Source organism: Neolamprologus brichardi, unplaced genomic scaffold (assembly GCF_056152115.1).
Source record: "Neolamprologus brichardi isolate AB-2024 unplaced genomic scaffold, ASM5615211v1 NODE_ptg000008l+_length_2720982_cov_1, whole genome shotgun sequence".
Taxonomy (NCBI): Eukaryota; Metazoa; Chordata; class Actinopteri; order Cichliformes; family Cichlidae; genus Neolamprologus; species Neolamprologus brichardi.
Window position 1 is genome coordinate 134,321 of NW_028270135.1, and position 68,180 is coordinate 202,500.

Sequence of the window (68,180 nt, forward strand, 5' to 3'; positions counted from 1 at the left end):
TCAAGGACCAACAGACTTAAAAACTCCTTTGTCCCACACACCATCAGACTGTTTAACTCCTCTCTGGAGGGGAGAGGGAGGGGAGACAGGAGGACAAAGGAGGGGGGGACAAGCAAGCTGTAGGTGCTTTTCTACACTGTGCAATATTTGTTTTTTGTTTTGTCTTTTTTTCTTATATTCGACTGTGCAATAATCACTGTGCAATATACTCACTCAAATGAGCAATCCTATTTATCCTATTTATCCATATTGTATATTCTGTATCTATATATGGTGTATTTATGCTTATATCCTTACTCTCATTCCCTTTAATGTATCTGTAACATGCAACTTCTTTCGGTGCTTTGCTACTGGAAACTGAATTTCCTGGAGGAACCCACCCGAGGGATTAATAAAGTTTCATCTAATCTAATCATTAAAACTGGGATGTGCATGTAATTGTTGACATCCCAGACTCACAAAAACTGAAATAAACTAAAACTATCTTTTGAAAAATAACTAAAACACGACAGAACCAGCCCTGGAAACCTGTTTTAACATAAAAACAGCAAACACATAATTACTTGTGGTGTGTATCATCTCAGAAATGTAATGGTAGAGTTGATTCTGCATTATGGGCTGTAACACTGAATAATAATAGTTTACAAATAAACAGGAGAATCAAACAAAATCACGAAGCAGCTGTTATCTACAGTGAGTAAAAACTGGTCTTTATCCTTTAATAATGTAACACGAGCTTTGTCCGCACCTGGACTCGAACCCGCGCTCTGACGGTTCCGTAAAAACTCTTTTTTTCATTGGATATAACGTAGCGATTTGATTGGTTGTTTCTGCGTTCCACCTATGAGTGATGGGCCGAGGTGTCAGCGTTTTTCTAGCCGCTCTGGTGGCACGGAGCGAGGCTGTGGTGAGTGCGCTGCGGGTCGAGCCGCTGTATGCAGCATGGAGCCGCCCGACTTCGAAAACATGAATTTCACGGTGGCGCCGGAGGAGTCCGCCTACCCGCTGTGTAAAGAGTGGAAAGAGGGCGCGGAAGGGTCGGTGTTCCATCTCGCCAACATCTTTCTGTTCCTTGGCTTCATGGGGGGCAGCGGCTTTTACGGACTCTTCTACCTGTTCATCCTCCTCACTCTGGGCTTCTTCTGCTCCACTCTCTGGTCGTGGTCGGACTCCTGCACCACGGACTCTTTCCTGTGGAGTTTGGCGATCTTCGCGGTGTGTCTGGTACAAGTCCTGCACATGTCATACAGGCTGAGGAGCTTCTCGTTTGACAAGGACTTCCAGGAGCTGTATAGCTGCATGTTTAAAAGACTCGGAGTGTCATTGTCCCATTTTGGGAAGATCGTGGCCTGCTGTGACGGGGAAGTGCAAACTTTAGAGAAGGACCGCTGCTTCGCCGTAGAAGGAAAAACCGCTATTGACAAGCTGTCAGTGCTGCTCTGCGGGAGGTGATTGCGCACACACGCTTGAACAGCTCAGAGTCAAACACGGTACACCCCAACATAGAGTTTAGCACAGTCATGTCCTGTTGGTATGAAAACAAAGGGTTGTTTGATACTCTTTGTCGTGTGAAAGTCTCACTGACAGACTCCAAATGTTTAACTGGGTCAGGGTTACTGGGACTGATCCAGACTGGCTCATGAGCTAAAAGGCTTCACTATTGTAATCTGCATTTCTAGTTCACTCTTTACCTGAGGGATCTTTGCAGCTTTGACCGCAAAGCTTTGTTTGTTTGTTTGTTTGTTTGTTTGTTTGTTTGACCAGGCTTTAACCACAACAGCTCCGTGTGTCTAAATGAGCACATGGTAAATGAGTATAGCTTTAAAGAGCCTAGATTTAAACATGCTTTTCATAACCACATGTCGTTGGGGAGTAAAGGCTGAATAGATCACACTGTAATGATTTGCTTTTCACTCATCTATGGACAGCAGCTTATTGAACAGTTACATGCTTTTCGCATTAGGTGACTGATTACCTTAATGATTAGTCTGCTAGTATTTTCATGTAAAGTCAATACATTTCATCAGTTTTTGTGCTTTGTTACTTTTGTAGCTAAAAATGTACTGGAGTAATAGTTTGTACAAAATGTAGCCTAGTGCACAAACACACTGCAGAATTGATCATGAAATCAGTTTTACAAGTATTAGAATATATGTAATAAATGTAGTAGAGTGCTCTGAGGCAGTGGATGCTGCCTGTGAACTTACATTTTCAGATATTTGTTCTGAGAAAGTGAGGCAGAACACCAGCACAAATTTTGGATGTTACTATGATGGAAGGAAGTAGAACTGGTCCCAGCACAGAACCCTGTGGAACTCCATTAACCTCAGTGTGTGAAACAGCACTGCTCACACGTCTCTGAGTCCAGACGCTAAAAGGCAAGGAGCTCTTGCTGCTGGAGCTGTTTATGAAGTTCTGCATCACTGAGAGAGCAGCTCTCTTTTTGGCTACGTTCACTCTGCAGGTCTTGATGCTCAAATCTGATTTTTTGATCAAATCTGATTTTTTTGTCTGCTCGTTCACACTACAAATAAAATGTGACAGCAAACGCGCTCTAGTGTGAACGCTCAAAGCGCCGCATGCACAAAAGAAGATGTCGCACACAACGCGCTCTGTTTAGACCCAGACCAACAGTATTGTTTGACTGATGGTCCTTAATGTAAAGACTTCGGACTTCACGTTTCCCAATTTTTGCTTTAAGTTATTTTGTTATTTACATAATAATGTAAATAACCTAATAATGATCCTTATTGCTGTTTTAGAGGAGCGCTGCTTCAAAGGATAGTTGCAGATTTCTGTCAGAATCTGCAGATTATACAGTACAAATAAAATGTTCACGTTTCTCCAACGTTGTCTTCCCAACAGTTTCACTGGATGGCCAGGAAGTGTTCACGATGTCTTCTCCGGCGCTGATAATTGGCGTCTGTCTTGTGTCAGTGACGTAAAAGACGGATTTAATGCGACTTGACCATCAAACAGCAGCTTTCTAAAACATCAGATATGTATCGGATTCAGCACCACATACGAAAGTGACCCAGATCAGATTTGAAAATATGGGATTTGTGCCGTTCACACTGTCAGACCATGATGGGATAGATGGTCGCAGAGGGTCAGAAAAATCGGATTTGATGCGCTTTCGCCTGCAGTGTGAACGTAGCCTTAGAGAGGCTAAAAGGTCATCGAAGGTAACAGGCTCACAAATGTGTCCACTGCACTGAATGGAGACGGGGTGGTTCATGTATATGTTAGTTTGGTCACAGCATTTCTCTGTGGCTTCACTTTGTTTTTAAACAAAATGACTTAGTGTGGTGTGAAAAAGTGTTTGCCCACTTCCTGATAGTGTTTTGCTATTTGTCACACTTGCATGGTTCAGATCATCAATTGATATGAGACAAAGATAACCCAAATAAATATAAAATGCACTTTTTAAATGATGATTTCATTGATTAGAGGAGAAAAGTTATCCAAACCTCCCTGGTCCTGTGTGAAAAGGTAATTGCCCCTCTTGGTAAATCATTGATTAACTGTGATTAACCACATTTTTTTGGAGAGCTGTGTTCAATTTCACTAAACACACTCAGGCCTGATCACTGGAAGATCTGTTGAATCAAGAAATCACTTAAACAGAACCTGTTAGACAAAGTTTAGGAAGGCAAGGAAGGCTAAAAGATCTCAAGAAGGAACACATCATGCCATCTAAAGAAAAACTTCACTGATATCCATCAGTATGTTAAGTGTTACAAAGGCATTTCCAAGGCTTGGGACTGCAGTGAAACACAGTGAGAGCCATTATACACAAATGGAGAAAACATGGAACAGTGATTAGCCTTCCCAGGAGTTACCAGCCTTCCCAAAATGACTCCAAGAGCATGTTGAAGTCTCATCCAGGAGGTGACAGAAGAACCCAGAACAGCATTAAAGAACCACAGGCTTCACGTTTCTCAGTTAAGGTCAGAGTTCATGATTTAGAGACGGGGCAAAAACAGGATCCATGGGAGAGTTCACCAAACAAAAACCCTTGCTGACCCAAAAGAACACAAAGGCTTGTCTCACATTTGCCAAAACAAACATGTTGATGACCCCAAGACATCTGTGAAAGTATTCTGTGGACCGATTCAACTATTTGGATGTTTGAGTACCGTTACATCTGCCATAAAACTAACAGCTTTTCAGAAAAGGAACAGTCCTCAATTACTGAATGGTTGGAAGCAAATGATATAATGTGGGCTTTGTAGTTACCAGATCTTAAATTAAAAAAAACACCATTATGAAATTAACCAACAGTAAAATATGGTGGTGGCAGTGGGATGATCTGGGGCTGTTTTGCTGCCTCAGGACCTGGAAGACTTGGAACCATGAATTTTTCTACCAAAATATCACAAAGGAGAGTGTCCGGTCCGGTTTGTGATCTCAAGCTGAAGCACACTTGGGTTCTGCAGCAGGAAAATGATTCAAAACACAACAGGAAGTCCACCTCTGGCTTAAGAAAAACTAGATGAAGACTTGAGTGGACTATTCAAAGTCCTGACCTGTTATTAATCTCTGTCTCTCTTCCACAGCATGTCTTTATCCTGTCTTCCTTCTCTCACCCCAACCAATCACAGCAGATGGCCCCGCCCCTCCCTGAGCCTGGTTCTGTTGGAGGTTTCTTCCTGTTAAAAGGGAGTTTTTCCTTCCCACTGTCACCAAAGTGCTGCTCATAGGGGGTCATATGATTGTCGGGTTTTTCTCTGTATGTATCATTGTAGGGTCGACCTCACAATATAAAGCATCTTGAGGCGACTTTTGTTGTGATTTGGCGCTGTGTAAATAAAACTGAATCTGATTGAGATGCTGTGACATTTAAAAGGCAGTTTATGCTTGAAAAGCCTCCAGTGAAAGACTCATTGCCAGTTATCACCAACACTTGAGAGCAGTTGTTGCTGCTGAGGGTGGTCCAACCAGTTTTTAGATTTATGGGTACTTATGAGCCTTGGAGATTTGGATTTGTTTCCCTTCAATAATAAACACCTTCATTTAGAAACTGCTTTTTGTGTTTTAAGCCTGGTCTAATATTTAAAATTGTTTGATCATCTAAAACATTTAAGTGTGACAAACATACAAAAAATAGGAAATCAGGAAGGGGGCTGTATGCTCCAGGCCACTATTATTTTAAGCTGCCTGCATGCAAATGACTTCTCATCTATATATGCAGCAGCGAATTTGTGAGTTTATAGTGCAGTGTAATAGAGCTGTGCGATATGACCAAACTCTCATATCCCGATATAAGACATCTATCGTCCCGATAACGACATAAATATTATATAAATATATTTATTTCTCATCTGTAAACTCTCTGCATCTTTCACATGATTCAGTTTATTTTGAAAAGTTTTAACAGGATCTTGAGCTTTATTGTGAAAGGTTCATGTGGAAAATCAATAAGCGGACACGCGAGGATTTTACTGCTGTTGTTGCTAACGACAACGCATAAAAACAGGCGCTTGTCCGTCTGTAGTGTGGTTATATTAAATATAAGAGAAAGAGAGAACTTAATAACTACAGTGACCATCAAAACCATGAAAAAATATTTTCGTAAACAGTTTATTTTGCGACACCACGAAACAAACGATAGTGTAAAATGAAACGATGTTTTTATATCGTCATCCGATATATATCGTTATATCAAACAGCCCTACAGTGTAATAGTCAAAATGTTGATTTTGAGTTATTCACAAAACATGTCAGTGTATATATATGTGTGTGTGTGTGTGTGTCTGTATATATATGTATATGTATGTATATATATTATAATATATAATGAGAAATATATGGCGGTGCAGTGTGTGTGAGTAACAAATTATAGTGAGGATGACGTCATTTAATGCCGCAAATAATATTTTCTGTTGAAAGTAGAAAACTTAGAGAACAGACAGAGCCGGAGCTAAAAATTGTCTGTTGCCTGTTTCATTTTCTCGCTGAAAGCAGACGCGATTTATTGGGATATTTTAATGATTTTACAGCTCAGTGTGCCACTCTGCAGCAGGTACACCACCTGTCAAAACTGGGGCACCAAAGCCTCATTTAGTCGTGGTCACGTGATCTGGGTGTTTTTAACCACGTTTCAGAGCAGTGTTCATCTGCACTCGGGAAGCTCGACACAATGTCGAAATGTCTGTTTTGAACTTCCCATCTTCTGCTGCTCAACCCAAAGATGCATTTTCATTACAAATATGGCACAATTTAAGAGGAAATAAAGAGTATAAGATGTATTACCGAGAAGCATTGTTACAACAAAGAAATACCAAACACAAAGTTCCTTACTTTTTGTGCTAAGTTTAGAAATCGGAGAGGGAAAAGGTCCATTCAGAACTTGCTGGTTAATTATCAGAATTTTACATTTTCTTTCTTTTATTTATGAAAAACAGGATAACAAGTGAACAAGACATCTCCACGATAAGAGCAAAACAGCACAGACAATCATTGGACCAGGGGGAAATAGGAATGGGTGTAAGGTGAAAATGTGTAAGGAATTTTAATCTTAAGTGTCAAAATAAAGGAAAGAACAATATAAATGCTAATAGTTACAGTAATTGAACACACATCTGTTGGTGCCCAGTTTGTGTGTCACTGTGCTGCGATTGTCACAACGAACCACCGTAACCCTTTCACCTTCGACCTCTTCTCTAGCTCCTCGCTCATCCTTGCTATTTCTCCAGCTTCTCATCTTTTTTCTTCTTGAGGTCACCATCACTTGATATAGCGACATCACTTCCTGTTCATCTGTCTGTATCTGGAAGTCCCACAGGATCTTCGCTTGGTCATTCTCAACCTCCGTCGGAGCCGTATCCTATTTTGACCTTGGAATTTCCGTGCTATACTTAGCACAGATATTTTTATATACTATACCCACCACTTGGTTCTGGCGCACTCAGAGCTTGTTTCTGAGCTGCCATAATTAGTGTGGCTGTTTTTCAGTGCAGCTTTGCCGTGCAGGGGCCTGTCCTCCCATCATGGTTCCTCTTCTTTCTGTTGCCTTAGGTATTCACTAAACATACCATCAGTTGTGGCCTGGCTATTATCCCAGCAGGGTATCTGACGCCCGGCAGGGCCTAGGTGTTGATTGCTTGGATCAACATCCATGCCCGGCTGACTCCTCGGGACTTGCCTTACTCTGCAGGTATTTGGTGGTTGCAGCTTTCGTAGTCCATGGTCCCATTTGCCTGTGGGATTGTGAGGCATTTGTAGCTGTCCTGCAATGTGGTCCTCTGGTTGTGCATTTAACTCAGTTCTTACTACACTTCTCTGGTCTGAATGACATTCCCATGTTCTTGTTTACTCCTGGCATACAGCTCAATGTCATCCGTGTAGAGGAGGCGGCAAACGATTGGTCCATAGTTGAACCGTTTTCATTGAAATTTCATTGCAAGTATTCCAAAAAAAAAAAAAAGAGTTTATTTCTGATATTAAAGGCTATGTCCACACGTACTCGGGTATTTTTGAAAACGCAGATTTTTCTATGCATTTGCACCTTTCGTCCACACGTAAACGGCGTTTTTGGTCACTGAAAACAGAGATTTTTAAAAACTCCAGCTAGGGTGGATATTTTTGAAAACTCTGTTTTTGCATTTACGTGTGGACGAGAAAAACGGAGAAAACGGAGAAAACGCAGCGTCAAAGGTGTGCGCCTTTTTTGACGTCACACTGTGCGCCACGTTATTGTTTCGGTGAAATGAATTTCTACAATACTGTTACTGTTAATTTTACTCTCTGCAGTGTTTAAATGCTTACATATACACACAGTTACTGTCCCTCCACACATACGACTTGGTTCTGCTTCTATGCCCCAGCTTTGTTTACTTTTTCCCACCGAGGCTTCTAGACTTCTGATTGGCCAACATTTTTGCACGGTTAGGAATATAGCGCCACCTGCTGCTTTGGCATGTTCCTAGCAGCGTTTTCCTTCATTTCTGCCTTTACGTGTGGACGGGATTATTTTTTAAAACGGAAAATCTCCGTTTTCAAAAATACCCGTGTACGTGTGGATGTGTGACGTGTGTCATCCGTGTAGAGGAGGCGGCAAACGATTGGTCCATAGTTGTACAGTTTTCATTGAAATTTCATTGCAAGTATTCAAAAAAAAAAAGTTTATTTCTGATATTAAAATGTCCTGGGGGCATGTGGTTGCCTGATCACCCTGTGTGATAAAATTACACACATGAAAAAAACATGTTGCACACTTATGTAGTAGTACAACACTACAGAATGTTTTAGGTTGTTTTAGTTAATAATTAACTTTATCTTCAGTGTCTACTGTTGTGAACTTGACCTATTAAAATCAACTCTTGCTCCATTGTCCTACAGAATCCGTGTGACAGTTAATGGAGAGTTCCTGCATTACATCTACCCTTTCCAGTTTCTGGATTCACCAGAATGGGACTCTCTGCAACCATCCGAGGAGGGCGCATTCCAGGTTCATTTTGTTGTAATTCAAGCTACACATTAAATACTGTGTGTGTGTCTGTGTGTGAGTGTGAGATGCACAAATCACACATCCACGAATACTTAAGGAAGATGGCTCCAACTGGCGTATCGCTACATCGATCACTACGGCCGTCTTCTTCTGTTTGTCTACCACCACTATGTCCGGTTGGTTAGCCACCACCTGTTTGTCCGTCTGTATCTGGAAGTCCCACAGGATCTTAGCTCGGTCATTCTCCACCACCTTAGTGGGCGTCTCCTATTTTGACCTCGGGACTTCCAGGTTATACTCGGCACAGATGTTTCTGTATACTTGGCCACTTGGTTATAGCTGAGTGTGGGTTTAAAGCAGCGGTCCCCAACCCCCGGGTCTCGGACCGGTACCGGTCCGTGAGTCGTTTGGTACCGGGCCGCGAGAGTTGAGGCTCAGGTGTGAAATGTATAGTTTTCAGGGTTTTTATCTGTTTCCAGTGTTATTTTGTTATTGTTTTTATCGTTAACTCTGTTTTCCTGGGTCTTTTCACGTGTGTTATGAATAAATTTTCTTTTTTTCGGTACTGGTACTAGTTTTATTTTGTTGTATTTATCCGCGACACCTTAAAGGCCGGTCCGTGAAAATATTGTCGGGCATAAACCGGTCCGTGGCGCAAAAAAGGTTGTAGACCTCTGGTTTAAAACATTGATTTTCTGATTAAAATTGATTTTAGCTTTAATAAAGTGATATCGATTCCTTAAATCCTGAATCGATTTTTAAATATAAATGTATTTTGCCAGAAATGCCAGAATCTCCTTTGTGTTGGCCCTGCGACAGACTGGCGACCTGTCCAGGGTGGACCCCGCCTCTCGCCCTATGACAGCTGGGATAGGCTCCAGTGCCCCCTGCGACCCTGAAAAGGATAAGTGGAAGCGAATGGATGGATGGATGGATGGATGGATGGATGCCAGAATCTCATGTTAAAGCTCACAAAACTATTTTAACAACCACCAAACAGCTAAAACAGCTAATGCGAGCAGGTAAACGGATTCTGCACAAAGATGTAAACACAAAGTGTGTCGGTCACCCCACGTCCACAGACACACCGTCGGGGCTGAAAGCCGACACCTCACAGATTCTGGTGCTGCAGGTTTCATCACTCTGAACAAAATTCACTGAACCAGCAGCAAAGGAAAATCCAAACTATGCTTAACAAACAAATAAATATCATCATTAATTTACTCTGACTTTGGCTGTTTTGTTTCCACATCGGTAAAAATCACACTTCATGCACAGCTCTCTCTCTCTCTCAGTGTACTTCAAGGACAGTTTCCCATCTCAAATCTGTTTTCTGGATTATTTGCTTGCTTTTTACGCACCAGTCTACGTACAGCGCTGTCAGCTGCTGTTTTTTTGGGGGGGGGGTTTAAACGACCTCTGACAAGAAAGCCTCATTTCTGCTGTTCAATACAGAAGAAATTTTAACTTTTTAAAGTTATGCCAAATTGCATAACGCTTGGCTGTGTCTCTAATAAAGCTTATTTTCTCCAGCTGTTGATCTACTGCAGAATATTTTAAGGTTATCTGCTATAAAAAACTCAGGCCAGGAAAATCTCCTTCATGTTTTTCTGTGTTTTATTCTCAGTTACTTTGACACTAAGGCTCCTCTGAGGAAGTCCTACAAGTGTCAGCTTTGTTTTTATACGTAGATATAAAAATATGCACATGTACTGATAAATGATAAAAGAATTATGTTTCTGACTGCCTGAGAAAAAATTGAATCGAATCAAATCTGTGATTGAATCAAATTGGGAACTTGTGAATCGGAATCAAATCCATCCATCTTCTTCTGCCTATCCGGTGCAGGGTTGCGGGGGCAGCAGCCTAAGCAGAGAAGCCCAGACCTCCCTCTCCCCAGCCACCTCCTCCAGCTGGAGGGAGCTCTCTAAGGGAGAGGCCAGCCACTCTTCGGAGAAAGCTCATTTCTGCCGGTCACTACCCACAGCTCGTGACCACAGGTGAGGGACGTGACGTAGATCGACCGGTAAAATGAGAGCTTCGCTTTTACGCTCAACTCTCTCTTCACCACGACGGACTGGTACAGCGTCCACATCACTGCAGCCGCAGCACCGTCTGTTGATCTCCCGCTCCCTTCTCCCGTCACTCGTGAACACGACCCTGAGATACTTAAATTCTTCCACTCGGGTCAGGAACTCGTCCCTGACTGGGAGTGGACACCCCACCCTTTTCCGGCTGAGGATCATGGCCTCAGATTTAGAAGTGCTGACTCTCATTCCCACCGCTTCACATTTGGCTGTGAACCGTTCCAGTGCGAGCTGGAGGCCCTCACCCGATGAAGCCAACAGAACCACAACATCCGCGAAAAGCAGAGATGAGATTCTGAGACCACCCAGCTGAAAGCCTTCCACCACTCTGCTGCGCCTAGAAATCCTGTCCGTAAAATTTACGAACAGAATCAGTGACAAAGGGCAGCCATGGCGGAGCCCATCACCCAGCAGGAACGAGTCTGACTTGTTGCCAGCAATGCGAACCAAGTTCTTGCAACGGTTGTATAAGGATTGAATAGCCCGTCACAATGGGCTAAACACCCCATACTCCCGGAGCACCCCCCACAGGACCCTCAGACGGACACGGTCGAATGCCTTTTACAAGTCCACAAAACACATGGAGCAGTGTCCTGCATGGAGAAGGACACTAGAGGCTGAGATTAACGGATCACAGAGGAAAGTTAGCCAACTGAGAGCCCCAAACAAGAGGTCACCCAGCAGCCACGGAGCAGAGGCCAGAGGGGGTTGCTGTGATGTACCCGCTGGCTCTGCCGGCAGCCAGCTGTGCCAGAGAGGACCGAACTTCAGGCCCAGAGGCCTGAGGGCACCCACCCCCTGGAAGGGGCCCAGCCTGGCCACAGGCGCCAGGCCCCGCCAATCGGCCACCAGGAGTGAGCCGGTACATTCATGAGCGCCCAGCCCCAGACACCAAGAACCACCAACACACCAACGTCTGAAGGCATCGGCCACTGGCAGGGAGTGTGGTGAGGGGAGATAGGCCTCCGTACCCCAGAGAGCCTGAGATGTTCCCAGAGAGGCGGAGTCTAAGACTTGACCTGACATACAGACACAGACGAACAGGCGCACGCGGACACAAACGTGCATTCCCCCCCCCACCCCCCATATACACAAACAAATACTCGGCACTCACCCTGTAGCTGTTGGCATGATGACATTGTATATAATTTGGATTATTTCCTTATCTTGTCAAGATCCGTGTCATCATTGTAAATTGTTTAAGCTGTACATTACTTTGTTTGTTATTTTATTTAGTCAAATTTACTATTTGACAATTTACTTTAGTCAAAGTTTTGGTGCTTTTATTTTGAAATTCAAGCTTGCTTACAAGTTGCGCTAGTTTCCTCTTTGGGTAGAAAGAAGGAGAAAACACCTGTAAGTGCGCAGAAAGAATGTTTTTTTAATTATAAGTTATGTTAAGAGGACTTTAACTACACACGGTTAAACGGGTAAAGGAAACCTCAGAAGAACCTCAGAAAACCACTTGCATCTGCCTGGGAATTATGCACCCGACGTGGAGACGGACACAAATAGGCACTGTACACTAGGGATGGGTATTGAAAACCGGTTCTTGTTGAGAACCGGTTCCCACTATTTCAGTTCCTTGGAATTGTTTGCCATTTTTGTAAACGATTCCCTTATTGATTCCAGTCGCCCCGAATGACGTCACCACGTTGCAGAGCGTCTGCCTTATTACAAACCTGCCATTACTGTGCGTTTAGGTGACCATGATGAGACAGAGTCTGGCTCAGATGCTGGCAGTTCTCGCTGCAGTCTACCGTAGCGTCTCCTTTCAGGCCAGGATAGACGAATGTCACCGAGCAGTGACTCAGTTTGTGGTCAAAGGCTTGCAGCCGTTTGCCACAGCAGATGATTTTCAGTAAGTGAATGTGTTTAATTGTAGGCAGGGACATTACTGGATATTCTTGTGTAATTGCTACAGAATAATTGATGTTATACTTTGTTATTGCTACAGAAGAATATTTATTTTATTATTTTACATTTACAATTTTTTCCTGGGGACCCTGTGACACCCCATTGAAGAGCCGTAGGCTGTGGATCTCTTAAGATCTCACTGTTGGGTTTGTAAGGCCATGTTACTCCTAAATTTCTATCTTGTTCAAAGAGAAGATATAAAACAAAGTTCTAAGCTAATCGATCTTAGTGTTCTCCTTTTTAAAAAAGAATCGAATCGTTAAACAGAATCGAAAATGGAATCGGAATCGTGAAAATCTTATCAATACCCATCCCTACTGTACACACAATCACACTCCCCAAACATACTCTATAGGAGGGAAGCAGACCGCCTCCTTATCTGCAGTAGCAGGGAGGCCCCGCACCCCAGACTCCAATCCGACGGCCAGCACCTCCTCCCAGCCCCCCAGCCCTGACGGTAACAGAACGGGGGTGAGTGAGGCTCAGTGTCTAAACGAGTCTCACAGGCCTGAATGTGCTTAAAGCCTTTTATGGTTCTTGTTTGATCTGCTGCTCACCACTAACAAGCACGAGCATACGTTTTGGACTTTTCTGTAATTTTGCACATTTATTTGTTACAATTTAATTCCAAAGACTTGTGATGACAGATTTCTTTCTTTGTCACAACAGCTTTTTCTTTATCGTGCAGAAAAACAACAAAAATGTTGTATTGAGGTTAAACAAAGCTGAACTTGTTTTGTGGTTTATTCTCAGGTGACGCTGCGTGCTGATAACCCCTGCCGGTACGTGGCGTGGAGGAGGAAAAAGCTCTACCTGCTCTTTGCTAAGCATCGCTACATAGCCAAGATCTTTGCCCTGGTTGTACGCAACGACATAGCAGAAAAGCTGTATTCACTCAGTGACAAGACTTTCGACAGATACGGACACCGCTACGATCTCCGCTTACCATGTTACCCTCACATGCCGGGGACTGAAATAGAACGGGCTGATGACCATCTGCAAGTGCCGGTGCAGCGCAGGGGGGCTCCGTAAACATACTCACATGCACATTCTTCATCCGCTACATCGCAGTGCGTGGAAGTCAGTGTGAGTCAGGCTGCAGACATGTTTGCAGACAGGTAGACCGTACACCTGAGCACGAAAACAGTCTGTAGTGTTGTTACTCATAGGGCCATCATTTATGGGGCTTTGGATTTTAAATCAAACGATCAGGATCTGTTAGAAGTGCAGAATTTATCTTTATTTTAAGGGGTTTAGCAAAATGATTGCATTATATGACTTATACACACTTTTATACAGTTATAGCGGCGCCAAAGAGAATGGACAGTAAATTCAATTATGGACAGTAAAAATGTAGCAGATCTAAAACGTGTTGAAGTTTGGAGAGTTAATGCAAAGAGACACAGGTGAAGGATGACATCATCAGGCTGCAAAGCCAACAGAAGCCCGTCAGAGAGGAACAACTTTAAGAGTGGCAAATCAACAATCGTGGACATTTTTAAGAAGGATGCACTGACCAGCTCAGCAGTAACTAAAAGGAATAAATTCTTTCTGGGTTTGGGGGGGTTGCTGGGCGCCGGGGTCCTGATCTTTGAGACTTTTCACTCTCATTAATAAGTACATTTTGTGACAAACGCACTTACTCAGACAAAACACAGAAAACACAGGATTGCTGGTTTGTGTTTCCATTTTTTCTTTTAGGCGCTGCTTGTTTTTTATTGTTTTGTCTTACAGGTGCAGCAGACCCATTGTTCTTCTGCCACAGGACAGCAGACGTCTTAAATTCATGTGATATTGACAGATTAGATCAATATGTGTTGTCAGTGGTGCACTGTGCAAATGTGTGGACTGATGTTGTTCTGTGACAATAAATGATTTTACTGTGTAGATGCCAAACACAAACGTAATCAGTTTTCTGAGTTCATGAGTCTGGAGTTCATGTTGTCAAAATACTTGCAGGAGTCAGTATGTTAGGAAGTCTAATGTATAAATATATTTTCAGCCTCTGAAAGTGAAGTTACTGCGGGTTTGTCAACCCAACGCTTCGACAAAGATCCACACACCCAGCAGAGTCCTTCAGATGCTGTTCCAGTCTCACTGCTTGTGTTTGTAATGTGAATTGAAAAAGTTCACATATAAGAGTAATAAAGTATGAACAGAGGGTCGTGTTGTGTAAGAAGAGAAGGATGATCCGAGCAATTCTGACGATTTTGGAGAGAAGAAGTAAATTTTGTTAAGAACTTCTGCTGAAAGATAACCTTTGATCTGTCGCCCCCTGTCGGAGCTCTGGGGTACTGCTCTCGCCTTGTTCCCGTTTTAGCGTCTTCCTGTCAGCTGTGTGGAATGTGAGACGCAGACAGCATCAGAGGCTCCAGCCGATCGGCCGCTTCTCCCTCTCACTGCTGCTCAGAGCTCCTCCGGCCGCTCCTCTCATCGGTAAGTGAAGTTCTCACTTTTTCGGGCTTTTAAGTTGGACCTAAGAAATTCCAGCGCAGCTGCGCGACTGGACCAGATGTGAGCTCTGCGAGTGCTGCAGCTGCTGCACAGAAATATTAATTAGCGTCCACATTTACAGTCAGATGTTGATAAAAGAGCTTCTTTACCATGAGCTGTAACGCGCTGTGTAATCTGATTACTGCTGTGTAGACTGTAAGCTGTACTTTCCCACCGGCGTTGAAAAGACAGAAACATGAATTCATTCATGATTGTAAATATGCAGCTGTGCATGTATGCGAGTCTTCAATGACAAAACATGACGGAGCTCAGCTAGACCAGTGCAGGAGCTCACTGCTGCGTTCACTAATGAGTAAAAACTGTGTTTCTGTCGTGAACCTTCGTGTTAGTTAATCTAAACTTAGCATCAGTAGAGTGACTTGTATGACTTCATGAAGGGCAGCTGGGTTTCAAACAAACCGAATGATAAAATAAACGTGTCAGGGGAGATCTGTGACAGAAGGATAGCAGGAAGGGGGAAGGCTCCGAAACCAGTGAAACCAGCTCTGACGTATAGTGTGGACACTGTGGGACCAATTATAACCACAGGAAGCTGACCTGGAAGTGGCAGTGGGAAGATAAGATTTTTGTTGGAAGGGACCAGAAAGGATAAAATTAGAAATGAGTAGAGGACAGCATATATGAATAACTAGCAGAGGAATAGTTTCACTTTAACCTCCTAGGACCCTGATCCACATATGTGGACGTCACATTTTGGGTTATTTAGACTAAAATACTCATTTTTGCTCTACATGAGCCTGATATCCACTTACAAGGACATTATACTGCTTCTGTTCTATCAAACTTTTAAACAAATATCCTCATTTGTGGCTCTCATTTTTCTTAAAAACAAAAATAAGGTTAAAAAAAATCTGGTAATTCTTTGTATTTTCATTCATCAGGCCCCAATGTGACCAAATATCAAAGAGAAATTAAAAATGCTGCTCTGGAAGAGTTCGGGTCTTAGGAGGTTAAAGCCGACTCTGGTCCACTCTTATTCGCCTTTGTTGTCCTGGAGTGGAAATAGATGACAGTTAATTATGCGTATTTGAAACCATCTACTTTCCTCTCAGATGAAATTTCGATCTGGAGATTTTGTCAGCTCCTGACATCTAAAAGACCTTTCAGTTCATAGACGTAATATAAGAATAAAAGCTGTTTTTCCTCCTGGTCATTCCCACAGTTTCAATGAGAAACTAACCTGTAAGAACGCTGGTTTGGTTCAGTTCGAGATATTGTCCTCAAATAATTTTTGTAGGGCAAATGTTCACCGGTGTAACTGACATTCTCATTTGGTTTAATGTTACATTGAACAATGTTTAGTGGATGAATGGGAGCAAAAGTATTTGTCTACATGGAGGAAAATGTTCTAGCATTCGTCTCCCTGTGAAACGCAGCAAACATCATGGTTCAATTCAATTTTATTTATATAGCGCCAAATCACAACAAAAGTCGCCTCAAAGCGCTTCATAGATACAGAGAAAAACCCAACAATCATATGACCCCCTATGAGCAGCACTTTGGCGACAGTGGGAAGGAAAAACTCCCTTTTAACAGGAAGAAACCTCCGGCAGAACCAGGCTCAGGGAGGGGCGGGGCCATCTGCTGTGATTGGTTGGGGTGAGAGAAGGAAGACAGGATAAAGACATGCTGTGGAAGAGAGACAGAGATTAATAACAGATATGATTCAATGCAGAGAGGTCTGTTAATACATACATAAGTATTAACGTGCCCTCCTGGAGGAAGGGGACGAGCTGTGTAGGGTCCAGGCATTGCCTCCTGCTGCCATACGTGACACTGACCCCAGCCAAATGTAAACTAGTGAAACTATAGTTGGAATATATTTAAAGCCCTTCCTATTTTGGAGCGCGTCTCATTGTTGCCTGCTGTTAATTCCAGTAACACCAAAGCAGCTGAAGTTCATTAACGACCCACTTCACTCCCCAGATCAGTGTAGCAGAAGTTTAATTGACTCGATGCTGTACTCTGATTAAAGTGTTCCTCACATGGTTTGAGAAGTATATTAATGTACAGCTGTGTAGTATGTATGCTTTGAACAACCATCCCCCCACATTCACTTGTACTTGCCGTACTCCAGTGTCCAAGGCGCCTCGCCAAAGGATGTCCTCCACCCCAGATGGGCCCACCCTCCTGCTCACCACGCTGTCCTCCTTCCCTTCTTCCATCCCGGCCACCACGTCTGCAGAGTCAAATGCCACGTCGTGCCAGGAGTGGGAGCAGACCCACCACCTGCTCTTCCATGTGGGAAACTTGTCCCTGCTGTTGGGCCTGGCCATCCCGACTACCTTGGCTCTGCACATGATCATGCTGCGCCTCCTCCTGACAACAGGTCAGTTCACAGCTCGTTCCCGTGACGGGATCCAGAAGTAATGTAGCGGGGAAGATTTAAGGAACAAAGTTATCACATCACGAGTAAAAGCTGCCCGTGCGTTAAACGTCTACTAGGACAGGCTTGTTGACAGTTGACTGTAACGCTGACATTTTAAAGATTTATTGGAAAGTGTTCTGCACGAACAGGGGAGACCCTGTCGGGATCCAGAAGTAATGTAGTGGGGAAGATTTAAGGAACATAAAGTTATCACATCACAAGTAAAAGCTGCCCGTGTGTTAAACGTCTACTAGGACAGGCTTGTTGACAGTAACGCTGACATTTTAAAGATTTATTGGAAAGTGTTCTGCACGAACAGGGGAGACCCTAAAAGGCTGACAGCGGAAGATAAAAGCAGGATGGAAAAAGCACTTCCAACATGTTTATCTTTGCTTGGCAAGAGAACGGAGACAGGAAGCAGCCGGACTTATGGAGGCTGTGGTTGTAATGTTGACAGCTCAGTTATTTCTGCTGCTATTTTAGAGCAAGTTTCAGTCTCAGAGAGGGAGTAAAGTAAGAGTGCTGAAATGTGTCAGGCAGCAGATTTGGTGGTTTTCTAAGACTGGATGGGTAATCATTATATAACACTGAGTAAGACATTTATTCATGTATCTAGACGAGCACTTTTCTAAATAATTGTCATGATGTCTAAAATTAAAATATGTGAATGCAATGATTATGAATTTGTGAGCGATACAAAAGTAAATTTTTGGACAATACTCCCATATATGAGCTTAAAAACAGCACTGTGTGGGCTCAGCGTTGGCCCGTAAGTTTCCCATAGAGCCATTTATGTTAAACTTACTACATGTTTGGAACAATTAGACTCCCTGCTTGTTTGTTCGTCTCACTGCTCAAAGCTTTATTACTGTTTTGCTGACAAATTCAGATTCTGAATTTTGAAATGTGCAAAAAATAAGTGAACAGAAGAAATAAACTGGGAGGAAATCATAAATGAATGATGGGGTGGCTCAAGACTTTTGCACAGTAGTGTACATTAAAGTCATTTCTGATATTACAACCACACCAGATCATTTCTCCAAGATAAGATGAAGTGTTTCTTATCTCAGCGTGGCGTGTAATCATGTGTGTAAGTCGGGTTGTTCTTGCAGGATGTGGTTTGTTCATCGCGTGGGCCGCGCTGTTCAGGTGCAACATGGATGTAATGGTGTGGAACGTGGTCTTCCTGGTGATCAACTTCGTGCACCTTTTCTACCTGTTGTATAAACGCAGGCCGGTGAGTTCAGCATCAACGTCACTCACATTATACAAGATCATCGCAGGCATGTGAGCTCATCAGAGGAGCAGTGTGTTTATCTAGCTAATAAACATGGGTTCAGTTGTGTTTCATGGTAACACAATCTGATTATGTCTGCAGCAGCACACACCACACAGGAGGAGCAACAAAGTGCAGCTGTAGTTGTTCTTTAAAGCCTTTCATTCATTAAAGTTCAAAAAACATTTTTATAACTTTTATAAAAACATTTTCTCTCGAGTTCGTTTGATTGTCTTAATAAGTGACTGGACATAAAGGACTATTTTTATTTCTTTCATCCTTTAATTAACCAGGAAAGTACGATTAGGAATAAAACTATTTTCATAGTGTCTGAAGTGTGTTTCTGAAATATATCTGGAGGACAAATTCCAGCTGTTCTGCAAACTTGCCAGAGGTGTTTTTGTCTTCGGTGCAAAAGAGACACGACTCGAGTCAAACCGTGGAGGGAACAGAATCATCCTGCTTATTCATGCGCTGCTTCCCTTTTCTTAAATGATCAAACTCTCTGTGTGTGTGAGGTTTTTTTGAAACACTTTTACTCTTTATTCTCTTTATTTGTAGTACAAAAGTTTTAAAATGTATCCACACAAAGTAGCGAAACAAACATAGTAAATATGCAGAATGCTCCATTTAAGAACAATATGCATCATGTTGTTGGTTCATTAACTTGTGAATTCTTATATATCTTATATAATTCATATATACTTATTATTTTCTATACCATAATGTAAAAATGGCTCCTGTCATTAACCCAGCTGTGCTTCAGTACTCTGGGCTGACTGTGGATGTGCTCGCGTCAGACTAACCGTTCAAACTGTTGCTGTCAGATTAAGATTGACAGGGAGCTGCGGTCCGTCTACAAGAGGATGTTTGAGCCTCTGCATGTGCAGGAGGCGTTGTTCCAGCGACTCACGGGACAGTTCTGCACCATTCAGACGCTGAAGAAAGGCCAGGCCTACGCTGCTGAGGACAAGACGTCTGTAGACGAGCGCCTCAGCATTCTGCTCAAAGGAAAGTATGTGCTGCTTGTTTCCCTAATGAACGTCACACAGGTCTGACTAATACACACGATTGAGGTTATTATTGTAACACCTGCTTTTCTCATTTAGTTGGTCAGAATTTTGAATTTCATTTTTTGTGTGATAGGATGAAAGTTTCATACCGAGGCCATTTTCTGCACAACATCTATACCAACTCATTCATCGACTCTCCAGAGTTCAGGTCCACTGAGATGCACCGAGGAGAGAAGTTTCAGGTAAATTCACCTGCATGGAAGCTTAGATCTGACATAAAGGATGGATGAAAGATACAGGCAGTGCTGCATGTTTCAGTGGGTGCAGGGCCGATTTCCTTCTGTGGCTGTAAAAACATGTCTGACTGTGCAGAACGTGAATATTCAATAAAGATTTAAGGAGGTCAAATTTCTTTAAACAGAGCTCTGGAACATCATAAAGTTTCACATGCATGGTAATTCAATGTAGTATATTTTTGAAGTACTAATAATAGTGATAAAACCAGTAATAAGTGTATTGATGTCTGTATCTAGGCAACAACTTGATGTCAGGCAGAATAATACTAATATATATATATATATATATATATATATATATATATATATATATATATATAGCAGCATTTTTATTATTATTATTATTGTTAGTAGCAGTAGTAGTACCCTCCAATTCATTGTGAAAAAATAAATAAATAAATAAATAAATATATATATATATATATATATATTTATTTATTTTTTCACAATGAATTGGAGGGTACTACTACTGCTACTAATAATAATAATACTAAACATAGTAAAATAAATGTTCTTTTGCATTCAGAAATAACAAAAAGCTTTTGAGAAAGTTGTCATAAAATAAAGCGCTTAATTCAAAAACTTGTGAAAAGGTATCATTTGACTTCTTTTTTCCTTAACTACACTTCACATGTAAGCAGTCTGAACTAATCTTAACTTTAAATCCTCTGAACGTTCCCTTACTCGTCTCCTCACAGACTTCTGTTCGTCTACAGACACGCAGAGACCGGCACAGCGTCTCAGTCAGTCTGTAGATAGATGAGAACAATCAGGCCCAAGAAAACCGTGAAACAAAGCCTATAAAAATCTGCATCCCTACCTTTTGACAGCTTAACACTTGTTAATGTGTTTGATTGACAGGTGACCATCATGGCAGAAGAGAACTGCAAGTTCCTGTGTTGGTCTCGAGAGAGACTCACCTATTTCCTGGAGTCAGACACTTTCCTGAATGAGGTTTTCAGGTTCCTCATCGGCAAAGATATCACCAACAAACTGTACTCTCTGAATGACGCCACGCTCAGCGACAAGGTGCGTCCCGCTGGTGTCGATTTATTGGAGCATCTTGTTTAATGTAATGTGACCGCTGTGAGAGTGCTCGCTGTGCTGATGAGGGTGCTGGTCGTGGTTATGTTCCAGGCTGTGAAGAAAATGGACCGACAGCCCAGCCTGTGCTCCCAGTTGTCTATGACACAGGTGAGGAACAGCATGGCGAGCAGCAGTGACACCGATGACGTTCTCAACCAGATCCTACGAGGTGGATCTGCTGGATCATCGCTCCGTGAGTCTTAATGGGATCTTTACTCTGTCGCTGCAGCATGTGCTGGGATCCACAGCTCTGCCAGTGTTCCCAGCAGCTCAAACGAGTCACAAATGTGGGGCTCTCTCACTCCTCCGTAAATGTTCAGTGATGTTGAGGTTTATCTTTGGACTTCTGCGTGTTGCCTCCTCGCAGGCTTCTGTTCACACACATTCATATTTCTAAAGAGCTGCTGAGATGAAATCCTCACCAGATGTTGGTCACAATCCATTCAATCCACACATGGAAGTTAAAATATGTTTAACAGTGAGAAACGACACAGGGAACATGTGTTGAACACAGTGAGGTGCAAATAGTCATGAAATCTGAAATCCTGGCTCAGCTGCAGAGGGCTGCTGCAGTGGATTCACGGGGAGGCTATGGCCACCTTGGGCACCATGCAGATCCTGGTCCACGAAACACTGGTTTGACTCAAGACTAGGGATGGGTACCGGTAACTGGTGCCATGATGGCACCTGTTCTGACATAAACGGTAGTAACCAGGCCGAAAAGCAGCGCACATTTCGGTGCTTTATTTTCCTGAGATGTCACACACTTTAGATTCTAGCCAATCATTTTACGTTTCTGAGGATAGTAGGCGGGTCCAGGTACGTACGTTCTTTTAGAGCAGAGCTACAGATTAAAAATGACCAAGGCAAAGCGGTCAAAGTCTGGCTGTACTTCACAGCAAAAGATGCAAACTCAGCAGCTGCAACAAGTGCTTTAAGCTGATACTGTGATGCTGTCAAAGGAGGTAACACCTCAAATCTGATGAAACACCTGGCGACGCATAGCGTTTTTTTAAAAGCCGAGAAATGCACCGTATTTGATAGCTTGCTGCGAGACCTCACACCGAGCACATCTACTGCGGGTGTGGTGCCTGTTATCGACCCGGAGTTAGCAACATCCCCCAAAAACCCGAAGAGGAGAGTCCTGGCCCCTAGCCCTGCCAGTGTAGCAGAAATGATGATGATGATGATGCAGCAGCAGCCGTTCTTCTCTGCGTGAGTAGCTTAATGTTGTTCGTGTGTAATTTACGTTGAGTAGGCTAACCACGTTATTACATTAATGCATGTAAGGTGAACTAGCAAACATCATCATAGCTACATGCAGCTGTCTTCTTGTTTGATGGCAGATACTCCCTTCACCCTGGACAAAAAGGCTAAAATGACCAAAGAAAAAGTGGAAAACAGCTGAACATGAGAGGTTTTTGGACCAATTTTGTGTTCTCCATTCTTTAAGCACCGGTTTGAGCACCGTTTAAGCACCGGCACCGTTTCAAAAGTACCGGTTTGGCACCGGTATCAGATAAAACCTAAACGAAATCCATCCCTACTCGAGATGTTGTTGGACGCAGAGCGGATGGAAATTAAGTGTGTGCATGGGGATGGTCACAAAGATTCCACAGTGCCCGTGGAAATAACGTAGACTCGAGGCTGTGGTTCGACAAGTTAATGGGGCAGTGTGAAGAGGTGCGCTCACAACGTGTAGGGACGTGATGTTTGTGCTCAGTGGTGATGCAAAGTCGTCTAACACTGACTCTAATTCTGCTGATTCTACTAGTAGGGCAGAGTGTGCTAGTTTGAGCCATTAATGGGGTCCTGTCCGAGCACATTGGCATGGACCCCATCATGGCATCATGGCATGGCCGTTTCAGTGCACAGGGTATCGCTTTCATAAGTTTATTCATGAGGACGAATGCAGTTGGGATCGCTGGCTGGACCCTGTGTTGTTGGCACTTCGGGAGGTGCCCTAAGCATCCATGAGTTGCTGTTCAGCAGGAAGCTGCAGGGGCTGTTGGACCTTAAAGAAAACCGTGAGGAAGGTCCAAGCCCAGGTAAGAGTGAAATTCTGACGTTCCTTGTAGCACACCTGTGCATCAGAGGGGCTCACAGCCAACCTGAAGAAGTGTGCAATTGGATGGAGGGAGGGACAGTGTCTGAGGTCCCACTTGGGATGGTTGTTACCGACATCTTTTATGTCAATAACACCTTTAATATATGTCAATATCTGTTATTAATCTCTGTCTCTCTTCCACAGCATGTCTTTATCCTGTCTTCCTTCTCTCACCCCAACCAATCACAGCAGATGGCCGCCCCTCCCTGAGCCTGGTTCTGCTGGAGGTTTCTTCCTGTTAAAAGGGAGTTTTTCCTTCCCACTGTCGCCAAAGTGCTGCTCATAGGGGGTCATATGATTGTTGGGTTTTTCTCTGTATCTATGAAGCGCCTTGAGGCGACTTTTGTTGTGATTTGGCGCTATATAAATAAAACTGAATTGAATTGAATTGAATAGAAATATATTTCTTCAAAAATTGGTGAAATGTTCAAAACTGACTTTACTCGCTATGATGTTAAAACAGTTCTTCTGTAGTGCTAGCTAAATGCTGTACACACGCTTAATTTAATTGATGTGTGCAGCATGAATGCATAAAGATGAGAAGGGGGGAAAGGATGCATGGTAGGACTGTAGCAAATGTTATGCTGCTGGCTGGAAGCAACGCAAGGGAATAAGATAGCAGTGAAGGAAGGCGCACACAGGTGGACTATCTTATGCAGGAAATGTCATCTGAAAGGTAAACTGCATGGTGGAGTCAACAGAGAATTCATTCACTTTTGTCATATAGCGCCAAAACACAACACAGTTGCCTCGAGGCGCCCAGCTGCAGTGGATGATACAGGACAAAGACACCCTGTGGAAGAGAGATTAATAAAACTAATGATTAAATGCAGAGTGCTGTATATGCTCAGACTTGTTTGTTTAGCCACAATGTTCCATATTTTTTTCATTTTGTGTTTTTCTAGAGATCTCACCCGGCACCAAAGTGTCCTCAAAAATGAATCCTATAGAAGAAGGCATGGAGGACGATGTGTTCGAAGAATCGGCTTCGTCTGACCACATGCCCAACACTTCCACTGAGAACGTGTAGCCAGCAGTGACCGCAGGGGCATGCTGTGAAGTCCAACACAGCTGACACAACGTTCCTTGTGTCAGCTTGAGGGAACCCAAAGCCCCATCAGACATGATGGGTATCATGACGGTGGTTGTCAACTTTCTTATGTTTCCTCACATAAAAATGTGCATCTCATGTGTCATATGTCTCTTGAACAGAATCATCCTGTGACTGCAACATACTAATTAGATGTTATCAGAGAAGAATCTTTAAAAAACTTCACAAATATAACTAAAATGTAATATTGTTGCAAATAGGACCAAAGTTAATGCTGCAAAAATCTTTAATGCAGTGATTTAGCACAAAGTCAACCTTTTTAATTGAGATAATATATTTACTTTACCCCTGAGTGCGCTCTAAAGATGATAGCGTAATAAAGGAGCAGTTCAGGCAGTGTAAAGGAGACAAGTAAGTAAATGTCAAAAGGTTGATTATGTTCTCACTGAAAACATCCAGATGAACAGAATCAACCTTTAAAGTATAAAAACATTTATATATTTCCTGCATCACCAACTGAATACATGGAATTTGCTGTGACAATGCAGCACAGTTTGCACTGCTGTGGCAATTCATTCGTGATGTTAGTGAGGTACAACTTAACAAATTTCTCATATAAAATTTATTCTCCCAGCAAAGAATCCTTTTAAGAATCAGTGAAACGTGGAACGAACTCATTAATCTGAAACTGTAAACCAGAGTTTACAGAGACAGCCACTGTCATCATGCAAACCTCTGTTTAAGCCCAACATGGCTCACTAACCTTAATCTTCATAGTACATCACTCAGATCTATAGTCTATAGATATGTTCAGCACACTGACTGGGATAGCTGCAGCTCAGGAGGCAGAGCAGATGGTCTATGGTTGGCTGGTTTGGTCCCTGGCTTATCTCCAGTCTGCACGCTGAAGTATCCTTAGGCAAGATACAAAAGCCAGAGTTGCTCTCTGATGCAGAATATGAATGTGTGTCATTGTTAGATAGAAAGCACTTAGGCTAAGAAGGTCTTGCATGAGCGGATGTGAATAGATGAACGAGGCATGCTGTGTTGATTTTGAGTGCTCAAGTAGAAACAGTTCATTTACCATCTGTACATATTTGTCTCAGACCTGAACAAACAGCAACAAAGTTGATACATTATGTCATATCACACTATAATGTTCTTAGTTCTTACTACAAATGTTTCATTTGGAGTTCACCGTGTATTAAATGTATGTGATCACATGTATGTGCAGTGCATCCATATCCTGTCATGTTACGGTGCTTTTCCACCCTAAAACCCCACACACAACACCCCACAGTGACAAAGGGGGAAATGTTGGCTTGAAAATTCTTCAAAATATATTAAAAAAACAAAAGTAAATATTACATGTGCAGGTTTTCATAGTTTTCACAGTCAGACCTGAGCTAAGGAGCATCCTGTTTCCACTCAGTATCTGTCACGTGTTCCTACAACTTTATTGACCGTCGTAAATTCAGTTAATTGGACATGATTTGAAAAGGTATGCATCTGTCTGTATGAGGTCCCCTCGTTGACAGTTTATACTGAAGCACAAACCCGTCCAGGAGTCTAAGAAGTTGTCTGTAGTCAGGATTGTAATTGAGGCCCAGATCGGGCGAAGGGTACATTTCTGTCACATTGAAGGTGCCACTGAACAAATGTTGGACCATTTTTTATTTTAAGTTCACTTGTTTTCTGTTTAGTTAGTCGTGCATTTTTAAATTAAATGCTGTGAAGATATCCACACAAGCTCTGGTGTAGAAATGGCCGTAATAATACTGCAAAGATCTGATTTCTGATTCACTGATAGTGAAGAAACTCACACATCATGGGAAGCAGCAGCCTATTGCAGCGACACTGAGGATTCAGGGTCACCTGATCCAGCCCTAACTGTGTCATCAAAAAGGAAAGTGTGCTTTAAGTCTGCTCTTTTGGGGTAATACGGTACTGAGAGTTTGTATTTGAGCCCTTTTTGAAATGATTAAACTATTTTTAGGATTTAAACCCTTTAAATGTCAGTTTAAACATTTGAGTTACTAAATAATTATTGAAAAAAACTAACAGAAAACTGCTTTTTCCATATAATAAATAGTACAGGAATGGGACGTTTCAAAGATCAGCAACAAAACTGATTTTCATGCATTTTTGTTCTTTTGTATATGTGGTGCCAGATACTCCCTAAAAAGTTCACCTCAACTAAAACCACATGTTGAATCTCTCTGCCATTGCAGTGTAAAACAGAAGTACTGATTCCTTACTGGAGGGATGGATTTAGTCATTTAAGTTATTTAAAAAAGTTACAGAATTACTGAATCTAACACAGAGCATGAAGTTAGTTTATAAAGTGGGTCAAACTTCATCCTGCTTTACGCCTCCTCGTTTGTTGCAGACTAAGTATATATGATGGATGAAAGTGGAGCTAAAGGCAGAGGAAGAAGGAGATGTAGGCACCGATCGGTTTTCTGTCGCCCGTTTGCTGGGAGTAAGGGCGCCCTCCGTTGCGAGGTGCGCCTGCTGCTTGCAGTACAGGGAGGAGAGGGCGGGGCGGCGGGGGATTCACTGGCTGGAGCATCTAATAACCAACTCACAAAATAAAAACAAAACAACAAACACGAAAACACCAGACATCATGATACAGACTTATAATTTGCACCGATGTTTTTTCGAAATTCTGTATGCGAAAAGTGAGCGCGAGCCCTCGGTGCGCCTGCTCGCTGCTGAAGTCAAAGTAAACTTTATTGTCATCTCCGCTACGTGCTTTGTCTCTAGGGGCCACTACATATATTTATATATAAACATAAACCTTAGAACTGAAGAAGCTTCTTGGATGAGAGGTGAAACATCTATAAATATAAACATTGAAAACTGAATGAGATTGGGGAAAAAAAAAACTTGACTCATAACTCATATATCAGAGGACATAAACATGGACTCCAGCTGATCTTCCACATGCTACACATTGGCATATATTGACTCATCCCAGTCAGTCTGCACAGAGAAACAAGATTAATTCACTCCCCTTTTTCATGCATGCAAAATATGAATGAACTAATGAAGAAAACATTACTTATCCATACGTTGCCATAGACAGGATAATTGGTGTACATGTCAGGGGAAGGGATATCCTTGCGGCTCATTTTCCTGCAGAAAGAAAAGCTATTATTAAAACAAGTGACACATCTTTAAACTTATATTTATGATATATAAGATTTTTGTTTGTTTGTTTGCAAACAGAAGTGAAGAATTAAAACCTTTTCGGTGGGGCACTATGAGGGAGCTCCACAGGTCTGTCTGACATCATGGTGCTCAAGTTAGTGGTTGTTGTGTCTCTTGATCTCCCCCTACTGGCAGTAAAATGTTTTTGATTAAATGAGAAAGGAAACTGACACTTTTCACAGCCTCTGAAATTAAAGACAGGCTGTCAGCACCTAAAAAAATTGTTCTGGTGCTCATATAGTTGTAATCATGATTGTGACTATTATTTGATACATGTTGCAATATTTACAGATTCTCCCACATACATGACTTACTTGTTTATCTGCAATGATTATGTTCATGACAACTTACCATTTTTTAACAACTCCCACTCCACTTCCTATCAAAATAATCAGCAAAATCACACCTGCTCCAGTTGAGATAAGAATATTCTGCATGTTGTCTGTTGACAAAGAAACCATGTTAAGTATTTTTGTCGTGTAAAAATAGAGAGATCAATCCATCCTAAGTCTTTCTTACCATTAACAGGTAAAGAGAGCAAAATGTTGTCATATCCCACCACGTTGATTGCCAGGCAGTGCACAAACCTGAAAGACCCAAAGTCTGTCTGCAGAGTCTCAATAGTAACAAAGCCATTTTTCTCTGCTTTGCTGCTTTGCAGGACTCTGTCACCAAGAACAAAATGTACCATGCTGGGAGGCTCGGACTCTACAGTGCACTCACACTTTACCACGCCGTCCTCTGAAGAACACTTTGAGGAAGTTTTGATGTCAGGGCCATCTGTGAGGACAAGACATATATTAAGACATAGCCATGCATATATTATATATGTTTGAATGAAATAAAAAAATCTATTTTCTTTTTGGATTTACTCTCGCGTAATGTAACACATAACATGAGCTGCACAGGGCACGTCTGGTGACAGCTGACAGTTTAACTGTGCCACTCATAGCTGCTAACAGGGTTAGCATCACTGAAGCACTTCAGGCATACAGTTTTTTAGTGTGTGTGTGTGTGTATAATAAAAACAACCCAAAAACCCTGTAAAACCGACAACTTTACAGTGATTATAACATAGATGCATCATGACTACTTTGAATCCCCTGATAATGAAACTAGTGCAACAAATTGCAAATGTTATAAAGTAATAAATATATATTTATGTATAACACAGCTGTGTTTGGGAGGAAAACTACATCTAACACAATAAACTGTTGATGCTATTGTTTCTCCATACACTAGGTGATTCTTACAGTACTTGGACCCTTCTAGTTTGTTTAATTAGTGTAATCACTGTGTGGAGTACCCACGAGTGTTAAAATGAACAGGGCCGTGGAAGGCCTGGGTGCGGTGCAGTTGAAATAAGCATGCAGTGTGATTGATTGTTAGATCATTAAGAAATATAGTATGTAAGAAGGCAGCATTTCACAGCTTTCCCTTTCAATACAAAAAAAACCAAACTCCAGTGAACTTCATTTACTGGCAGCATGAATCAAGTTTTCAGGTGAGTAGTGTGAGGGCTGTCATACTCAGTCATGGTGAGAGGCAACTGTGTCTACTGTGACCATACAACAAATTGTAACTTTCTTTATTTGTGCTCCCTTCCCCTATTTTGTTCTATTTTATCACTTTTAATCCACATTTTTAAAGTTTTTTTCTTTTTTATTTGATTGTAAATAACGTTTTAGTTTAAGTGTCTTGATGCATGCTCAATCATCCAGGTAAGTGAATCTCCAAAAGTTGATTCTGTTCATCTGTTCATCACCACCCCTCCCTGAGCCTGGTTCTGCCGGAGGTTTCTTCCTGTTAAAAGGGAGTTTTTCCTTCCCACTGTCGCCAAAGTGCTTGCTCATAGGGGGTCATATGATTGTTGGGTTTTTCTCTGTATCTATGAAGCGCCTTGAGGCGACATTTGTTGTGATTTGGCGCTATATAAATAAAATTGAATTGAATTGAATTGAATTGAATTGAATCTGGACGTAGCGTTTTGTGGGAGAAACGTTTCGTCACTCATCCAAGTGGCTTCTTCAGTCTCAGCTGACTGCAGGTAAGATTGGGAAATCTCATAAGACTGGGGCATTGCGTCCAGATGAGCAGAATCAACTTTTGGAGATTTTAGTTTAAAAAGGCTTGATACTAGCTACAGCGGTTAATACCCTGGTACATCTGCAGTGCACTTACATCTTACTTGAAGTATCTTAGATGTTTCCTGGTGCAGCCCTCGATGGTATGTTATGTTGCATTTTAAAGGCTTGTTGTGATCAGAGCGGTTTGGGTGAAAGGTCAGAGTAGATGTTGAATTCCACTGGCCTTCATGAAGCTGCTGTGTTTGATCGTGCTGCTCTCCAGAGTGACTCCAGATGAAAGAAGGTGGATATTTGGGGCAGGAGTGAAACACGGAGCAGGATGCAGACACATTCTCACCCTCCTTTATCTCTTGCACAGAGAAATCAGGTTGACCTGTGTTAACAAAAAAGACTGTGGTCATAAACCAGAACTCCATCATGGCAGTAAGTTTATACTGTAATGGAAATACAAATGTACTTAACCAGTACAGCTGCTGATTTTATGTTTTATGCAACTTTAAATTTTAGTCAAGTTAATAAACTGTTCACAGTAAAGGGTTTTGAGTGTGATTTCAAGCTTAAAGATGAATGAAATAAGAAATAAACTAGGTGATAATTACTTTCAATATCTGACTGACAAAGAAGAAGAAGATGAGCAGTTTTACAATAAACAATTTATAAAGAACAAAGCGAACTGATAGTTGATAACATGGTTGGAGTATAAAGATGCTATTGCCATTGATTTTAATTGATTATCATAATTTGATGAGTTGTACAAATACATTTTTACATCAAGGTTTGAATGAGTAGTTCAACAACTAAAGCAAGTCTGCAAAAATTAATGCAAAATGTTCCAGAGCACTGCAACCTGACCCTACAATATTTACTTCATATTTATATTCAAAGGAGTATAAAAGACTTAGATCAGACCTGTTTCACTAAAACTAAAATGCTCACGAATGCTGAATGTCAAACGTCCAACATGATGGTAAAAATACTGGAAATAAAAAGAGAACTATTAGAGCTAGAACACAAGACTTTACTGGTATTAATTTTACTTACTGACTGAAACAGAGACTTTGTTATTTGTGTAGGAGTACTGGTCATAGCCTTTCATTTCAATCCGGAAATATAAAGGCCCCACATCCCTTTGTTGAAGATCATCAATCATCAGAGAACAGTTCTTCTTGCTGAGGTCTCCCAGCAGCTTTGTCCGATTCCGAAACTGACTCGAAGTTTGAGACTTACCCGAATGACAGATGACTTGATCATCCTTATTATACCAAATGCCTGTAACGCTTGTGGTATTGGTTTGTGGATCTGGGTAGTTATAAGAGCAGGGGATCACCACACATGCGCCAAGAAGACCTTTCACTGAGGATGGCACAGTGGCGCTCCAAGATGAAGCTTCTGTTGGGGTAACTGTAATAAAGTGTAAAATGCGATGAAATAAAGCACAGGAATAAGACAAAGAATGAAAGAAGGACAGCAGCATGGAATAATACAGACCAGATCATCGAACACTTGTCATAATTTGTCTGTACAAAAACACAAAGGCCTATAAAAGAAGTGAGAATTAAAGATTACAGCTAAATATATGAACTATCCATACCTTTAAAGCAAATGCACATAAGAACAAACACAAAGACCACCAATGCCATCTTTCACCTCGTTGTCACTCAAGTAAATACAGACAAGTTTTGTTTGTCGTCACATTTATTTCCTTCATGTGTGAGGTGATTGCGAAGTTTCAATTCTATTTTTAAGATCCTCTGAATTGAACTGCATGCCACAGCCCTGAGTCTGTGGACTCAGTGGTTTTGTTTTCATTGTTATTATCCATGGTTTCGATTTTATTCGATTAAGGTCTTCTGGTTCTGAGGCCATTTGCTATCATAGGTCGTGTCCAAATTCATGGGCTGCATCCTCCTGAGGACCCGGCCTTCGCGGTCTACGTGGGCCGGGTCCTCAGGAGGTCGGGTAGGCCGGAAGTAAACGGCTGTGAAATTGGACGGTCTAGCCTTCTCGGTCTACTCCCGCCCTTAATTCAGAGTATTTCCGGTTGTCAGCGCCACGGCACGAAAATCGAAAATGGACCCCGAAATCTTTCTCCGTTTTTTGTGTTCATTTTTAATTATCAACGAGCTAACCCACATTCTCGCCTGAAAATATGTTTAAAGTTTATTTTGTGGCCCAGAAAGATTAATAAGAGTAATTTTAAAACTTAGTAGCGGCCGCCATTGTTGGAAACTGGAGTTTGGCTGGGCCGCGCTATGAATTCTGGGATATGGTGGGCCACGAAGGACACACCCGACCCATCCTTCAAATTCGGGGAAAAGGAGGACGCATTTGTCGGCTGCATTTGGAGGAGTCTACGAATTTGGACAGCCTTCGGCGCGTCGCTGTGATGTAATCGGTCTACAAATGCGTCCTCAGGAGGAAGCAGCCCATGAATTTGGACACGACCTTTGTGTGTCTAGTTTTTCTTCCCATTGTCTCATTGTGTCCAATTAATCCCAGCTGTGTCTCCTTCCTGTTTCTCATTCCCTGATTGCCCCTTTGTGTTTATGAGACCTGTGTTTTCTCCTGCTTGTTGCTGCTTCATCTGCGTTATTTTCCTGCGTCATCCTGTGTAGTTTCCCTGCACCTCCATTTCAGGTTTCAAGGCTGTTTTTGGTTAGTTTTTCCCAGTTTAGGTTATCATTAGGTTTTCTTTCATGCCCGCTACGTTCCTGTTTGTTTCACCTACCATATTAATAAAGCTCACTCGCATCAGAAGCTGCCTGCAACTTGGGTCCTTTATTAAAACTCATACAGCTTGCCCAGCTAGCCGTGACGCTTCTCAGATGAAAGGTGAAACATCTTTAAGAGATTTAGTCCAGTCTCTTTTCTTTGCAAGCTCTTAGATAACCCTCTGAAGCCACTTTATCAAACACAAATTGTCACCTCTTTCCCTCATATGCTGTAAGGTTGAGAAAATAGTCATATTAATCATAATTTCATTTTTTTCTATGATAACCTAATGACCTTGTAGTACCATATCACCCTATTAGAGCACTTCGCTCCCACTCTGCAGGCCTACTTGTTGTTCCTAGAGTATTTAAAAGTAGAATGGGAGGCAGAGCCTTCAGTTTTCAGGCCCCTCTTCTGTGGAACCAGCTTCCAGTTTGGATTCAGGAGACAGACACTATCTCTACTTTCAAGATTAGGCTTCAAACTTTCCTTTTTGCTAAAGCATATAGTTAGGGCTGGACCAGGTGACCCTGAATCCTCCCTTAGTTATGCTGCAATAGATGTAGGCTGCCGGGGGATTCCCATGATGCATTGAGTTTTTCCTTTCCAGTCACCTTTCTCACTCATAATGTTTTGAATCATACTTGTTATTGATATATGGATCTCTTCCACAGCATATCTTTTATCCTGTCTTCCTCCTCTCAGCCCAACCTGTTGCGGCAGGTGGCCACCCCTCCCTATAATTTTTTTTTTTATAATCAGTTTCAGTGTTTCTTTGAGACTGACATCACAACTTGATCATTACATGCCTTTCTTTTTGCCTTTTGCTTCTTTATTTAGTTTCTCATTATATTATGTATTAATATATTTAGGTTTTCACTTTTTGGTCCATTTCTTTCTTTCCTTTTTTAAAATAAATCTTATTTGTTTTCCATTAAATTGATTCTTTTATGTAGTTTCTACCATGCTGAGTTATTGTCTTTACTGTAAGCTGACCTCTATGTGTCCCTTGTATAAAGTCATTCCTTTTGTGTTTTGCAAGAAAGGTCAACCTAGTTCACAGGTGTCAAACTCCAGGCCTCGAGGGCCGGTGTCCTGCAGGTTTTAGATGTGTCCTTGATCCATCACAGCTGATTTAAACGGCTAAACGACTCCTCAAAATGTCTTGCAGTTCTCCAGAGGCCTGGTAATGAACTCATTTAATTCAGGTGTGATGACCCAGGGTGAGATCTAAAACCCGCAGGACACCGGCCCTCGAGGCCTGGAGTTCGACACCCCTGACCTAGTTTAAATATTTCTCTGGTTACTGGAATTGTCATGTTACATTAATAGAAAACCAGCCTTTAGTGCTAAACGTAGAATATTTACCATAATACAAATGGGTTTATTTTTAACATTCATGAGAAGGGTTACACTTGACAGTCATCACTTCACAGCTCTGTTTTGCAATGCAACACGTTAACCACAGTGCAGCATCCCACCTTAAGCTTGGTGTTTTAGCTAATTACCATAAGCTTTGCTAGAATAAATAGATGAATAAATAGACTGTGGGTAGATAAAGATGATATTCTACGCCTACTGGTGTTGGCCAGAGGGGCCGATGGCGCGATATGGCAGCCTCGCTTCTGTCAGTCTGCCCCAGGACAGCTGTGGCTACAACTGTAGCTGCCTCCACCAGTGTGTGAATGTGAGAGTGAATGAATAGTGGAATTGTAAAGCACTTTGAGGGTCTTGAAAAGCGCTTTATAAATCCAATCCATTATTATTATTATTCTAATGTTTGCCTTTGCTGACTTATATTAGGGGATTTGCTGTTTTTAGCAGTAAAAACTATTAGACTCACCACAGGCCAGTATGGACAGATGTGCACTTAATACTCTGATATGACCCAGGTTATGATGCTGTATGTTGTTTGTGGTCCTCACACCCAAGGGTGGCATTGTTTGTTCTCTGTGTTTGTGCTTGTGTAAGTTCCACGTAAAGGTTGTTTGGTTTGTGTGGTTAGCCACAATGGGGTTTCATTTATATAAGTTTGCCGGGAATGCAACATTGCAGTTAAATAAGTGTAGAAAGATAGATTTGATGCTCATTGAAAACCTTTGTGCAAACACCATTGGCTGTGAGGAAAGATCAGCTGCGGCAGCTTGTAGCTGGTTGAGAGGGTTCAACTGGCAGATGTGGCATTTGTAAATGGGGCAGGCAAAGCTGATGTGGAGCCTCTAGCTCCTTCCACTGGTCCTCCTGTAAACAAGTCAAGTCAAGTCAACTTTATTTATATAGCACATTTAAAAGACATCAAGTGTCGGCCAAAGTGCTGAACAGAGGAATAATATAATTAAAAAAATTAAAATAATTAAAATAGAAAGAAAACTTTGTAAGACATGTAATATCAGCGAGATCCAAAAGCCTTGGAAAATAAGTAGGTCTTGAGATTTGATTTAAAGATTTCCAAGGATGAAGAGAATTTTATGAAGGGGGGGAGACTATTCCAGAGTCTCGGGGCGGCAATGGAGAAAGCTGTCACCTCTAGATTTGAGCTGGGAGCGTGGAACTGATAAAACCATCTGACTGGAGGAGCGCAGAGATCGAGTGGGTAAGTGCAGGCTAAGAAGATCTGAAATGTAACCTGGAGCCAAACCATGGAGGGCTTTAAAAACAAATAATAAAACCTTAAAATCGATTCTATATTTAACTGGTAGCCAATGTAGAGATGCGAGTACCGGGGTAATATTCTCTCTCTTTCTAGTGCCCGTCAGGAGCCTTGCGGCTGCATTTTGAACAAGTTGCAGGCGTGACAGGCTTGAGTGACAAATGCCTAAATAGAGAGAGTTACAGTAGTCAAGACGTGACAATATGAAAGCATGGATAACAGTTTCCAGGTCTTTAGATGACAGGATATTTTTGAGTTTAGAAACGCTCCTGAGTTGGAAAAAACTGCCACGAACAACTGAATTTATTTGCTTGTCCAGCTTGAGAGTGGAATCAAAGATGAAACCAAGATTTTTTACATGGGGATGTACATTAGCTGATAATGGGCCCAGATTGTTTCTTATGAGACTAATAGAGTCCTGCTTACCGAAGATTATAATGTAAACACTTCTCCTTTAGCTCCTCCCAGTTCTATGATGGGGACGTCAGCTGAGGAGCTCCAGCTAATGCTCTGCATTATGGAAGTGGAGTTCAGAAACTGGGAGTTGGAGGTGGAAGCGATGCATCTATGGGTGAAAGCTTTAGAGCTGCAACGCCAGCCTAGTAGCTCCATCCAGTCACCGCTCACACTGCAAGCCCCCCCTATCGCCCCATAATTGCTTTGATTTGCACATTAAATTGTTACCACCCTTTAGAGAAACTGAGGTGGATTCATACTTTGCTGTGTTTGCTGAAGCTTTGAACTGGCAAAAGGAAGTTTGGGCCTTGCTGCTGCAGTGTAGGCTTTTGAGTAAAGCTCAGGAGGAGCGTGCTAGCCTTTCAGTGGACCAAAGCTTAGACCATGATGTGGTCTACAGTATTGTGTGCTTATCAATTGGTGCCTGAAGCATACAGACAGAAATTCCGACACTATGGGAAAAGGGACAACCAAGTGTGTGTAGTTTATGTGTGAGGAAGGGTGCTTTTTGATAAAGAGTGTCAGGCTAGCAAAGTCAAAGATTTTGCACAGCTAAGGGAACTGGTGCTTTTGGAGGATTTTAATAAATGTTTGCCGGAGCATGTGGTGATTTATTTAAATGAACAAAACGTTGAGTCTCTTGCAAACGCTGCTGTCTTGACAGATGAATTTGCCCTGACTCACAAGAGTGTTTATTCATCTCTGACACGTCAGGACCCTATTGTTTCCCCTGGCATGGGGAGGGCACGTTCACCTCAAGTTCCCCTGGCGCAGCCACACAGTTTTCAAGCCTTTTATCTCTAAAGGTTTTCTATCACTGACTGAGAAGAAGGGGGACAAAATTCCCATCACAATTTTAAGAGATGCTGGTGCAAAGTAATCTGTGGTGTGTCATGGTATAGTGCCTTTTTCTGACCAATCATACCGTGGCTCAGATTTGTTGGTGTGGGGAATAAAAATGAGTATGTTGTGCATGCCACTTCATACAGTTACTCTACTTTCCCCCTTGTCTCAGGCACAGCAGGTGGGGGTGATAGATCAGCAGCCAGTTGCTGGTGTTGATGTTTTTCTTGGCTGGGGAAAAGATGTTCCTTACCTAAACCTACCACACCTGAAACCACTGAAAACCCTACTGTAGATATCTTCGGTCATGCCCTCTCTGGGCTCAGTGCCTCTGCAATTTTTGCGGCATGTGTGGTTACTCGTGCCCAGGCCGATGTGGTGGACATTTCAGATACGTTCTTGAAAGAGCCTAAAATTCCTGTCAAACTTCCTCCTGGAATAAGAAATTAATCTAGGCCAATGAGATACCAAATGACTTTTTCTTGGCAATAGACAGAGAACAGTTCATTAAAGCTCAGCAGTCTGATGTTACTTTGTCTGCCTGCCTGCCAGGCAACAAGCAACCTGTGTCGTACCTATTTGACAATGGTGTATTGCTACATAAGTGGTCCCCAGTGTCTAGAATGGGGTGTGACGCGATCACTCAGATTGTGGTACCAAAAGAGTACCGTCTACAAGTGTCCTTGCCCATGATAACCCCCTATCTGGCTATTTAGGAATCAGGAAAACTTATGACAGAGTTTCCTGCTTTTTTTGTTTTTTTGACCAGGGTTGAAATCTGAGGTTGCCAGGGTCTGTCGATCATTTTATCCACGACAAATGGTTGGTAAATGGCTTGAGCATTTCTTGAGAGGGAGAAATGCTTGATTTTATATCAGGGAGTGTTATGACCAGGGCTGCACATAAGTGGTCCGCAGGTACGGAGCCCCGCAGGGGACATGGGAGAAAAAAAAATTAAGACGGACTTTTGCGAGATCTTGCAAAACTAACTCGGGATCTCGCAAAAGTTTTGCGAGATCTCGCAAACGTTTAAGCCGCATTCTTCGGACGCTGGCTCGAAGCCGACCGGGCGGTCGAGGCACGATGTGCCGGGAAAGCGGTGTTCCTCCCGGCTGTAGTAGGTCTCGACCTCCAGTTAGCTTCGAGCTAATGGGAAGAATGCGGCTAAAACTTTTGCGAGATCTCGAAAAAGTTTTGCGAGATCCCGAGTTTGTTTTGCGAGATCCCGAGTTTGTTTTGCGAGATCCCGAGTTTGTTTTGCGAGATCCCAAGTTTGTTTTGCGAGATCCCGAGTTTGTTTTGCGAGATCTCGCAAAAGTTTTGCAAGATCCCGAGTTTGTTTTGCGAGATCTCGCAAAACAAACTCGGGATCTCGCAAAAGTTTTGCAAAACTTTTGCGAGATCTCGCAAAAGTCCGTCTTAATTTTTTTTTCTCCCATGTCCCCTGCGGGGCTCCGTACGCAGGTGCGCATTCGCTGTCAAAATAAAAGACGCGCACCAGATAAGAAGTTGGAACGCGCGTTTGTTAGATGTAAGATGTAACATGTAAGATGTTCTGGAGGAGGACATCTTTAAGAGTTTGTTCAGAACTCTTAAAGATGTTGAAGAAGCAATTTCCGTAAGCAATTACTCTGGTGTTCCTCCACCGCAAAAGAAGCACGTATTCTCAGAATTTCACATGAAAATATGTGACGCTGTTTTTTCTGATCACTGTCCTGTTGTGTTTGATATACTTTTATCTCTCCGCCATTTTACACCTCTTATTCCAACATGCCGTTGTCGTGTTTTTAACCCATCTGCAACAGAACAATTTTCTATTGCTTTTAAAAAAGTTTTAAGAGCTCTGCTTGGCTTTGGTACTGAGGAAATGACATCTAATTTTTATGATGAATGCAAAACTGTCCTTGATGAGGTCGCTCCTTTTAAAACTATGAGCTCGAAACCACAATCAGACCCATGGATAAATAAGGCCACTCCTTCAGCCAGACAAGAGCGCAGGAAGGCTGAGCGTAAGTGGAAAAAAGATGGGCTGCAGGTGTCTTTTCTCATGTTGAGAGACAGTCAGGACAGTAAAAGCAGAAAAGCCAAAGTTTTTTTCTAATGTATCTAAGGTGAGATCTTTTTTTATCTTTTAAAAGCTTTGAATGGGCGATTCATGCTTTTATTACATCCCAGCTGGGCTATTGTAACTCCTTTTATGCTGGAGTTAGCCAGACCTGCCTGGCAAGACTGCAGTTGGTCCAGAATGCTGCAGCTCGTCTTCTGACATGCACTAAAAGATGTGAACATATTTCCCCGGTGCTCGCCTCTCTTCATTGGCTCCCTGTCGACTTCAGAATTCATTTTAAAATGTTACTCTTGACTTACAAAGCCCTGAATGGACAGGCTCCCAGGTATTTGTCTGACCTCTTGCAGCCTTATGCCCCCTTTAGATCTCTTAGATCAAGTGATCTTTTGCTTTTAGCCGTACCAAGGTCGAGGCTGGTTCATAGAGGCGATCGAGCATTTGCAGTTTTAGCGCCTAAGCTGTGGAATAATTTACCCCTACACATCAGACAGGCTCCCACTGTCAATCTTTTTAAATCTTATCTTAAAACACATTTGTATTTACTGGCTTTTAATACAGTATGGGAGTTATTTGTTAATTCATATTGGATGTTTGCTATCAATATTATAAGTTATTTTACTCGGTATTTTGTATTATTGTACAGCACTTTGGTCAACGTTCCTGTTGTAATGTGCTATATAAATAAATAAACTATAAACTATAAAATGCTGCAGCAAGAGTACTGCCAAAGACTAGAAAGAGAGAGCATATTTCTCCTGTACTGGCTTCTCTTCATTGGCTCACTGTTAAATCCAATACCAAATCTGAAATCCCTCTCCTCACATACAAGTTTTTCAATATTCAGGTCCCCTCTTATCTTAAAGACCTCATAACACCATATCACCCTATTAGAGCACATTGCTCTCAGACGGCTGGCTTACTTGTTGTTCCTAGAGTATTTAAAGTAGAATGGGAGGCATACCTCTTCTGTAGAGGGACTACAAGGTTTTGAATTTTTTGCTTGGATTAATAATAATAATAAAAACAGTTTGGATTCGGGAAACAGACACACTCTCTACTTTTAGGATTCGGCTTAAAACTTTCTTTTTTGATAAAGCATATAGTTAGGACTGAGTTGGGTGACCCTTATTCCTCTCTTAGTTATGTTGTGACAGTAAGCCTATTACAGGCTGCTGGGGCCTTCTATTGTGGACTGAGTGTTTACACCAGGGGTGTCCAAACTACGGCCCGCGGTCCATTTTTAATTGGCCTGCAAGAAATTTTATAAATACAATAGAATATGACCCGCACTTCAACTTTTGCTTGAGTGTATTGCACTTCTTACTTTTAACACTAGGGGGAGCTTCTGATGATCAAGGCAGTTGCTCCACCAAAAAGGACAATCACAGAAGAAATTTACCCCAAGCTACTAATGATGGGATTTCCGGCTCTTTTTAGAGAGCCGGCTCTTTCAGCTCCGAACCGGCTCTTCGGGTTGTTTTGTTGCTTTCATTAATTTATTATTAACAATAATATAAAATTATGCACAAAAGGAATTACTAATGTAAAAAAAAGTGGTTTTATTTATATATGTTTATATATAAATATATGCCCGTGAGCCAGCTGTGCCAGAGTGACCGAGCCCACCCCCGAAGTGGCCCGAGCGAGCCCCTAAGCTAAGCCTAATAACTTAAATAACAAGCTTGAAATTTACCCGTCCCATTTTCCCCTTTATTGTTTTTTCTCTGTGCTGTAAATCTTCTGTCTAAGAAGAAAGCTGAGGCTGCTGTTCTGAGAATGAGCTACCAAAGCTTTTTCTAAATAAATCAAGAAAGATCCATTTATGGAAAGTTGTGATGAAGGCAGTTTTGTCTTTAAGTATATTCAACAATATAACATATTTGACCACCTTTAATAGATTTTTCTAACTTTAATACACTAAAGTTAAGGCTCTATACCTCCTTTATTTTTATGTATGTGGCCCTCACTGAAAAAGGTTTGGACACCCCTGGTTTACACCGTGATACACCATTCTGCATTTAAGCATTAATATTATTAATCACTGCCTCTGTTCCACTTGGTGTCGTTTATCCCTAAGTAAATTTAAGTTTTGAACAAGTAATTAAAATATTTAAAATATTGTATAATTTCTCGGTAATTTTGTCAAAAAAAAAAAGAAATAATATTTCCCAAGTATCTTACATTTTGAGGCACAAGCAGTATTGTGGAGTATATAACTCCATATATACTCCACAATACTTATGGATAGCCTTCTATGCTATCAATAATAACAAATATTACTGAATGTAATTAATGAACAAAAATGTCATAGATATCAAATCATAATAAAAACAGAGATCACAATTTTTTTTGTAATTTTGTATATTTGACTAAACTTTATTATTAATCTTTCAAACTAGATCATTGCTCTGACCAAGAAAACATGAGTCATAGATTACAGACTTATAGAAATATAACAGATTAAAACAAAACCAAAAAAAAAAAAAACAACCCCAAAACAACATTTTTCTTGACTCAACAACATGGACTGTAGTTGGTCTTCCACACAATACACATTGTCATATATTGACTCATCTCAAGCAATCTGCAAAGAGAAACAAGATTAATTAACTCCCTTTTTATGCATGTACATTATGAATGAATCAATTAAGAAAGCATTGCTTATCCCTACATTGCCATAGACAGGATCATTTGCATAAATGTCAGGAGAAGGGATATGCTCCCTGTTCTTTTTCCTGCAGAAAGAATGCAAAAAAAACAACAACCATGTAATGTATTTACACATCTTTTAAAATCTTATTTTATCATGGTAGGATTTTGTTTGCAAACTGAGCTGAAGAATAATAAAACCTTTTTGTTCGGGCATTACAGAAGTTTGACAGGTCTCTCTGACTCTCTGGTGCTCTGAAAACTGTTGCTATATTTACAGATTCTCCCACATACATGACTTACTTGTTTATCTGCAATGATTTTGTTCATGACAACTTACCATTTTTTAACAACTCCCACTCCACTTCCTATCAAAATAATCAGCAAAATCACACCTGCTCCAGACGAGATAAGAATATTCTGCATGTTGTCTGTTGACAAAGAAACCATGTTAAGTATTTTTGTCGTGTAAAAATAGAGAGATCAATCCATCCTAAGTCTTTCTTACCATTAACAGGTAAAGAGAGCAAAATGTTGTCATATCCCACCACGTTGATTGCCAGGCAGTGCACAAACCTGAAAGACCCAAAGTCTGTCTGCAGAGTCTCAATAGTAACAAAGCCATTTTTCTCTGCTTTGCTGCTTTGCATGACTCTGTCACCAAGAACAAAATGTACCATGCTGGGAGGCTCGGACTCTACAGTGCACTCACACTTTACCACGCCGTCCTCTGAAGAACACTTTGAGGAAGTCTTGATGTCAGGGCCATCTGTGAGGACATAAAATAAAAATGGAAGATAGCCATGCATTTATTATGTATGTTTGAATGAAAAAAAGTGTTTTGTAATTGAATTCATTCTAGTGTAACATAACATGCACAACACGCTGAGGTGCAGGATCTGATTATCTGATTACCCCTTCTTCACTGATAGCAGTGCAGCACATACTGCAGCATGTGGGGCATGTGTAAGTTGTGTGCAGCCACGGGCCAGTTGCAGACACACTGCTGGCCCTTTGCTGGAGCTGAACAGTGTCAGCCTAATGTGTACCTTAATCAAGCCATGTAATAACAACATGTGCAGTAACAAAATAGTGCAAAAGCAACATGACGAATCTCTTTTCAGAAATTACTCAATGTGCTCTAGACAAAATGTCACATTCACCCAATCATACACTTTTTCAACTGAGTGCTTCCTAACTACATTCATACACATTCATGCTCTTGACATGAAGACCGGAGGAACCAGGGATTAAACCACTAACTTCTGATCATTAGGTGACCCGCTCTACCTCCGGAGCTACAGCCACTCAGTGGTAAACATGAGTAAACCGTCACTAGGTTGTGGATAAAGTGTAAACTCACAAACCTGTCAAACCTGCATTTGAAACGTTGGCTACCATAGCAGTATAGTATTGCAACATGGCATTTGGGTCTTCTAACTATCCATCCATCCATTCACTTCCGCTTATCCTTTTCAGGGGCGCTGGAGCCTATCCCAGCTGTCATAGGGCGAGAGGCGGGGTACACCCTGGACAGGTCGCCAGTCTGTCGCAGGGCCAACACACAGGGACAGACAACCATTCACTCGCACATTCACACCTAGTGACAATTTGGATTTTCCAATTAACCTATCCCCACAAGCTGCATGTCTTTGGACGGTGGGAGGAAGCCGGAGTACCCGGAGGGAACCCACACAAACACGGGGAGAACATGCAAACTCCACACAGAAAGACCTGATGGTGGAATTGAACTCAGGACCTTCTTGCTGTGCGGCAACAGTGCTAACCACCGTGCCACCGTGCTGCCTGTCTTCTAACTAAAATAGGAAATAGGAACATAAATAGTGCCATCATTGCCAGACCTGGCCCACATCTGGCTGACATACACCCTGCCATGACACCAGTCAGCCAGCAGTGCCAGCTTGACACCAGATCTGGGCTAGACCTGTCGGCTATGTTGGTTACTGCACCTATTTTATTTGTTTGCTTGTTTATATTGTAAAATACTGTATCGCCGATTTTGAATGCTTAAAAAAATGAAACTATTTACAGTGGTTGATACACTGTTAATGTACAGTATACTTACATCTTACTTGAAGTATCTTAGATGTTTCCTGGTGCAGCCCTCGATGGTATGTTATGTTGCATTTTAAAGGCTTGTTGTGATCAGAGCGGTTTGGGTGAAAGGTCAGAGTAGATGTTGAATTCCACTGGCCTTCATGAAGCTGCTGTGTTTGATCGTGCTGCTCTCCAGAGTGACTCCAGATGAAAGAAGGTGGATATTTGGGGCAGGAGTGAAACACGGAGCAGGATGCAGACACATTCTCACCCTCCTTTATCTCCTCTTGCACCGATAAATTAGGTTGACCTGTGTTAACAAAAGAGATTATGGTCATAAACCAGAACTCCATCATGATGGTAAGTGTACTGTAATGGAAATACAAGTCCACTTAAACAGTACAGCTGCTGATGAGTTTTTGTTTTCATTTTTGCCCATTCTCTTCCATACAGAGACACTTAACATCTAAATCCAAATCACCCAGTTTGACAAAAAATTTGCTATGCAAGGTTTTACATTAAACTTAAAGTAAGTCATAGCAATAAACAGGGTTAAATAATACTGATAAAAAAGTGCTCTTGCCATTAAATCAATTAGCAATTAAAAAAAATGCTTTATTAAATCTTAGCTTTGAAGGAATAATTCAGTAAACTGAGAAAAGGAAAATGTTCTAGAGCATTGCACATTCACACTAAAATATTTATTCAGCACTTATCAATATAATAAAACATCACGGTAAAAACACTGGAAACAAAGAGATAGTTACAAGAACTAGAAAATGTGGTGTTATTGTTAGTAGTACTTACTCACACTGACTAATTGTACTTACTCAATGAAATAGAGACTTTATCATTGATGTAGGAATACTGGTTGTGGGCTTTAATTTCAATCCGGAAATAAAAAGGCCATCCGTCACTTTGTTGAAGATTTTCAATCATCAGAGAACAATCCTTCTTGCTGAGATCTCCCAGTAGTTTTGTCCGATTCAGAAACGGATCCAAAATTTGAGATGCATTGGAATGACAGATGACTTGATCATTGTCATTGTACCAAATCCCTGTGAACTCGCTGACCTCATTTTTTGGACTAGGAAAGTCATAAGAACAGGGGATCACCACACATAATCCAAGGTGACCTTTTACTGAGGATGGCACCTTTACAGTCCAAGATGAAGCTTCCGTTGGAGAAACTGTAATAAAATCCACAGTAAAATTTGATGAAGTTTGCTTCATCAAAGTACAGGTGCATTAGATGCATGGGAAAATACAGAAAAGATCATTTAATACTCACAAAATACTGGACAAAAAAGCAAAGGCATGTGAAAAAAAAACTGTTTAAGTTTACATCTTGTGAGAAATAAAGATTACAGATAAATTATCCATACCTTTAAAGCAAATGCACATTACGAACAAAGACAAAGACCACCGTAATGTCATCTTTTCTTGTCACTGTTACACACTCACATTTGTTGTTACTTTCATTTCCTTCAGAAGTGTGACTTGTGAGTCTCCAGTCTGCTTTTAATACCCAATACATACACTTTATCATGCACAAAACTTTTTTACCCTCATATACATATGGTTGGGACAGTTTTTTCTTATCTTTTTTTTAGAAGTACATTCACAGTTGTTGTTTTTGTTGACATGACAGCTTGATCAACATGCCTTCCTTCTACTTTTGATTCCTTTTTGAGTCTCCTAAACACACCAGCTTTAAGGCCTTTTCCGATAGTTTAAGGTATTGTCTAGATATGCAATGTAGTCTCAATTCTTTGGTTGTAAACCTTTTTTAATTGCTTATGTCTAATTCTCTGAAGTGTTTCTGTAGGGTACAGTCCCAATCAAAAGTTCAAGACCACTTGAAAAATGACAAAAATCATATTTTGCAACCAGCTCAACTCAAAACATGTTTTATTTTAGACTCTTTAAAATAGCAACCCTTTGCTTTGATTACTGCTTTGCACACTCTTGGCATTCTCCGTGTGAGGTTCATGAGGTAGTCATCTGAAATGGTTTTCCAACAGTCTTTTACCTCCACTCTCCGGTCCATTTCATCCCAAATCATCTTGATTGGGTTTAGGTCAAGTGACTCTGGAGGCCAGGCCATCTGGCTCACCACTCCATCACTCTCCTTGGTCAAATAGCCCTTACACAGCCTGGAGGTGTATGTGGTGCCATTGTCCTATTTAAAAAGAAATAAACTAAATGCAAACTGTATGAGATGTCATGTTGCTGCAGGATGCTGTGGTAGCCATGCTGGTTCAGTGTGCCATCAATTTAAAAATAAATCCCCAGCAGTATCACCAGCAAAGCATCCCCACACGATCACACCTCCTCTTCAATGCTTCATGGTGGGAACCACGCATGTGGAGACCATCGTTCACTTTTTCTGTGTCGCACAAAGACTCAGCGGATGGAACCAAAGATCTCAAATTTGGACTAATCAGACTAAAGCACAGATTTCCACTGGTCTAATGTGCATTCTTTGTGTTTCTTGGCTCGAAAATTGTCTTCTCCTTGTTGCTTTTCCTTAGTAGTGGCTTCTCAGCAGCTATTTGACCATAAAGACCTGATTCACCCAGTCTCATCAGTTGATATAGACATGTGTCTGCTACTGGAACTCTGTGTGGCATTTATCTGGGCTCTAATCTAAGATGTTGTTAATTTGCAATTTCTGAGGCTGGTGACTTGGATGAATTTATCCTCAGCAGCGGAGGTGACTCTTGGTCTTCCTTCCTTTCTTCATGTGAGCCAGTTTCATTGTAGCACTTGATGGTTTTTGCGACTGCTCTTGTGGACACTTTCAAAGTTTTAGCAATTTTCCAGACTGATTGACCTTCAGTTCTTAAAGTAATAATGGACTGTCATTTCTCTTTACTTAGCTAATTAGTTCTTGCCATAATATGAATTCTAACAGTTGTTGAAATGGACTGTCAGCTGTGTACCAACCTAACTTCTGCACAATACAACTGACGGTCCCAAACCCATTAAGAAGGCAAGAAATTCCACAAATGAACCCAGACAAGGCACACCTGTGAGGTGAAAACCATTTCAGGTGACTACATCATGAAGCTGATCAAAATAATTTTGATGTCTTCAGTATGTATCTACAATGTAGAAAGGAGCAAAAACAAAGAAGAATCATGAACAGCGAGATACACTTGACAGCACTTCACAGCCCTAAAGTGACCCTGACAACAGTGCAGCAACCCACTTCACTCTTAGTGTTAATGCTTTACTAATTTTAGATGAGCTCAAATAAAACATGATGTGAGAGACTGAGTGGTAAACATAATTAAAAAAGCAGAACAAATTGATTTGAACAAATTCATATGAACATGTGAATTTTAGCTGATGTGCAAAATCTTTGCAACAAAAAGACACTAAAGATGATGTTAATTACATTTTTTGTTTGGTTTTACTGGTTAATGTTTGCTGTTTTTAGTGCATGCTATGTGGACTGAGGATTAAACCTTTAAGAGACAGCTGCTGTAGAAAACAATCACAATCCCCACAGGCTGCGATTGGCAGATATGATGAGATGAGATAGCCTTTATTTGTCAGTTGCAGGTCTTTTGCCCACAACCGAGATGACAGACCTCCGACCGTACATACAACACACAAACATCACATTGGGGAGACAGGTCAGGCTAGGTAGCGAGGAAAAACACATCGAAATGTGTAACACAGAAGGATAATACAGGAATGCACAGATATCAACACACCATAGCACAATAAACACAGACAGCAACATGGGAAAGAGTTCCAGTGTGTACATCTGATCTGGGACCGCTGCAATCTTCGACTGCGCCTCCAACTGACCCGATGTCATCATCAGAGGGGAGGTAAGCGTTGGAGGTGGCGTTGGATCCGGGGTAGGGAGGGTGATGCGTCAGTGAGTGCTTATCAGTATCAGTATATGTATGTGTGTGCGTGTCCATAGTTCAGCTGAGACAGTGTCCTTCGCCCTGCCAGGCTAAGTAAACAGTCTTCCAGCAACCCAGGTGGCCTTGCATGGAACGGGAAGAACAGACTCAACACAGTCGTTATCAGGGTGTTTTTGTTCGGCTCCAGCCTTGAGCCCACAGCGGGCGCCGAAGGGGTAGCCGCATTATGATGGTGATTTTTCTTTTGCGACAACTCATGAGAATTTCAAAGCTGTTCTTTAACACTCCGACACTGGTCTCTCAATCTCCCGTTGGAGAACCGCGAGCTTCCCCGTGATGTTATCAAACTTGCTGGTGTTGTCATTCTTGTGCTCAGAGAGCCGATTCTGAGAACTCACGACTGCAGTCAGCTGTTCCACGATGTAATCCAACTTTCGCTCAAAGGTGTTATTCTGAGCAGGCCTCTCCTTGATGTAACCCAATATACGTCCAGAGGTGTTATTCTGAGTATTCACTGCAGCTGTAAGTGTCTCCAAGGTCTTAACCATGCTGCTCTCGATGAGCCCTTTCTGAGAAGTTGCGCCTCGTCCCATCATTTCAATCCCAGCGGGCAGCCTTGGGAGAAGGGGGGTTGTTTGAACAGCCGGTTCCGCTCTCTTAATTCTCCGATAAGCCAGGGCCAAGCCAGCTCCAATCAGCAAGAACCCTGTTATCATGGTTCAGAATAGGTAGATATCTTCAGCGTCCTCGATCGACAGTCCCGCCAGGCACACGATCCTCAATTCCTGCCACCCGTCCATCGTGTATCCGGCAGAGAAAGTCCCTCCAGGGCACTCGGGCTCTCCTGAGCCCAGACTTCTCGTTGAGAAAAGGGTGTCAATAGCATTCAGAGACCAGTTGGTCAAATCCATAATTCCTCTTTTAGGTTTAGAAACAGACTGTGAGAGTGTCATGGTCCTGGGCCATGTTGGCCCAGCATTCTTAGTTTTCATGTATTCTTGTATTTTGTTCTTTATTTGGGCCGTGGTTCCTGGGTTGCTCTGTTAAGTTGTTCCTTATTTGATTTCCCCTTGTGACTTTTACCCCCTGTGTGCCCCTCTGTGTATCTGTGAGCCCTCGTCTCCCCTCGTCTCCCCTTGTGTTGCATTCAATGTTTCCTCAGCCCGTTATGTCTGTGCTCTCTCTCTCTCCTCCTGTCTGAACCTCTGTGTACTTCCTGTTTTACTTTGACAGTCTCTCGTCAGTATGCGTCATGTTGTGTTACTCCTGCCCTGTCTCATTACGATTATCTGTGTCAGCTGTGTTCCCCATGTGCTCCCACTTCCCTCGTTAACCCTCTGTGTATTTAGGTCCACGTCTCCCTCAGTTCTCCCTCATGCTGTGTGTGATTCTGTGCTTTTGAGTTCAAGTTCTGTCCCTGTGAGTTTGCGTTTGGGTCCAATTCCTGCCTGCCACACAACCGAAACATGACAGAAGAACGCGACCAAGACATGGACCCAGCAGCTCACAATCCCTCCGCCGAGCTCCGGGCAGATTTCATTTACATGATGGAATATCATTGCCAAGAGTGGGTAGCGTTGCCAGCTCCTGAATACCAGGAGTTGTTAGCCACTCGCTTACAGCGGATGGTTTCCGGACTCCCCTGGCTATTTGGCTTGCTACACCCCCTCATTCACGACTTCCTTGTCTCCACCGTACGTATCCGCCCGGAGCTGCCTCTTCAGTATGAAGAGTCGGAGGACGTTCGGCCTGGTCCGCTGGAGGATTCATGGCCCGGCTTGTCTCTTCCCCCTTCTTGGCGAAAACGGCGTTCACGCCGCCGTCGCCCCAGTACAGCTGAGCTGGCTGCACCCGTGGGAGAGAGTGACTGTGCGTCACACACTCAGCCCAAGTTTTCTGATCCCTGTATGTAAAACTGTCATGGCTGGGTCTGTGACCCAGCATTTTAAGTTCATTATATGTTGTGTATTTCTGTTTTTAGTATGGGGATATGTTAAGTTCTTGTTTTTGCATTATTAGTTAGAACTTGAGTCTTTGTGTTTTGTCATTTATTATTTGGGTTAAGCTCATCCACCTCTCTTGAACCCCTAAGTTGTTCAGCCTTAGTTTTGTTTATTGGATCTCCTCATTTCCCCTTCCCCTGGATCTTAGTCTCATTTGCCCTTTGTGTTCCACGTCCCATGTTGTCAAGCCCATGTTCATTTCATTTCATTCATTTATTTGTTCATTTTCAGGCACAACAAATACCTATATTGAACATAAAATGCACAAAACAAAAAACAAAAATTGCCTGAAAAAGGAGTGGGACGAAGAAGACTTATTAAATCCCACCCCTATACTCACTCATCAACAAAAACAATAAACTTCCCGCAGCTACGCCCATCATTGCATACAAACCCATCAACAGCCCCGGGCACATACAAGCATCTCAACGGCAGCTCGCAAACAACAATTAGAGCTTTCATAACTGAATACAGAATATATAAATTATAAATTGCATTACCACAGGTAACAGGCAGTAATAATTACAAGTAACAAACACACATACATATACATACATATATATCTACACACACATGCACGTATATATACATACATACGCACACTCTTCTTTTTTTTTTTTTCTCTTGGAATCCATACCAGCAATGGTAAGAGAGCAGACATTACAGAGCACACTAAAAACCATCATTGAGTATACTGTGACCAGACCAACTGTTTGTAGAGGAATTTAAATCTATGAATATTTTTGCATTGTTTCAGTTGTAAACTCAGACTGTTCCAGATTTTCACACCACATACAGACACACAAAAACCTTTACGGGTTGTTCGAGTTCTAGGTAATTTGAATTCTCCAGAGCCTCTCACATTATAAACCTTTTCTCGAATTTCAAATCTAGTTTGTAAATTTGCCGGTAGAAGTTTAGTAAAAGCTTTATACAAAATTATGGATGTATTGTAATTAACCAGATCCTGGAATTTAAGTAACTTTGCCTGAAGAAAGAGTTTGTGAGTATGATCTAGATAACCAGCCTTGTGAATAATACGCAGTGCTCGTTTCTGTACTGTGACTAATGGATTAGTTGTATTTTTATATGTGTTTCCCCACACTTCCACACAATATGTAAAATATGGAAGAACCAGGGTACAGTACAGAGTACGAAGTGCATCTTTATCAAGGTATGGTTTCACTTTGTTCAAAACTGCGAGGCTTCTGGAAATTTTGGTTTTTATGTGTCTAACGTGGGGTTTCCATGAAATTTTGTTATCAATTACGACTCCCAAAAATTTGTGTTCACTCACATTATCAATTGGTACACCTTCAATTCAATTCAATTCAATTCAATTTTATTTATATAGCGCCAAATCACAACAAAAGTCGCCTCAAGGCGCTTCATAGATACAGAGAAAAACCCAACAATCATATGACCCCCTATGAGCAAGCACTTTGGCGACAGTGGGAAGGAAAAACTCCCTTTTAACAGGAAGAAACCTCCGGCAGAACCAGGCTCAGGGAGGGGCGGCCATCTGCTGCGACCGGTTGGGGTGAGAGAAGGAAGACAGGATGAAAGACATGCTGTGGAAGAGAGACAGAGATTAATAACAGATACGATTCAATACAGAGAGGTCTATTAACACATAGTGAGTGAGAAAGGTGACTGGAAAGGAAAAACCCAATGCATCATGGGAATCCCCCGGCAGCCTACATCTATTGCAGCATAACTAAGGGAGGATTCAGGGTCACCTGGTCCAGCCCTAACTATATGCCTTAGCAAAAAGGAAAGTTTTAAGCCTAATCTTAAAAGTAGAGATTGTGTCTGTCTCCCGAATCCAAATTGGAAGCTGGTTCCACAGAAGAGGGGCCTGAAAACTGAAGGCTCTCCCTCCCATTCTACTTTTAAATACTCTAGGAACAACAAGTAGGCCTGCAGAGCGGGAGCGAAGTGCTCTAATAGGGTGATATGGTACTACAAGGTCATTAAGATAAGATGGGGCCTGATTATTTAAGACCTTGTATGTGAGGAGCAGGATTTTGAATTCAAAATTCATTCAATTTATTCAATAATAAAGAATTGCAGTATTCCAGCCTGGAAGTAATAAATGCATGAACTAGTTTTTCAGCGTCACTCTGAGACAGGATATTTCTAATTTTAGAGATGTTGCGCAAATGGAAGAACGCAGTCTTACATATTTGTTTAATATGTGCGTTGAAGGACATATCCTGGTCAAAAATGACTCCAAGGTTCCTCACAGTGTTACTGGAGGCCAAGGTAATGCCATCCAGAGTAAGAATCTGGTTAGATACCATATTTCTAAGCTTTTCAGCGCCGAGTACAATGACCTCAGTTTTATCTGAGTTAAGAAGCAGAAAGTTAGTGGCCATCCAAGTCTTTATGTCTTTAAGACATTCCTGCAGTTTAACTAATTGGTGTGTGTTATCTGGCTTCATGGACAGATAGAGCTGGGTGTCATCTGCATAGCAGTGAAAATGTATGCTATGTCTTCTAATGATGCTGCCTAGGGGAAGCATGTATAATGTAAACAGAATTGGTCCTAGCACTGAACCCTGTGGAACTCCATAATTAACCTCAGTGTGTGAAGAGGACTCTCCATTTACATGCACAAACTGGAGTCTATTAGATAGATATGATACAAACCACTGCAGTGCAATACCTGTAATACCCACAGCATGTTCTAATCGCTCTAATAGGATATTATGGTCAACAGTATCGAATGCTGCACTAAGGTCAAGAAGGACAAGCACAGAGATGAGTCCACTGTCAGAGGCCATAAGAAGATCATTTGTAACCTTCACTAAAGCTGTTTCTGTGCTGTGATGAACTCTGAAACCTGACTGAAACTCTTCAAATAAACCATTCCTCTGCAGATGATCTGTTAGCTGTTTGACAACTACTCTTTCAAGGATTTTTGATATGAAAGGAAGGTTGGAGATTGGCCTATAATTAGCTAAGACTGCTGGGTCTAGAGATGGCTTTTTGAGTAAAGGTTTAACTGCAGCCACCTTGAAGGCCTGTGGTACATAGCCGATTATTAGAGATAGGTTGATCATATATAAGATCGAAGAATTAATCAATGGCAGGACTTCTTTGAGCAGTTTTGTAGGAATGGGGTCTAAAAGACACGTTGATGGTTTGGAGGAAGTAATTATTGAAGTTAACTCAGAAAGATCGATTGGAGAAAAAGAGTCTAACTTAACATCAATGGTACTAAGAGTAGCTGTTGATAATATTACATCTGTGGGATGATTATTGGTAATTTTTTCTCTAATGATAAAAATTTTATTTGTGAAGAAGTTCATGAAGTCATCACTAGTTAACGTTAAAGGGATGGTTGGCTCAAAAGAGCTCTGACTTTTTGTCAGCCTGGCTACAGTGCTGAAGAGAAACCTGGGGTTGTTCTTATTTTCTTCAATTAGTGATGAGTAGTAAGCTGTTCTGGCTTTGCGGAGGGCTTTCTTATAAAGCAACAAACTATTTCTCCAGGCTAAATGATGATCCTCTAAATTTGTGACACGCCATTTCCTCTCCTCACCTTCAATGATAATTGGTAATTCTATATTATATTTTAAATTACCGAAAAACATTGCTTTAGTTTTATTTATATTTAATGATAATTTATTTATATCCATCCATTTTTTTATTAATTTTAGCTCCCTGTTTACGGTCATTACAAGATCAGTATAATCATCGCTACTGAAAAATATGTTGGTGTCATCTGCGAACAGTATGAGTTTAAGTACTTGAGAAACAACAAAAATATCATTTATGTATATATTGAAAAGCTTTGGTCCCAACACTGACCCTTGGGGAACACCACATGTAATACCAAGTTTCTCTGAATGGTAATGCCCTATGCTAACATATTGTTCCCGACCCGTTAGGTAACTTTTTAACCAGTTACCAGCTTTCCCTCAAATACCATATCTTTCCAATTTATCCAATAAAATTGAGTGATTGATTGTGTCGAAGGCCTTTTTGAGATCAACAAAAATACCAACTGCATATTTATTTTTATCCAGTGCATTGGTAATTTCTTCTACTGCCTCAATTATCGCCATTGAAGTGGTTCTTTGCGTTCTGAAACCATACTGACCAACATTTATTATTTGATGTTTTTCAAGGAATTTTTCTAATCTTGAATTAAAAAGTTTTTCTAGAATTTTTGAGAATTGAGGCAGTAGAGAAATAGGCCTATAATTGGTAAAACTGTGTTTGTCATTACTTTTGTATAGTGGTATTACCTTCGCAATTTTCATTTTTTTTGGAAAACAACCGGACTGAAATGATAAATTACAGATATATGTTAAGGGACTAGCAATATTCAGAATAACCTGTTTAACTACAGACATATTTATGTCATGATAATCCATTGAAGACTTACTTTTACATTTTAATGTGATATTTATTACTTCTTGCTCATTTGTAGCTGAGAGGAACAGTGAAAAGGGATTTGATTTTATATTACTGATATTTTCATTTTTTTGACACGGGATGTCCGCTGCTAGTTCAAGGCCAACATTTATAAAAAATTTATTGAACCCATCTACAATGTTACTCATGTTGAGATTTTCACCATTTGCATCAATGAAACATTCAGGATATGATGTTCCAGAAGATCCTTGTTTGATTAAGTTATTTAACACATCCCAAGTTCCTTTTATATTGTTTTTATTTTCATATAATCTTCTTCTATAATAAAGTTGTTTACTTGTTCTTATAATATCAGTCAATTTATTTCTATATACTTTATATCTTTGTTCCACTTCTTTTGTTTTTACTTTGATGAACTGTTTATACAGATTGTTTTTCTTTTTACAAGCATTAATAATTCCTTTTGTGAGCCAAGGACTTTTTATCTTTTTTTTCTTTGTCATGTGTTCGTTTACAGGACAATGTTTATTGTACAACATAGTAAAAATATCTAGAAAATTATCATAAGCCTTGTCCACATCTGACTCTTCATACACCGAACTCCAATCTTGTTGTGCTAAATCAAAATTGAAGGCATGAATTGCTTCTTCATTTATTGTTCGCTTTGCTATCGTAATCTTGGTATCTACTTTTTTTAAATCACAGTCACACAAAGTAAAAACTGGTAAGTGGTCAGTTATGTCACAGACAAGCAGGCCACTATTAATTTGGAAATCCATGACATTAGTAAAAATGTTGTCAATAATAGTGGCGCTATGTGATGTTATTCTGCTTGGCTTTGTTATTGTTGGATATAGTGATAAGCTGTACATCGTGTCAGTAAAGTCATCAATGGCTTTTAACCTTGTTGGGTTTAGCAAATCAATATTAAAATCACCACAGATGAATAGTAATTTTTGGTTCACCGAAGCAAACATTTTTTCTATCCATTCATTAAAAGTGTCAATACTTGAACTGGGTGTCCGATATATGCAACTTATTATAACATTTCTCTTTTTTTCATTCATGGTCTCAATAGTTAAACATTCCAAAATTCCATCAATAGCCATAGACATAGCTGTTACAACATTATATTTTATAGAGTTATGAACATATATAGCAACCCCGCCGCCCGCCTTATTTAATCTATTCATGTATTTTAAATCATATCCATTCAAACAAAAATCTATTCCTTTATCGACATTGAACCAAGTTTCAGTGATGGCTATAACACTGAAGGGGCGAGAGAATTGTTGCAAGTAGTCCTTAATGAAATCAAAATTAGAGTACATACTTCTGCTGTTAAAGTGAATTAATGAGAGCTTCCCATCTAGGTTGATTTTTTTTTATATTGTTCCTGAGTGAAATAATTACAATTTTTAACAAAAGAAGAGAGAAAGTTACTTTCAGAATCTATTTCTGGATCTATTATATTATGCTCCTTATATTCACAATCTAGATCAATTACTTTCTGTTGAAGAATTAATTTCAACGTGTCCATGTCATTTCCTGGTGTAATTGATACATTGGTGTCAGTTATACTTGTCCAGATCCTCCATGTTCCTCACTATCAATACTTTTGCCTCTTCTGGTGTCCCGTTTAGCTTAATGAAAATCTTACAGTTTGTTACCCATGTATGTTGTATTTTACCGTTAATGTTGTCAAGCCCATGTTGTTTGGTCTGTCTCATCATGTTACCTGTTTTATTTTGAAAGAGTCCTCTGTTCTTTGTTCATTGCATTTCGTTTCACTTCCCCTGTCCTGTCATTAGGTTATGTGTGGCAGCTGTGTCCTCATGTATCTCCACTTCCTCTGCTCACCTCATGTGTTTATTTAGTCCTCAGTCTTGCTGTGTTCAGTGTCGCGTCATCTGTGTTATCTCCCCTACCCCTTGTCACAGTTTCCTAGCCATAGTAAGTGGTTGTTTAGTCATAGTCTAAATCTCAGAGTCATAGTTTCCCAGTCTATGTTCAGGTTTTCCCTCAGTTACTTTGTTGTTTTTATTTTTTCTGTGAGTTTTTGGCCCTAAATAAAGGCTCACTTTTTGTTAAGTCAAGTTTTGTGTCCTCGCCTCTGTCTGCTCTTGGGTCCTCTACTCACTCCACACGGTCTGCCCCGGCAGTCCGTGACAGTAAAACCATTTTTGTAGATGATAAATTGGACAGAAATCAATCTCAAAATCACCTCAGTCTAAATACCAAACAACTTCATGTTGACTGTTGGGACAATGCAGATGAGTCATGATTACTGTGAATCCTGTGACTGTGGCAGAAGCTGTAAAAAAAAAATAGATTATATTCAATTTAATTTTATATGTAACACAACTTCTATACTCTTTCTTTATGATACAATGATTTTCTTGAATCATCAAATGTACTGATAACGTCACACTTACACTTTACTTTAAGGGTCTTGGATGTTTCTGGATGCTTTCCTCCGTGGTATGTAACTCTGCATTGTAAAGGTCGGTTGTGATCAGTGAGGTTTGAGTGAAAGGTCAAAGTAGATGTTGCTTTCCACTGGCCATTTTGAAGCTTCTGTGTTTGAAGGTGTTGCTCTCCAGAGTGACTCCAGTGGAAATCAGGCGGATATGTGGGGCAGGAGTGAAACACAGAGCAAGATACAGACACATTTTCATCCTCATTTACCTCTTGCACAAAGAAATCAGTGGGATTTGGATCATCTGTGTTAACAAGATTATGAAAAATGCAACATGTTAGTTAGCACACTGGGTAACTGACGCTATGTTTTATCAAGATTACAATTATGACCTTGCCCATTTCATGTTTAAGAACTTTGTTAACAAAATATAAAAACATTTTGATATTCACACAAAGATACTACTGAGGTCACACACAATACAGAAGTATCACCTACAAACATTCCAAGGAAATATGTGGGAAAAGTAATAAAAGTATTGCATACTTTGTTTGAGTTGCTGTCCACAGAAAAAAAACTATATAAATAAATAGATAAATAATGTTGGTTAAAAATATAACAGGAAAAGAGTCTGGGCTTTATTTCTGGTGCTTTTTTTTTCCATGTTTGTACATGTTTCCTTATTAAATTGCATTTTTCCAGAATTTTGGTTTTCAGTTTAACTTAAGGCTGAAGAAAACTTACATTTTGTGGCAATGGCATATATCCCCTAATATAAATAAATAAATAAATATATATATATATATATATATATATATATATATATATATATATATATATATATATATATATATATATATATATACATTTTTTTTTTTTTTTTAAACAACCAAAATTAATAGCACAAATGAAAGACAAGTAAACACATCTGAAACCCAGTGAATATGTATTAACTGACAACCAGTCTTTCCAGGCTATAGTTTGTCACTCTGGAATTTCTGAAAGAAAACCTGTGACGCAAGCCATAGAAACCAAGACTGCTCAAAAATATTGACATAAAAGTGCTTTTATGGGTTGATTTGCTGATTTGCACAAATGTTTTATTAAGTTTTAGATTTGAATGAGACAGTTACCATCATTTAAAAAATTGCTCATCAAATTACTGCCCAATTTTCCAGAACACCGCACCCTGACTTCACACTGTTCACTTATCTGTTACTGGTGGAAATGAATCCGGTCAGACCCAAGACAGGAAAACTACAACTGATCAGAAATGCAGAATTCTAAACCTCAAATATCAACACTGGAAATAAAGAAAGGATTATGAGAAATACAAATACAAAGTGTAAGTTTACTTTTATTTGTTCCCTCCAATTTGTTGACTTTACTTACCCATCACTGAAATGGAGACTTTGTTATTTCTGTAAGAAGCTCTGTCGTAACCTTCAATTTCAATCCTGAAATAAAAAGGTCCTCTGTCATCTTGTTGAAGCTTTTCAATCATCAGAGAGCAGTTCTTGCTGGCATCTCCAAGAAGCAGGCACGTGCAGAGGGGGGGGCTAGAGGGGCTTGAGCACCCGCCCCTTTCCTGATGGGTGCCCAAAGTGCCCTTTTGTTGAGGCAACTTTTTAAAAACATTTTTTTAATGTGTGTGTGCGTGCGGAGTCCTGTCTGTGCCCCTCAACAATAATATTTAACTATTAATCACAGTTTTGCTAAATAAAAGGATCTGGCTTGCATCAGTCACATGATCACATTTAACCAATGATCGCCCTTGACGGCAGAACGCGCTGGTTACGAGCCGGGAACGAGCTCACAAAGAGCACGCGCATTTTTAGCTGTAGGAGAAACACAAATTAACTCAGAGACACAGACTGATGCAACAAAACCAGTAAGTAGGTGTACAGCGTACACTGTAGTGTATAGCACACAGGAGTATTGGCTTATTACGTACACGTTGGTCAGTTGTCTTGTGGCAACTGACGAACTGAAACAAACGAGCGTGCTGTGTGTGCAACAGCGTGACAAACATTACCTGTCCTTTTATTAACTGCACATGTAGTGCTGGTCATAGCTGCTGGCTACCTGTGTAAGGCTGTCATGGGTCTGTAGCTCTGTCACCGTTTTAGGGAACATGTTTAGTTTTAAAGTAAGTTTCCGGGCTTTTCCTGCCTTTCTGGAGGGATTATATTTCACTAAAAACGATCTAATATGCATGTCCACATAATTATGCATTATTATAATTATAATATATTAAAAAACACACGCTGTATTTTAAAGAACATACATTAAGAAGCAGATTATATTAGATTTATATTTTAAATAAGACAAAATTTGGTTTTTACAGCAGTAAAATTATTGTATCTCTTTTTTTTTTTTTTTTTTGCCTGTCCCATTTGGTTCTTTAGCCGTCAGAATTGTTGTCTGAAGACCAACAAGGATACCCAATGGATTTATTTTGCCAAATGGATCATCATGGCATTGCCGTATTGGTCCATTTGATCGACCTTTGTTTTTATTATTTATTTTATTTTATTTTCAGTTGTTACAGACGGGACAGACATGAGTGAGGGATAGGAAAGGGAGAAAGAAAGAGGAAGGAAAAGAAAAACAGAAGGGGAGAGGGACAGTGAGAAAGGGGGGGAAAAAAAATATCTCCGGGATCACCTGTTGAGAGAAAAATAATAGAAAACAAGCAAAAAAAACAAAACAAAACAAAGCAACATACTATACACAACACCATCGCATTAATCTACCTAAGTGTAAACAGCAGTAAATACTAAATATTGAATGTTGTTGTGCAGCACGTAGGACAGACAGCGCACAATGTGCTTTGAAGTAGCAGCCAAGAAAGGTGTGATTTAAGTCTACAAACAGTGAACACCTGTGTGCACACCTGTGTGGATCGGCGCGCTTGTATTCAAATGGTTTCCCCATGTAATGGTCTGCAAGAGGATGTAGAGAGCCATAGCCCTGTCCCCCAGGGCATGAAGCAGGCATGGAGGAGATCCAGGCCCCAGACATCCAGAGGTCCCAGAGTGCAAGAGCCCAAGGAGGACCACCGGAGGGGCATCCGTGCCACCTTCATGGGAAGGGCTGAGGATACCCAGGCGAGGGGTCACCCAGTAGCCACCGGGCAGAAACTAGAGGGGGCTGCATCGGCGTGCTCGTCGGCTCCGCCGGCAGCCAGCTGTGCCAGAGTGAACCGAGCCGCAGGCACAGAGGCCGGAGGCCCGAGGGCCCTCCGCGCCCCGGAAGAGGCCTGACTGAGCAGCAGGCACCAGGCCCCGCCAAGTAGCCACCGGGAGTGAGCTGGCACATGACCTGAGCGCCCAGCCCCGGACACCAAGAACCAACAATGCACCGACCCCTGAGGGCATCAGTCACCGGCAGGGAGTGTGGTGAGGGGAGATAGGCCTCCACACTTGGAGGGCCTGGGAGTTCCCAGAGAGGTGGAGTCTAAGACCCGACCTGACATATAGACACAGACAAACAGGCACACACAGACACAGACATGCATTCCCACCCTCATGCACACATATACAAACACTCAGCACTCACCCAACGTAGGAATAAACGTAAATGGACATGTACACACAATCACACTCCCCAAACATACTCTATACCCCGGGTCCAGGTATCCTCGCCCCCAGAGGGGGAAACGGCACCCAGACCCAAGAGATGTTACCCTTCCCTCCGGGGTGGAGGCTAGCAGACCGCCCCAGGCTCCGCAGCAGCAGGGAGGCCAATCGGACAGCCAGCATCTCTTCCCAGCCCCCCCGCCCCGATGGCTAGCAGAGAACGGGGGTGTGTTAAGACCCCATACCCTCCTCCTCCCGCTCAAGTGTAGTGTTGCTGCGTGTTGCTCTAAAGTGTGTTTAAAACAAGGGAGAGCATGGTGCTGCTACCAGAGAGCAGCAGGTGTTAGCACGGCCCCTCCCGAGAACCCTCAATGTCTACATGGATTTAAAATTGAGAGGTGGGCACCGGCGCCAGAGGTAGGTTTGAATACACAGACCGTCTACTGGACGCCGTTAACGTGCCCACCCTCAACGCCCTATATATATATATATGTGTGTGTGTGTTATGAGAGTGTAAGTAATGTGGATGTCTAAGTTGTGAGATAAAATTGAGGCACAGGTGGCCAGAAGAGGACAGAGGGGGGGGGAATGTCTCCCCTGCACCCTGGTGACACACCCGCACCCCAAAGCCCTACCTGTGTGGGTGGGTGTGGTGGAGCGGGAAGAGGGAGGCAGCCGGGGATGGGGAGGAAAAGAAGGGAGGGGAGGGTGTCCCTCCCTAGGGCCAGCTCCCCCGCTGACCCCAATAGGCACCCCCGTCCTCTGGTATCCACCAAGGCAAGGGAGCCCAGGCCCATCCAGACCGGGGCCTACGGCAGCAGCACCGCCAAGCCCCACAGGACCCGGGGCAGCCCACCCTACCCCACCGCAGAGGAAACTGTACCCACCCCAACATTCAATCATCTCCCAGACTACACAAGACACAGACACCCAGGTTAAGTTTATTCTCCACCTCTCCTATGTCTCTCCCCCACCTGCAGAGTGGACCCCTGCAAGGATGGAACAACCTCCCTGCCAGTTGAAGAGCCCCCCGGTTAGGCCGATGCACAAGAGGCCCCCTGCGCCAGGGCTGAGCCCCCGTGCACCCACCCGCCCACAACCTCGGCGACACACCGACGAGGGCCGAAGCCCCCAAGGCCCAGCCAGAGCCCCAGCACGGAGGCGAAGCACCCCCGAACCCCAAACCCCCACGCCCGCCCCGGATCCACTCAGGGGCAGCCAGGCCACCAGGCCAGTAACCTCGGCCCGCCAGCACAGACCATCCTCCAGCCCCGCTGCACGCGGCCACGAGGAGAACAACCTCTGAGAGCGACCAGAGCCACTAACCAGGTTATGAACACAACCCCCGGGTTAAGCCCTACAGGGATAACGTCTCTAGGGGTCCTCCAGGTGCCCTAAGCCCATCCCAACCTCCACATCAACCACAATAGCCAAGGCGGGACCAAACCACGACCCCCCAACCCCGCTAGGTGATGGAGCCGATCAAAGGAGCCCAGAGGGATTGATCTAATGTGGTGGCAGAGGCTATATCGAGACTAATGTGATCTATTAGATAGTTTCTATATTGGCTAGAATTAAGATTATTTTTATTTTTCCAGTTCATGAGGACCGTTTTCTTGGCGATGCATAGAGCAGTAAAAACCATGTGGACTGTATTAGTTTCTGTAGTGACATCATCCAAATTTCCCAACAAGCATACTAAAGGGGAGGTTGGAATTTTACATTTCAGACACTTTTATAAGTCTTCACATATCTCGTGCCAAAACTTCTGCACTGGTGGACAGAACCAAAGAGCGTGGATGTAATTGTCTGGTGTATTGCCTTGACAGTGTGAGCAGTTGTTGGCGGATGTAAAGCCCATCTTGAACATTCGATGACCTGTATAGTGCACTCTATGCAGTATTTTGTATTGTATTAATTGCAGATTGGGATTTTTAATCAATTTAAAGGTTTTTAAGCACATCTGAGACCAGACGTTTTGGTCTAAGCTGACTGATAAATCTGCTTCCCACTTTGCAATAGGAAGGGATATTGATTCATCTATTTTAGAAAGTGTTCTGTATATTTTAGATAATAGTTTGGGGGATTTAAGAGTAAGAAATTGAACCACACTTGGTGGTGTTTGTAATTCAATTTGACTGAGGTTAAATTTCTTTTTTACTATGGATTTAATTTGTTGATATTCTAAAAATCTTTTCTTGTTGATCCCATATTGTGTAATTAGTCTGTCAAATGGAATAAATTCTGTTCCCTCTAATATATGTTCTAAGTATTTAATTCCTTTACAACTCCATTCTGGGAAATTAATCTTATTATTGTTTTGTAATATGTCAGGGTTATTCCAGATAGGTGTACGTTTGCATGGGATTAATGAAGACTCCGTTATTTTTAGAAACTCCCACCATGCTGTCAGAGAAAAGCTGATGTTGATGCTTTTAAAGCATTCATGTCTTTTGATGTTTGAGCTAATAAATGGTAGGTCTGAAATCTCTAGATCATTGCATAGTGCCTGTTCAACATCTAGCCAGGGCTCATCTAAGAGGGTACATTTTAACCATTCTGAGATGAACTGAAGCCTGTTGGCTAAGAAGTATTGGTGAAAATTTTCACCAAAATTATTGTATCTCTACAGTTTAAAAATGTAATAAGCTTTGCCCCTGCACAGAGTGGATAGTGAAACAAATGGAATCATCATAAATACATTATTTCATATTTATTACTTCCCCCTCCTCATTGCTTAATTATTGTAGCTCTAGTAATAAATAATAATGTAAGGATTCTGGATCAGCACAGTGATGCCCATAGTATACACAGTATTCTGAAGAAGGTCTAAAATGTCACTGTGTGTTCGTGCATGTGTGTGTTTTATTTATATGGATTTTTTTAAATTATTACTCATGATATAACATTGTCCAGACATGGCTGGTAAGGACATGAGGAGGAAACAGTAGAGCTGTGTGAGGCTACTAAAGGCAGTGCTATAACATTTTTCTGTCATCATTTTATTATAGATTAAGTGCAAGAGTTGTTAGGTGTGGATAATTAGATTATAGTTTATTGCAATAGCAAGTTGTGCCTTGTTCTCAGATAGACAGCAAGTGGAGAGTGATATATGAAATGATGGGATGGAAGGAAGAAGAGAAGCAAAGAGTGATTCACAGGCAGAGCCTAAATTATTTCTCACAGTTTTTTGTGTCCTTATGGTTCCAAGCGCTGTCACCAATCTTTGCATTTTGTTATTATCTCATGACACTTGTTTAATCAGCTACCATCTCTCCTATGGACTTTTTACTGTCTACAGTCTCAGATCAACACAGCCCTGCCCTTCCCATATTAGATTCTTGATGAATGTGTGTTGTTGTTATTCAGCCTGGTTCAATGTGCCCCTTTTTAACTTTGAGCACCCGCCCCTTTAAACCTCTCTGCACGGCCCTGCCGCTACATACAGTCCAGTATATAGAGAGACGAGGCTCCAGTTACAGCAGTGCAAGTAAACATACAATAAATATAAGAAGAGAAAGAAAATAAATATACACTTTAGGACTCGGGGTAAAGGGATCAATAACAATTTAACATTTATATTTTGATGATTTAATGTCTCACACACAACCTGTGGAAAGGGGAGGGGCCAGCTGCTTCCAAATAGAGCACATTTCATTCATAATGTTGTGAATCCAAGCCCATCATTCATTCATGCAGAGGGAGTCTTCGCCCAGGGCGCCGAACAGGCTGGGACCGCCACACAAACGGGTTCATCTCAAAGACAAACTTAACAATGTGCTGTACAGTGTGGCTCAGACCTCTACAGCCACTTCACAAGCGCACAACATAGAAGAGTCACCTCCACGGTACAAGACTCGGCTGTTCATCGGCATCTGAAGGTCAAAGGTCACTCTTTCGAGGATGCCAATGTTCACATTTTGGACAGATGATTGGAAAGAGGAGTGAAAGAAGCATCTGTGTTCACTGTGAATGACCATCTTTGAACAGAGGGCGGGGCTTACGACACCAACTGTCTGCCATCTATAATCCAGCTTTGAGATCAACAGATACTCAACATTTGATTGGTCAGCATGTAGATTATGCTTCATAACCAGACAACTGACTGTCCTCGGGGAGAGCATCCAGTGTGAAAATCTTCCAAATCCAGCGTGCAGAGCGATCCCTCGTCACCACGGAGCAACTAGAAGTAGCTGTCTGATTTTTCTCTGTTTGGTCTTCTTCCCCAGAAGCAGCTGCTCTGTATGCAGGGCAGCTGTTTCTCATTTGTTCGAGGTTGGCCCACTGCAGGTGAAACCCTCAGTCGTTGTGTCGCTACAAAGTGGCTGCGCTGCGTCCAGCTGTCTCTGGACGACTCGTTGATTAAACAAATACAAAAAGTTGACATTTGTTGTCTAAAAAGTAACTTTTTTGTTCAAAGTGACAACAACACAGAAATATGTTCCATACATCTGAAACAACTAATTAATAATCATATTATTGTTAATTAAAGAGCCGTTATTCTAAGTCTATGACATGTCATTAAATGTATGATTGCCATAATTGTTTATTAGTTATGATAAAACAGTTGGGGGACAGTGGGGCATAACTGCTGACATGAGCCATGAGGAGATTCGAGCTCTCAGCCCGACCTCGTTGTTTTCAGTTCTTATTGGTTCTTGTTAGAGTTAATGTTCGTGCCCATTAGTATGATGGGTCGTGTTCATGTTTTATGGTCTCTTGTTATTTTTCATCTCCTTTGTTTTTCTGTGGGTTGTTTCTGTCTGAGGGTTTTGCAGAGATGTAATGAAGTACAAATACTTTGTTACTGCACATAAGTATAAATATCTTAAAGTTCTACTTGAGTATTTATTTTTATGACAACTGTTTACCTTTACTCCCTACATTTTAATACAAATATCTGTACTTTCCAACCCGTACATCTTCAAAGCAGGCTCGTTACTTTGCGTTAGAACATTTACACTCGGGGTTAAAGTGGGCCGGAGGGAGCATGTTGTGTTGTAGTTAGCATGTAGCGAGGCTACAGAACAGGAATGAGCATGAAGTAACGTTTGTGCACGACATGACATTGCTACAACATTTCTATCAGCTCAGCCAACATCAGCAAACACACAAAATGTCCCGTACAGTTTGTGGCACAGTGTGTAGCTACTAGGGCTGGGTTTTTATAATCGATTTATCGATTAAAATCGAGTCTCACTTGGATAACGTGAAATCGATTCATTAAAATCCTGAATCGATTTTTTTTCATATAAATTTATTTTGCCCGAAACACCAGAATCTCAGGTTAAACCTCAAAATATCAACAACCACCAAACAGTAAAACAGGAAATGAGAGCAGGAACACGGATTCTGCACATAGGTGGCTGTAGCTCAGGAGGTAGAGCAGGTCACCTACTGATCGGAAGGTTGGAGGTTCGATCCCAGGCTCTTCCAGTCTGCATGCCAAATATCCTTGGGCAAGATACTAACCCCAAGTTGCTCTCCGATGCATCCATCGGTGTGTGTGAATGTAGTTAGAAAAAGCACTAAGTGTAGATAAAGTGCTTGTGAGAATGGGTGTGACTGGGTGAATGTGGCATGTTGTATAGAGCGCTTTGAGTACTCCGGGAGAGTAGAAAAGCGCTATATAAGAATCAGTCCATTTACCATTTACATAGACGTAAACACAAAGCTCGACCCGCCGACGGATCAGAATCAGTGAGATGTGACTTTCTCACTGACGGCACGGACACGGTCGGGCTGAAAGCCGACAGCTCGCTGACTCTGATGTTTTGGCGGGTTGAGCTTTGTGTTTACGCCCTTTTTACGCTGATTCTAAAGCTGTTAGTTTGATGTCTCTCCAAACAATATTGACCGAACCAGCAGCAAAAGAAGATCCAAACTAGCTTCACATAAACATCGTCATGGATTCACTCTGACTTTTACTGTTTTACTTCCACCAGGATAAAATCACACTTCATGCACAGCTCTCTCTCTCCCTCTCTCTCTACTTCAACAACAGTTTCCCGTCTAAAAATCAGTTTTCTTCATTATTCTCTTGCTTGTTACGCACAAGTCTACGTTGTTTACAGGCTGTCGACTGTGTTTTTTCCTTTTACATACTTCTGAAAAGAAAACCTAATTTCTGCTGTTCAACAGGCTTCTGAACAAATTTTAACTTTCTAAAATTATACAAAACGCCGTGTCTCTAATCAAACCGCTGTAACTTCAGAGGTGATGTTCATGTGTTGATTAATGGTTTTCTTTCGTTTTTGATCTATTGCAGAATATTTTTATAAAATCCCAGAACAGGAAAATCAGCTTCATGTTTTTCTGTGTTTATCTTCAGCTGCTTTGACACAAAGGCCTCTGCTGTGACGCTCACACCTTTGATAAAGTCTGGAAAGTGTCAGCTTCCTTTTTATAGATACAAAAAGATGTAAATGTACTGATCTGAATTATAATATTTCTGACTGTCAAAATTTCCCAGATTCAAATCGAAGTGAATCGAATCGAATCGTGGATCGAATTGATTGGGAACCTTGTGAATCGGAATTCATTCTAGAAATCAGTGACGATACCCAGCCCTAGTAGCTAGCTACGGTCCAGCTGCTACTTCCAGACAGAGAAAAGGGTGAGACGGAGAAAGATGCAAGAAAAGACAGAAGAAGAAGAAAGGTTCGATTTAAAGGACTGCTCGCTGACACTTGAAAAACTGTTGATTCAAAGATTACGAGTAACGTGATAGTTTTTAATCACAGATCGGACCTGTATATGATGTGTTTTGATAAAGTGTTTTTATTACATGAAATGTCCTAACAGAAAATTAGTAGATGTATAAAATGTTACATGAAGGTTTCTGGGAAGTTTTGTGCAAACGGGTTAGTTTGCATTACAGAGGTGAACTGACTGTGTTGGACTGGTGCACAGTGGCTGTGGTGATCATGGTCACATGTGCTGTTAGGTTACATGTGAACCTGTGAAGTTTATGTCTCGTTGAATTCAGTGTGTAAATCCACAAAGAGCAGCAGGTGAGCTGATCCAGCCTGTGCACATTAGAGATGATGGTGAGCTGTTAACATTTTCCTCACGTTGAGCCACTACAGAGACCTTTGTGTTCCCTGACCTTTAACCCCTGACTGTTCTCATTTTTCTGTCCTGGTGTGCAGACAAAGTCAACCTTTTTTTAAACTTCTACTGCTTGTGTCCCAAACAGCAGATTGAAGATGAGTTCATTCATTAGAATTAAGATTTAAATAGCATTTGTTTCTCATGTACTAATGTGGTTTTTGAACTACATCAATACAGCAGAAGGTCTAAATGTCTCCTGTGCTCAGCAGAACTGGATTATGGGAAATAAGCTGCATAGATGCCTCAAACAGGAGGCTTCAGCCCCATTGCAGTCCGAAAACTTGATGGAAGTCAGTGGACAAATAAAATTTTATTTCAGCTGTAAAATCACTTCTGTGAATCGTTTTATGTTTCAGCAGTTGGTGTTTACGTCAAGGACTTTTATTTTGAAAGGACAAGAAGCAGCCTGGAACAATCAGCCTGCTGCTGCTCAATCTGTACCACAAATGAAAGCATCAGCCTAAATGACAGACCACACAGCACTAATGAAACAATGTTCTACTCTGTCAGCTTTTCATTGTTTGTACTTTAAAAAGTACAAACAAAAAGCAGTTACAGACACCTTAATATCACGCAGTCTTCCTGTTTTCATCCTTCACTCCACACGGTACCACCTGTCAATGCTCGTGTCACAGCTCCTTTAGATTACTGTAATTCTCCTCTCTGTGGTCTGCAGTTAGTTCAAGCTGCTCGTATTATTTCCAGAATAAGACCCACCAAACATATAACACCTGTTCTTAAACAGCTCCGCTGGCTTCCAGTTCACCTCTGTGTCAATTTCAAGACCCGCTTCTTACTTTCAAAGCACTTCATAACCTCACTCCTCCATATTGATTCAATTCAATTCAATTCAGTTTTATTTATATAGCGCCAAATCACAACAAAAGTCGCCTCAAGGCGCTTCATAGATACAGAGAAAAACCCAACAATCATATGACCCCCTATGAGCAGCACTTTGGCGACAGTGGGAAGGAAAAACTCCCTTTTAACAGGAAGAAACCTCCGGCAGAACCAGGCTCAGGGAGGGGCGGGGCCATCTGCTGTGATTGGTTGGGGTGAGAGAAGGAAGACAGGATAAAGACATGCTGTGGAAGAGAGACAGAGATTAATAACAGATATGATTCAATACAGAGAGGTCTGTTAATACATAGTGAGTGAGAAAGGTGACTGGAAAGGAAAAACTCAATGCATCATGGGAATCCCCCGGCAGCCTACGTCTATTGCAGCATAACTAAGGGAGGATTCAGGGTCACCTGGTCCAGCCCTAACTATATGCTTTAGCAAAAAGGAAAGTTTGAAGCCTAATCTTAAAAGTAGAGATAGTGTCTGTCTCCTGAATCCAAACTGGAAGCTGGTTCCACAGAAGAGGGGCCTGAAAACTGAAGGCTCTGCCTCCCATTCTACTTTTAAATACTCTAGGAACAACAAGTAGGCCTGCAGAGTGGGAGCGAAGTGCTCTAATAGGGTGATATGGTACTACAAGGTCATTAAGATAAGATGGGGCCTGATTATTTAAGACCTTGTATGTGAGGAGCAGGATTTTGAATTCTGGATTTAACAGGAAGCCAAAACAGGAGAAATCTGCTCTCTCTTTCTAGTCCCTGTCAGTACTCTTGCTGCAGCATTTTGGATCAGCTGAAGGCTTTTCAGTGAGTTTTTTGGACATCCTGATAATAATGAATTACAGTCGTCCAGCCTGGAAGTAATAAATGCATGAACTAGTTTTTCAGCGTCACTCTGAGACAGGATATTTCTAACTTTAGAGATGTTGCGCAAATGGAAGAACGCAGTCTTACATATTTGTTTAATATGTGCGTTGAAGGACATATCCTGGTCAAAAATGACTCCAAGGTTCCTTACAGTGTTACTGGAGGCCAAGGTAATG

General features: G+C 41.5%; 4 protein-coding genes and 1 pseudogene across 5 annotated transcripts; 2 read left to right on the plus strand and 3 right to left on the minus strand.

The window, feature by feature from the left end:
• Positions 1-879: 879 nt before the first annotated feature.
• popdc3 (popeye domain cAMP effector 3) lies at positions 880-14,740 on the plus strand. Of its 2 annotated transcripts, none has more exons than XM_087837136.1 (3): positions 880-1,448; positions 8,344-8,452; positions 9,235-9,856. In XM_087837136.1, exons 1-3 carry the CDS (start codon positions 943-945, stop codon positions 9,349-9,351), a joined length of 732 nt encoding a protein of 243 aa, XP_087693262.1. In that variant the 5' UTR covers positions 880-942; the 3' UTR covers positions 9,352-9,856. The 2 variants fall into 2 exon arrangements, with proteins under 2 accessions (XP_087693262.1, XP_087693261.1); XM_087837135.1 differs by lacking the exon at positions 9,235-9,856 and adding an exon at positions 13,210-14,740 and having other exon boundaries at positions 883-1,448.
• Positions 14,741-14,797: 57 nt separating this feature from the next.
• popdc1 (popeye domain cAMP effector 1) lies at positions 14,798-25,524 on the plus strand. The gene is made up of 8 exons (XM_087837134.1): positions 14,798-14,892; positions 17,048-17,299; positions 18,451-18,575; positions 19,442-19,629; positions 19,761-19,869; positions 20,785-20,952; positions 21,061-21,202; positions 24,022-25,524. The coding sequence occupies exons 2-8, from the start codon at positions 17,071-17,073 to the stop codon at positions 24,144-24,146; spliced, it is 1,086 nt and encodes a 361-aa protein (XP_087693260.1). The 5' UTR covers positions 14,798-14,892; positions 17,048-17,070; the 3' UTR covers positions 24,147-25,524.
• Positions 25,525-27,119: 1,595 nt separating this feature from the next.
• On the minus strand, positions 27,120-31,110 carry LOC102790543 (myelin-associated glycoprotein-like). The gene is made up of 8 exons (XM_087837155.1): positions 31,062-31,110; positions 30,512-30,871; positions 29,565-29,843; positions 27,903-28,163; positions 27,735-27,825; positions 27,419-27,511; positions 27,245-27,308; positions 27,120-27,155 (listed from the first exon to the last, which is right to left on the minus strand). The coding sequence occupies exons 1-8, from the start codon at positions 31,108-31,110 to the stop codon at positions 27,120-27,122; spliced, it is 1,233 nt and encodes a 410-aa protein (XP_087693281.1).
• A 9,664-nt stretch (positions 31,111-40,774) lies between these two features.
• LOC148094761 (myelin-associated glycoprotein-like) lies at positions 40,775-44,343 on the minus strand. Its single transcript, XM_087837123.1, has 7 exons — positions 44,292-44,343; positions 43,737-44,096; positions 42,935-43,216; positions 41,357-41,617; positions 41,189-41,279; positions 40,871-40,934; positions 40,775-40,783 (listed from the first exon to the last, which is right to left on the minus strand). The coding sequence occupies exons 1-7, from the start codon at positions 44,341-44,343 to the stop codon at positions 40,775-40,777; spliced, it is 1,119 nt and encodes a 372-aa protein (XP_087693249.1).
• A 2,728-nt stretch (positions 44,344-47,071) lies between these two features.
• On the minus strand, positions 47,072-47,704 carry LOC148094762 (uncharacterized; annotated as a pseudogene).
• Positions 47,705-68,180: the final 20,476 nt, after the last annotated feature.

What these genes read in the sequence shown, in the direction of transcription:
- popdc3 (XM_087837135.1), top strand. Translation starts at nt 943, where the DNA reads ATGGAGCCGCCCGACTTCGAAAACATGAATTTCACGGTGGCGCCGGAG. An exon ending in TCAGTGCTGCTCTGCGGGAG is followed by an intron (nt 1,449 to 8,343) that starts GTGATTGCGCAC and finishes ATTGTCCTACAG; the next exon opens with AATCCGTGTGACAGTTAATG. An exon ending in CCGAGGAGGGCGCATTCCAG is followed by an intron (nt 8,453 to 13,209) that starts GTTCATTTTGTT and finishes GTTTATTCTCAG; the next exon opens with GTGACGCTGCGTGCTGATAA.
- popdc1 (XM_087837134.1), top strand. Translation starts at nt 17,071, where the DNA reads ATGTCCTCCACCCCAGATGGGCCCACCCTCCTGCTCACCACGCTGTCC. An exon ending in ACGCCACGCTCAGCGACAAG is followed by an intron (nt 20,953 to 21,060) that starts GTGCGTCCCGCT and finishes GTTATGTTCCAG; the next exon opens with GCTGTGAAGAAAATGGACCG. An exon ending in ATCTGCTGGATCATCGCTCC is followed by an intron (nt 21,203 to 24,021) that starts GTGAGTCTTAAT and finishes GTGTTTTTCTAG; the next exon opens with AGATCTCACCCGGCACCAAA.
- LOC102790543 (XM_087837155.1), bottom strand. Translation starts at nt 31,110, where the DNA reads ATGGCATTGGTGGTCTTTGTGTTTGTTCTTATGTGCATTTGCTTTAAA. An exon ending in CAAAGTCTCTGTTTCAGTCA is followed by an intron (nt 29,844 to 30,511) that starts GTAAGTAAAATT and finishes TTGTTAACACAG; the next exon opens with GTCAACCTGATTTCTCTGTG. An exon ending in CATAGTGCCCCACCGAAAAG is followed by an intron (nt 27,309 to 27,418) that starts GTTTTAATTCTT and finishes TTCTTTCTGCAG; the next exon opens with GAAAATGAGCCGCAAGGATA.
- LOC148094761 (XM_087837123.1), bottom strand. Translation starts at nt 44,343, where the DNA reads ATGACATTACGGTGGTCTTTGTCTTTGTTCGTAATGTGCATTTGCTTT. An exon ending in TAAAGTCTCTATTTCATTGA is followed by an intron (nt 43,217 to 43,736) that starts GTAAGTACAATT and finishes TTGTTAACACAG; the next exon opens with GTCAACCTAATTTATCGGTG. An exon ending in GTGGGAGTTGTTAAAAAATG is followed by an intron (nt 40,935 to 41,188) that starts GTAAGTTGTCAT and finishes TTCTTTCTGCAG; the next exon opens with GAAAAAGAACAGGGAGCATA.